Source organism: Jaculus jaculus, chromosome 14, assembly GCF_020740685.1.
Source record: "Jaculus jaculus isolate mJacJac1 chromosome 14, mJacJac1.mat.Y.cur, whole genome shotgun sequence".
Classification (NCBI taxonomy): Eukaryota; Metazoa; Chordata; class Mammalia; order Rodentia; family Dipodidae; genus Jaculus; species Jaculus jaculus.
The window spans coordinates 2,201,629-2,272,943 of NC_059115.1; the positions used below are offsets into that span (position 1 = coordinate 2,201,629).

At 46.5% G+C, this 71,315-nt stretch overlaps 1 protein-coding gene across 3 annotated transcripts; it reads left to right on the forward strand.

The window, feature by feature from the left end:
- Positions 1 to 6,474: 6,474 nt before the first annotated feature.
- Ceacam1 (CEA cell adhesion molecule 1) lies at positions 6,475 to 34,564 on the forward strand. 3 transcript variants are annotated; one of them, XM_004670324.2, is made up of 9 exons: positions 6,475 to 6,606; positions 7,648 to 8,007; positions 13,132 to 13,410; positions 14,125 to 14,379; positions 16,753 to 17,031; positions 29,169 to 29,292; positions 30,027 to 30,079; positions 30,657 to 30,688; positions 33,867 to 34,564. In XM_004670324.2, exons 1-9 carry the CDS (start codon positions 6,516 to 6,518, stop codon positions 33,984 to 33,986), a joined length of 1,593 nt encoding a protein of 530 aa, XP_004670381.2. In that variant the 5' UTR covers positions 6,475 to 6,515; the 3' UTR covers positions 33,987 to 34,564. The 3 variants fall into 3 exon arrangements, with proteins under 3 accessions (XP_004670381.2, XP_044989735.1, XP_044989736.1); XM_045133800.1 differs by lacking the exon at positions 30,027 to 30,079; XM_045133801.1 differs by lacking the exons at positions 13,132 to 13,410; positions 14,125 to 14,379.
- Positions 34,565 to 71,315: the final 36,751 nt, after the last annotated feature.

A 71,315-nucleotide genomic window follows, 5' to 3' on the forward strand; every position in this document is an offset into this window, starting at 1 on the left:
TGTAAATCAAGGAAATCATCCATTTCTTTCAGATTTTCATACTTAGTGGAGTATATGCTTTTATAGTATGTCCCTATGATTTTTTGAATTTCTCTGGTATCTGTTGTGATGTTGCCTTTTCCATCTCTAATTTTATTTATTTGTGTCTCTTCTCTCTTTCTTTTGGTCAGATTTGCTAAGGGTTTATCAATCTTGTTTATCCTTTCAAAGAACCAACTGTTTGTTTCATTGATTCTTTGGATTTTTTTTGTTTCTGTTTCATTAATTTCTGCCCTAATCTTTATTATTTCTTCCTATCTGCTGACTTTCAGTTTTCCTTGTTCTTCTTTTTCCAAGGCTTTAAGGTGAAGCATTAGGTCATTTACTTCAGACCTTTCTAATTTCTTAATATAGACACTTAAAGCTATAAATTTTCCTCTTAGGACTGCCTTCACTGTGTCCCAAAGATTTTGGTATGTTGTGTTCTCATTATCACTTGACTCTATGAATTTTTTATTTCCTTCTTGATTTCTTCATTGACCCATTCATCATTTAATATTGTATTGTTTAGTTTCCATGATTTTGTGTATGCCCTATAGCCTTTCTTGCTATTGATTTGTATTTTGATTCCATTGTGATCAGATAGAATGCAAGGAATTATTTCAATTTTCCTGAATTTGTTAAGATTTGCTTTGTGTCCTAATATATGGTCTATTTTAGAGAATGTTCCATGTGCTGCTGAATAAAATGTATATTCTGCAGCCTTTGGATGAAATGTCCTGTATATATCTGTTAGGTCCATTCCTTCTATGACCTCATTTAGTCCAGATGCCTCTCTGTTTATTTTTTCCTGGGATGACCTGTCAATTGATGAGAGAGGGGTGTTGAAGTCCCCCACTACCACTGTGTTTGGTGTTATCTGTGGCCTTAGTTCTTATAACGTTTGTTTGATGAAGTTGAGAGCCCCCATGTTAGGTGCATATATGTTTAGGATCATAATGTCCTGTTGGATTGTGCCTTTAACCAATATAAAGTTGCCTTCCTTACCTCACTTAGTATAGTCCTTTCCAGATCCATCCAGAGAGAGAGAGAGAGAAGGTGTGCACCAGGGTCTCCAGCCATTTCAAACTAATTCCAAACGCATGACCTCCCTTGTGTATCTGGCTTACGTGGGTCCTGGGGAATTGAACCAGGATTCTTTGGCTTTGCAGACAAATGTCTTTAACCACTAAGCCATCTTTCCAGCCCAAGAATACTTTTTTAACATGGTGTTGGCTATTGGTTTGTCATATGTAGGCTTTATTGAGCTGAGGTGTATGCCTTCCACCCCTGGCTTCTTTGGGAATTTATCACGAAGGGATGTTGGACTTTGTCAAAGGGCTTCTCTGCATCAACTGAGAACATCGTGTGGTTTCTGCCCTTGAGCCCACATATGTGATGCATTGCAGTTATTGATTTATGTATGTTGAGCCATCCCTGAACCTATAGGAAGAGGCACACTTGGTCCTGAAGGATGATCCTGCTCATATGTTCTTTTATTTTGAAATATTTTATTTATTTAATTTATTTATTTAAGAGAGATATATAGCAGAGAGAGGGAGAGAGAGAGAATGGGCACACCAGGGCCTCCAGCCACTGAAAACAAACTCCAGAGGCATGCACCCCCTTGTGCATCTGGCTTATGTGGGTCCTGGGAAATCGAACCTGGGTCTTTGGCTTTGCAGACAAGCACCTTAACTGGTAAGCCATCTTTCCAGCCCTGCTTATGTGATCTTGAATTCAGCCTACAAATTTTTTGAGATAAACCCAACAGGTTGGCCTTTTTTTAATTCGAGGGAGACACAGACAGAGACAGAGACAGAGACAGAGACAGAGAATAGGTGCACCAGAGCCTCCAGCCACTGTAATCGAACTCCAGATGCGTGCGCCCCCTGGTGTGCCTGTGAAGCCTTGCATGCTTGTGTCACCTTGAGCATCTGGCTCACTTGGGACCTGGAGAGTCAACCATGAGTCCTTAAGCTTCACAGGCAAGCTCCTTAACTGCTAAGCCATCTCTTCAGCCCAGCCTGCAAGAATTTTATTGAAAATTTTTGCATCTATGTTCGTCAGAGGGATTGATTTATGTTTCCTTTCTTTCTTTATATACATATATATGCGTATATATTTGTGTGTATTTATATACAATTATACGTGTGTCGGAGAGAAAGCACCAGCAGATGGCGCACTTCGCAAATAAATAAAAATATTTTTTTTTTAAAACTAATAAAAACCAGCAAAGAGACTTAGGCTGAATTAGGCCACAGACCCACCAGATTTAACCAGTGTCTACAGAGCATTCCATCAAAGAGATAGGAAATATATATTTTCCCCACAGCATATGGAAGCTTCTCTGAAACAGAAGGCCTAGGAAAATGCAAATGAGATCACTCCTGCGTTTTACCAATCCACAGTGGAATAAAACTAGAAGTACTGAAACTGAGGTAGAGGTCTCCTCCCTGTTGACTAGCTGCCAAGATGCTGGAAAGAGCTATATGCATCCTGCTGGAGGAGGAAAGTCATGAGTGGTCTTAAGCAACAGTGGACCCCACAGGTTTTATGGCTGGCTGGCCAGGCCAAATGTGCCAACCGGTACAATGGTGGCATGTCTATCTATGATGGGGGGGGATTCCAACTGTTCTCTGACTGAACCTGAGGCCCACTCCAAGAGAGGGAGTTTATTCCTGATTCTGAAAAGCTAGTCGAAAGCCTACGGCTGGGGAGGTCATAAGCCCCAGGAAGGAAACCACTGCTGCTGTTTGGCTAAATGATCTATTACGGCCATTTATGTTTCTGCCCATATAATTAATGCTACTCTCACTTTTGGTTAGAGAAGCTTCTCCCTTCACATGACATGGTGGCCACTGGGATGACTCGAAACTCACCGTAGTGCTGAGAAGAAGTGACTGTTCAGCACTGGCTCTCTCTATCACACCCTCCAAGGCTCGGGGATCATTGTGGAGTCGGTGACAGAAAGAACGTTAGAGCCAAAGGAAGGGGAGGAGAGCTTACAGCGCCATCTTCCAGCTGCAAAGTGGCCTTGACATGCATGACCCCACAGGGGCTGAAGCTGCCTATGGAAACCCTTCGTAACAGGAGGAAAAAAAAAACAAAACAAAACTGGTGACATCAAGATAGAAGAGAGATTCATTGGACAGGAGAAGGGATCCAATGGAGGGGGATTTGGGAAGATGGTAGGAGGGGATTATGACATGTCATATCGTTTACGTTTATGAAGGTTGTCAATAATAAGTTTTGAAAAAAAGAAAATATCAGGGTTGAAGAGATGGCTTAGTGGTTAAGGTGCTTGCCTATTAAAAAAAAAAAGAGAGAGAGAGAGGGCTGGAGAGATGGCTTAGCGGTTAAGCACTTGCCTGTGAAGCCTAAGGACCCTGGTTCCAGGCTCGGTTCCCCAGGTCCCACGTTAGCCAGATGCACAAGGGGGCGCACGCATCTGGAGTTCGTTTGCAGAGGCTGGAAGCCCTGGTGCGCCCATTCTCTTTCCCTCCCTCTATCTGTCTTTCTCTCTGTGTCTGTCACTCTCAAATAAATAAATAAATAAATAATTTTTAAAAAAAGACCCAGGTTTGATTTCCCGTAACCCACGAAAGCCATGTGCATAAAGTAGCACATGTGTCTGGAGTTTGTTTGCAGTGAGTGGCTAGAGACCCTGGTACACCCATTCTCTCTTAAAAAAAGAGAGAGAGAGAGAAAAAAATGTCATAATGAAATGCAATTATTTTAATGCTGGTAAAAAAGTGAAATAAATGGATATGATGTACCTGTCAATTTGGTTTCTAAACATGTGGGTTCGTGCCCACAGCCAGTCCCGAAGGAAAACAGAGAAGCAGACCCAATCAGATTCCTTCAACTCAGTGACTGTGGCCCAGCGCTTAGCCATCACTAAAGAAAAATAATCCAGCACCTAGACAATCCTCTGTAGTGGTCAGGAAGCACTGTTGAAAAGGAGCAAAAATACATGTGGGAGCCAGAGGAAGGGCTGAAGTGCTGTGTAGCTATTTCTTCCAAATTTAAATATTCTCTCAGGGGCTTGAGAGATGGTTCTGGGGTTAAAGGTATATGCTTGCAAAGCCTGATGGCCTGGGTTCAATTCCCCAGTGCCAACATAAAGCCAGATGCACATGCATCTGGAGTCCATTTGCAGTGGCGAGGGATGCTGGTGTACCCATTCTCTCTCTCTCTCTCCCTCCCTCCCTCCCTCTTTCCCTCTGTCTCTCTCTGTGTATGTGTGTGTCTCTTAAATAAATAAATAAAAATAGTTATGGGTTGGAGGGATGGCTTAGTGGTTAAGGCACTTGCCTGCAAAGCCAAGGGACCCAGGTTCGATTACCCAGGACCCACGTTAGCCAGGTGCACAAAGTGGCGCATGCATCTGGAGTTCATTTTCAGTGGCTGGAGGCCCTGGCATGCCCCCACCTTTCTTTCCCTCTCTCCCTCTCTCTCTCTCTCTCTCTCTCTCTCTCTCTCTCTCTCTCTCTCCTTGAAAATGAATTTTTAGGACCCGCAAAGCCAAAGGATCCCGGTTCAACTCTCCAAAAGCCATATGCCCTAAGGGGTATACAGGTGTCTGGAGTTCATTTGCAGTGGTTGGAGGCCCTGGTGTGCCCATTCTCTCTCTCTCTTTCTACCTCTTTCTCTCTCTCAAATAAATAAATAAAATACATATGTTTTTAAAAGAAAATGAATTTTTAATTTAAAGAAAGAAGAATAAAATAAATATCTAACACACGCTACAAGATGAATTAACCTGAAAATATTATTAAACATGAAACAAGATAGGATGTGTTGTAAACATTTTGATGAAGTGCTGAAAATAGGCAACTCCATAGAGAAAGGACATGAATTACAGGTTAGCAAGGATTGTGGGGGCCTTGAGGAGCCCCCGACCGATGAGCAGAGCTTTAGTTCGGACACAATTAGTGGAAGCGTTAGTGACAATTACACCCCAGGTTATAATTCTTGGCATTTATTTGTACCGTTAAACGGTTAAGACGGCACTTCAGTTATAAATCTTTTATAAGTTAAAAGTCTTTAGGGGGCTGGAGAGATGGCTTAGCAGTTAAGGAGTCTGCCTGCAAAGCCAAAGGATCCCGGTTCGATTCTCCTGGACCGATGTAAGTCAGCTGCACAAGGGGGGGCGGGGCGCATGCATCTGGAGTTCCTTTGCAGTGGCTTCAGGGCCTGGCGCACCCATTCCCCCTCCAGGCCCCCCATAAGTAAATAATAAATAAATAAAATAATTTTTTTAAGTCTTTAGGGAAAAGGTAATCTCTAGGGAAGATGTACAGATATGTGTATGTCTCTTCAGACCAGACAGTGTTGTCCACATGCACAGGCAAACCCATGGGGAGCTTTGGGGTAAAGAGACCCAGGGACTCAGAGACAAGAGACAGAGGCAGCCCCAACACACAGGTGCACCCCTCTCCTTTGATACTGGGGAGGCCTGGGGTTCCCCCCTGAGGCTTGCCCATCCTCTTGGGAACAACTCCCGAGCTCTCCCTACACTCACTCTCTAACCCCCCGGGAGCAGCAGTAAATGCCCCGCAGTCTCGGGGGTGGGGGGGCGCCCCCAGCTGGGTCTGGTCCTTGGGTCGCTGTAGTTCTCGTGGCGGTCGCCAGGGGGCGGCATGGAGACAGCGCTCGTCCCGCGGACGTGAACTTGATGGCTTCCCATCCGCGAGCCGAGCGCGCAGAGCCGGGGCTCCCCCGCCACGCTTGCTTTGCCTACCGGTCCCCGCCCGCGTCTCTTGGGGGGCCCAGCATGCTGTTCCACGGCTGCCTGCCTGTTCAAACCCCTTCCTCCTGCCATCCCCGTGGGGGTAGACAGACAGGGTGACCCAGAAAGGCCAGCGCCCAAGGGGGTGGGGGGAGGGGAGTAATGGGGAAGGGGTCCCCTGACCCAAGCTCCCCAGCATGATGGGTCCCCAAGGCCACCCAACTTCCCACTGACCAGAGTCCTCCTCCTCCTCCTCCTCCTTCCGGGACACACCCGGGACGCGGGGCAGCTGTCCCTGTATCAGAGGCCAGGTGGGTGAGACCCCAGTGAGAAGGTGGGCTCTCACCCATCACTCACCTGGGTCCCTTTCCACCCCCTCGCCCAGACATGTCTGTCACCGTCGTGCTGGGAGGCCACCTTCCCTGGGATCCAAAGGGAAATAAATACACCATTGGGGTTAGGGACTGCAAGGGCTCCCTCTTTGGTGGTGACAAGCACCCCCCCCCCCCACAATCAGAGCCCAGCAAAGGTTAGCCCTTAGGTGAGCTGTTCTCTCAAAGTGTGGTATGCAGAGAATTGAAACCTAAGAGAGAGAGAGAGAGAGAGAGAGGGGGGAAGGAGTCAACCTGGAGGAAAGGGAGGGGGGACAGGGAGTTGTCCTGGACGCAGACCCCGCCCCCCGGCCCACGTGATCCTGGGAGGTGTCCCAGGCCCCCGGGAGGAGGCTCAGCTCAAAGGGAGGGAGGACAGCCGAGCTGACCGGATGGTTCAGCTCTTCTCCACCAGGAGGACCGAGCAGGCGGCCGAGGCCATGGAGCCGTGCCCCGTCCCTCTGCAAGGACTTCTGCTCACAGGTGAGCCCCGCTTCCCCCGGGGGGGAGCGGGAGGCCCGAGGGGAGTCCAGAGGCGGAGGTCACCCCTGGGGAGGACAGGACCCTGGGAGAGGGACACGGAGACTTCTGCTCGCAGTCTGAGGGGAGAGGACGGAGGCCCAGCCACAGGAAGCTCTGGCAACTGGAATTGATAAGGGGGGGGGAAAAGAGAAGCTCAGTGGTTCCCAAACTACGTGCTCCCTGGCCACGCTATTCTGGTTGGGGTTTTGCAGCTGTGTCAGGGTGACTCTACAAATGCACATGTAAAATGAGGGCGTTGAGCATTGTCATGAGTCGCCAGCCAGAGAAACCCCCTGGACATGCAGGACCCTGGGAGGAGCTTTCATTCATCCTCAGGTTTACCTGATCCATGTTCCGGAACATAGGACTTCAAAAATAAAAATTAAAAAAAAAAAAAAAGATCAGTCTCGTCCCTGTCCTCACCATGCCTTAGTTCTAATGAACAGAGAAGACAGACCAGCAGGGATGCCTACAAGGTGAGGTCAGGACTTGACAGTAACCGTGGACTGAAGGGAACCCCAAACCCCTAAACACTGAGTGTAAGACCTGACAGGGGCTGGTGAGATGGCTTAGCGGTTAAGCACTTGCCTGTGAAGCCTAGGAACCCCGGTTCGAGGCTCGATTCCCCAGGACCCGCGTCAGCCAGATGCACAAGGGGGGAGGCGCACGCGTCTGGAGTTCGTTTGCAGTGGCTGGAGGCCCTGGCGCGCCCATTCTCTCTCTGCCTCTTTCTCTGTCACTCTCAAATAAATAAATAAAAATAAACAAAAAAAATTTTTTTTAAAAAAAGGAGGTCCACACAGAGGAAGTGACAAGTTCAGGGGGCACTGAGAAAATGGAGGTCATGATACAAGTACACCACACACACACACACACACACACACACACACACTATGCACACCAAGGCTAAAGGAAGAACACACTTGCTCAGGACCCAAGGCCACAAATTCCCATCAAAAGCCAAGCTCTCCATATTGATGGACCTCTCTCTCTCTCTCCTAGCCTCACTTCTAACCTTCTGGAATGTGGCGGCCACTGCCCAGCTCACTGTTGAAGCTGTACCGCCCAATGCGGTTGAGGGACAGGATGCTCTTCTACCTGCCCACAGCGAGGGACAGAAGTTTTATGGCTACATCTGGTACAAAGGGAGCCAGGTGCATGAAAGCCACCTGATTATACGGCATATAATATCCACGAACATAACAGTGACGGGCCCCGCATACACCGGGCGAGAGACCGTGTACCCCAATGGATCCCTGCTGCTGCAGAATCTCACCCTGAACGACTCGGGAGTCTACACCCTCCAAAAAGTGGATGAGGTGCTTCAAAGTCAGAACGTGGTTGTGAAACTCAGCGTATACCGTGAGTGATTCTCTGTGACTTCTGGGTGCAGGGTGGGGCTAATTTCACACACACACACACACACACACACACACACACACGACTATCATGCCTGGTCAGTGCCTGTCTCCCCTCTGCACTGTGGCCCTGATTGGGATCTGAGCACTTCCAGGACAAAGCAGTCGAAGACAGACTGTGACTGACCTGAATCCACCTGCAGGGGGAAGGACGGGTCCGGGGGTGTGGGGGGGGAATAACTGAGCCCCCCAGGCCCCGCCCCTTCCTCGTGAACCTGAGGAACCCCCTGAGGCTCAGACAGGGCCCCACCCAGGGGATCATGGGACGCTCACAGAGGAGCCATACACTTAGGAAACCGTGGTTTGCAGACCTCTGTCCCAGGCTCGTACTCCAGGTGGCTCTAGGGAGCTTGGAGCCAGCATTAGAATTTGACTTCCTCCTGGGGACTAATATATAGCAACGATTTTCGTACTATTTGACTCTCATAGCTCCTGGCACCAACCCCTAGTACAGAGCTCCTAGAGCTATACCTGGGCAAGGACATCGGGGCAACTCCTAACATACCTGGACAGGTGCCCGAGGCCATTCGTCAACTGCTATGATGATCTACTGATTTTTTTTTTTTTTTAAAATAGGGTTTCACTTTATCCCAGGCTGACCTAGAACTCACTCTATAACTGAGGCTGGGTTTGAGCTCGTGACAATCCTCCTACGTCAGCCTCATGAGTGGTGAGATGATAGGCGTATTGAACCACCACAGCCGGCTTTTGAGTGTGCACAGGAAGGGTAGCCTTTCCAAGGAGAGGAACTGAGGGGAGAGATACTACTCCTGTGAGTGAGCTGTGGGGTTCCAACCCCGGGAATTCTCTCTTGGAAACAAATGGTCACAGACAATATTAATTTGGGCAGTTCCTCTGTCCCAGTGTCTGGTCACTCTGGGTATTCTAAGGTGAATTTACAGGCAATATGGCAAGCCAGGTGTCATTTATCATTCGTCCTTATTAAAATAAACCCAAGGGCTAGAGAGATGGCTCAGCAGTTAAGACACGTGCCTGAAAAGCCTAAGGACCTAGGTTCAACTCCCCACGACCCACATAAACCAGATGCATGAGGTGGCACACGCATCTGGAGTTCATTTGCAGTGGCTAGAGGCCCTGGTGCACCCATTCTCTCTCTCTTTCTCTCCCTTGTTCTCTCAAATAAATAAATAAAATAAATTTTAAAAAAGGAAAAAGGAAACAGGCACAAGGGATTACAGTTGTGGAATCAGTCTCCCAGTCCATGTGTGGCAGAACAGAGACCTGAGATGTCTGTCTACAGCTATACCCTTGACCTGTCTCTGCCCTGGGGGTTTTGTTAGGTTTTCTGTGACCCAGAGGCAAGCTGTCGCTTCAAGGCAGCTGGGGTGGGTGGGAGAGACACTTGTGGACTGGAGAGCAGGACCAAATGGACAAGTCCTCAGCTCTTGCTTTGTGACTAAATGAACGGTGTCCACATGGCATCCGAGTCTCCAGGCTTAGATGGGGACCTACGCCCATCCTCACTGGACCTGTGCTCATGTGTTCCTGGTGAGCCAGGTGTTGCTCCCACTGGAGGATCAAGGACAGGATTGCTCTTCCTCCTTGCTAAGACCCTGCCGCCAGAACTGGGCCCACCGTGTGGCTAATCTTCCATAGATTTGTGATGGAGGGAAGGGACCAGTGGAGAATGAATGAATGACCAGATGAATGAATGGACAGACAGGTGGATGGATGGATGGATGGATGGATGGATGGATGAGAAAACTATATATAACCTCTTAAGAGAATGTAGGGGCTAGGGGGATGGTTCAGTGGTTAAAGACTTTTGCTTGCAAAGCCTGGGAGCCTGCGTTTGATTCCCCAGTGCCCGTGTAAAACACAAAGTGGTGCTTGTTTCTGGAGTCCGTTTGGATTGGCAGGAGGCTCTGTTGTGCCCATTCTCTCACTCCCTCCCTCTTTCTCTCTTGAGTAAATAATTTTAAAAGAGAGAAGGGGGCCTGGAGAGATTGCTTAGCAGTTAAGGCACTTGCCTGCAGAGCCTAAGGACCTGGGTTTGATGCCCCAGGACACCTATGTAAACCAGATGCACAAAGTGGCACAGGCATCTGGAAGTTGTTTGCAGTGGCTGGAGGCCCTGGCCCACCCATTCTCTCTCTATCTGCCTCTCTCTCTCACGCACACACAAATAAGTAAATAAAAATATTTTAAAGAGAGAGAGAGTGTGTAGATTGCAGCCAAAGTTCTAGAGGCTCTGGTCACTTCTATTCCCTGTCCCTCCTGGGGGCTGAGGTCGTTGTTCCTTCCCGCTGACCACCCGGTCCTAAGGTCATGCCTGTATCCGCACCACACGATGACCCTGGGCTTTCTGGACTAGGGGAGAGATTTTAGGGTTGCCCTGGTTGACTTCTGAGGAAATCACAAGAAGTTTGGTTCCTGGAGGGACTGTGGCATTCACACGAACACATGCGGGCGTCTCTCTCTAATGCTCTTCCTTTCTCTCTTCCCTCCTGCAAGGCACCCATGTGCCTGCCTGGCCTGGCTGGATTTCCCTTTACTTCTCTCACACTTGCAGCTATCTGTCCCGTTTCTTTCCTGGGGTGCAGGTAACCACCAAGCTCCCCCCCACACCTGCCATCAAGAGCCTCCACTATGCCCCGGTCTAGGGCTCTTTCCTCTGGTGACGTTGGCATGTGGGACAAGAAGCAAGCACAAGGCTTTCCCGACTCCCCGGGGATCCCCGACAGGAGGACAGGGCTGCCTGCCTCGGGCTCCTTCACAACTCCATCCTGGTCCCGGTGGGGGCACATGTTCCTCTGATCCCCGTGGGGGCAATGAAAAAGGGGGAGGCTGGCCGGCCCTGCCAGTGCCGTCTGATGGGCCCAGAGCCCAGTCCACAATGCACCTTGTGTCCTAATGTTGAGACATGGCCACCAGCAAGCCCTCTCTCTCTCTTCTCTCGGTGAGATGGGCGAGACGCTGCCATTACAGGTTAGACTCTGCCCTATTGGACAGAATGGAAAGGAAACTACAGTTGGGACCGCTGGGGTCAAAGGAAAGGGAGGAAGAGTGCCTCATTGTCTTGTGTTGCTGGATCGCTCCCAGCTTTGCCCGACTACACAGTGATTCTGACGTCACCTTCCTGGGAAGTGACTCAGGTGGTGCATCACACCTCTCAAGGTGTGGGGGATCATTCCTCCCTTGTGAAGTAGAATCAATCTTATTTTTGTTTTACCATTTCATTTATTATTTATTCATTAGACACAGAGAGAGGGAGAGAGAGAGAGAGACAGAGAGTGAGTGAGAATGGGCGCACCAGGGTCTCCAGCCACTGCAAATGAACTCCAGACGCGTGTGCCACCGTGTGTATCTGGCTAATGTGGGACCTGGAGAATCAAACCTGGGTCCTTGGGCTTTGCAGGCAAGCACCTTAACTGCTAAGCCAACTCTCCAGCCCTCAATTTTATTTTTTTTGTTTGTTTGTTTGTTTTGGTTTTATGATGTAGAGCTCCCTACAGCCCACTTGGTAGTTTTAGGGTGGCCTGGAACTCATGGTGACCCTCCTACCTCAGCCTCCCAAGTGCTGGGATTTGTGAGATAGAAACCCCTCCAGTTTCCTCAATTACTAGATAATCCAGGTGTGGTGGTGCGCGCCTTGAATCTCAGCACTTGCGAGGCAGAGGTAGGAGGATCGCTGTGAGTTTGAGGCCAGCCTGGGGTCACAGAGTGAGTTCTAGGTCAGCCTGGGCTAAAGTAAGACTACTTCCCCCCCCAAAAAAAAAGAACAATTATTGAAAGAAATTAGAAGAGCGTTTTCTTAGTATTGAAGAAATTTACCTTCTCAAATTTATTTTTTTTAAATATTTTTTGTTTATTTATTTATTTATTTATTTATTTGAGAGCAACAGACACAGAGAGAAAGACAGATAGAGGGAGAGAGAGAATGGACGCGCCAGGGCTTCCAGCCTCTGCAAACGAACTCCAGACGCGTGCGCCCCCTTGTGCATCTGGCTAACGTGGGACCTGGGGAACCGAGCCTCGAACCGGGGTCCTTAGGCTTCACAGGCGAGCGCTTAACCGCTAAGCCATCTCTCCAGCCCTTCAAATTTCTTTTATCTTTTAAGATACTTTTGTTTTTTAACTGATTTGAAGGAAGGCTGTATGTAATGTATGGGCCTCTTGCCACTGCAAATAAACTCTAGGTACATGGGTAACTTTTTGTACATCTGGCTTTACGTGGGTATTGGGGAATCGAACTTGGCCCAGCAAGCTTTGCAAGCGAGTGCTTTTGACTGCAGAGGCATTTCTCTGGTCCTCCTTCTCAGATTTCTGTCTCAATATGTCTAACACACACTGTGTCCTTTGTGCTCCACCAATTGGGACTGGATTTGAAAACGTCCACCTGCATGTTAGGAAAGACCCCGCCCTCTGTAGTGGGATTAAGAACATTGAAGCCCCAAGCCTGTCCATCCCCTCACTCTGCTAGATCACTTCTTGGATCACGCTCTGTCATCTAAGGGTCTCTGCTTCATGTCAGCCACCAAGCGCCTGAGCAGTACCATCCACCTTACAGCCCCAGCTGACCACTGGGCCAAGTACTGGGCATACTCCTGTGTGATTTCCGTCACACCTCTGGTCTTTAGGACAGTCTGTGGGTTGACACACAATGGGAAGTCCCATGGTGACCCATCTCTAGGACAGCCAAGAAAGCCTCAGAGGACGCACACCCCGGCTGAGCCGTGGAAGTCGGTGCGGCTGGAGGGACTCAGGACCTCAGGTCCCCAGGCCATGCAGGTGGCGGGACAGTGGGGACCAGGAGACCCATGGGGACTCTGAATCTGCATCCCAAGCCTGTCTACAACCTGACGCTGTGGCTCAGGCCGCCCTGGTGCACGTCCACCGCCCTCCCACATCAGCCCAGCTGGCCCCGCGGTTCCAGAAGGCGTGATCACATCCTCAGGCCTCTGCAAGGGATTTAACTTCCTGCCTGGTTGTTTAGGGACCTAGCAGATGGCTGGGAGGTGAGAGGGGCCAACTCTGATGGAAAAAAAGACCTCTGCAGGGATCACAGGTGCCACCCAGGGTCATCTTCTCTCTGTCGTCTATACAGCGCTGCTCCCCAAACCTTCCATCAGAAGCAATAACAGTGACCCTGTGGAGGGTGAGGATTCTGTAGCGTTAACGTGTGAACCTAAGAGTGAAGGAACAACTTACCATTGGAGGGTGAACGGTCAGAACCTTCCAGAGGATGCCAGACTGCAGCTGTCCACAGACAACACGACTCTCATTTTACTTAGCGTCACAAGGAATGACACAGGGCCTTATCAGTGTGAAACCTGGAACCCAGTGTCGGCCAACCGAAGTGACTCAGTCTCTCTCAATGTTCTCTGTGAGTAACTGGTTTTCCTCTATGGCCCCAAGTGTTTTTTGTTTTTTTGTTTTTTTAATACACAGGGTCCAGAGGCCAGGTCACTTAGTCCCTCTCAGGTCCATGATATGAATGAACCCTTCCCCAGCCCCCTGGACACCCTGACCAGCCATGACATCCTGTCCTGCCCCAGGCAGATCTAGCCAGGAGCCAAGGAAACGGGGGAGGGACAGTTAGTTCCCTTCTGAAGAGACTCAAGGTCACCCACCACCTGTGTTGTAGAGAAAGCGATGCCACAGGACATGGAAACGCAGAGGGGTATGGATGGGTAGGACTTTGTGTGTGTGTGCATGCACATGCGCATGTGGCCTCGTCCATGGAGACCGTGCTGGTGAAGTGTGCTATGACCGAGCTAACCACCAGCCCCGCCCGGTTGTGAGCCTTTTTAAAAGCAAGGTTGTGCCGGGCGTGGTGGCCCCACGCCTTTAATCCCAGCACTCGGGAAGCAGAGGTAGGAGGATCGCTGTGAGTTCGAGGCCACCCTGAGGCGACAGAGTGAATTCCAGGTCAGCCTGGGCTAGAGTGAGACCCTACCTTGGAAACCCCCACCCCCATAAAAAAGTAATAATAATAATCAACCAATAAATAAAAGCAACATGGTTCAGTCAGGACTTCTAAAACAGCTTCCTTCTCTATGTGATGACACCCTATGTGACTTTATTCTATTTGCTACAGATGGCCCGGACACCCCCACAATATCCCCCTCAGAATTCTATTTCCAAGCAGGGACTAACCTCAACCTCTCCTGCCAAGCGGCCTCTAACCCACCCTCCCAGTACTCCTGGTTTATCAATGGGATTCCACAGTCCTACTCATCAGAGCTCCTTATCCCCAACATCACTACAAATGATAGTGGAAGTTACTCTTGCTTCGTCAATAATTCTGTCACGGGCCTCAATAGGACCGCAGTCAAGAACATTACCATCCTTGGTAAGTGGATCTTTGGAACGTCGCCAATCAGTTCTGGGGTGCGCCCTGTTGATTTTAGAAATGATTGGGCAGTCAGGCGCGGTGGCGCACGCCTTTCATCCCAGCACTCAGGAGGCAGAGGTAGGAGGATCGCTGTGAGCGCGAGGCTAACCTGAGACTACCGAGTGAATTCCAGGTCAGCCTGGGCTACAGCGAGACCCCACCTAGAAGAAAAAAAAAAAAAAAAAGAGGGGGAGGAATGACCATGGAAGAAGTTCATTCCCAGTCCCTCCCAATCCCAATATTGTCTCCCTAGCCTCCAACTCACCCAGGTCTCGCTCTTGTACACCCCCTCCCCACTGAATCTTGGACTTAAAAAAAAATATTTTATTTATTTATTTGCTTTTGAAAGAGAGAGAGAAAGAGAATGGGTGCACCAGGGCCTGCAGTCCCTGCAAACGAACTCCAGACACATGTGCCCCCTTGTGCATTTGGCTTACGTGGGTCCTGGGGAATCGAACCTGGGTCCTTTGGCTTCGCAGGCAAATGCCTTAACCAGTAAGTCATCTCTCCAGCCCCGTAGCAGCTAATTCTCACTGCTGTAGCACTGCACAGCTTTTGCCGCTCGCTCGTGGAGGCGCACGCCTTTGATCCCAACACACAGGATGGCCGTGAGTTCAAGGCCACCCTGAGACTACATAGTGAATTCCAGGTCAGCCTGGGCTAGAGTTAGACTCTACCTTTAAAAAATAAAAAGCTTGTACTGCTTTTTTATTTATTTATTTTTTTCTCCAAATGAAAGGGGGACCTCCCCACTCTTCAGAACACAGATGGGGAAGGATAGCCCATGACTCAGCTCCTAACTCTTCAGCCAGTTGAGTGGCTGTCTGTGATCTGCCACCATCTGGAGTTGATTGGAGCGGGTGGAACAGGTAGCTTAAAGTCCTGTCCCGAGGCAGGCTGAATCACAAGGCCAATTGATGCCAGAGCTGCCTCTGGGGTCAGGTACAGGGGAATGAGGAAAATCAGCCTGGGGTGACCACCTCTGAGCTGCGTCTCAGCTCGCAAATCCCAGGTAAGTGAGGCTGTAAACTTCATCACATGGGAGAGGAGAAAGAGAGAGAGACAGAGAGAGACTCGTGAAGAAAACAGGGAACCTCACTCAGTAGTCTCTGTGTGGAAGCAAAGCAAATTGTATGCGCCAAAACAAATATTTGTAGGGAGAGTAAAGAGATGCCAGGCTTTTGTTAACAATGTGACCATTTGCCCCTGCAGACTTCTTTCAATGTGATATTTAGTCCATGGGACAGGAAATAAAATCCTCTTGAAACAAACAAACAAAAAATTCTTCAGTTTGGGACTTCTCCTGATACAAAACTCTATCATAAACTGGGTGTGGTGGCACACACCTTTAATCCCAGCACTCAGGAGGCAGAGGTAGGAGGACTGCCGTGAGTTTGAGGCCAGCCTGAGACTACATAGTGAACTCCAGGTCAGCCTGAGCTAGAGTGAGACCCTACCTCAAAAAAAAGAAGAAGAAGAAGAAAAGAAAGAGGAAGGAAAGAAAAGAAAGAGAGAAGGAAAGAAAGAAAGAAAGAAAGAAAGAAAGAAAGAAAGAAAGAAAGAAAGAAAGAAAGAAAGAAAGAAAGAGGGAGGGAGGGAGGGAGGGAGGGAGGGAGGGAGGGAGGGAGGGAGGGAGGGAGGGAGGGAGGGAGGGAGGGAGGGAGGGAGGAAGGAAGGAAGGAAGGAAGGAAGGAAGGAAGGAAGGAAGGAAGGAAGGAAGGAAGGAAGGAAGGACCTCTATCATGAGAACTGGCCAGACCATCTTCATTCCCTGGCAAAATATTCAATGAAAAGGAAACAGCTGCCCTGTAAACGTAAAGCTCTATTCTTGAGGCCCCTGGTCTTGTTTAGCCAAAGAAAGTACTAGCAAAAGGTTATACAAGTCGATGGGAAGTTGACACGTCTCCGTTCTCTGGGAGTTCAGGGGCAGAGTGAGTTCAAGGCCAGCGTGTACTACATAGAGAGTTCCAGACCAGTCTGAACAACATATTGAGACTTCCCTGACACGACCCACTGCCACCCCTCCCCAAAAGAAAGCACCCGTGGGGGGGGGAAAATTCCACCTGATAATGAAGTCGGTGGATACCTTGGCTGAGAAGAGGCTCCTGGCATGGTATGTACCAAGATGTAAAGTCCCGAGTTCTGCTCTGGAGGGGACGCCCTGAGTGACCTGGGCTCAGAGGGAGGTCCGGCGACGTCGTCACAATCAACATCTCGAACCAGAAATGGAGAGGGTCAGGGGCCAAGCTCTGAGCCACCACCTGGCCACACCTCACGCCATCGGCCTCAAGCGTTAGCCTCTCTCATTTGTCCTTCTTCTGTTGTCCACAGAGCCGGTGACGCAGCCCTCCATCCAGACCATCAACAGCACCGTCGCGGAAGATGACTCTGTCACCCTGACCTGCCTCTCAGAGGGTCACGCTGCAGTCTCCATCCGGTGGCTCTTCAATAACGAGGAGCTGCGGCTCACGGACAGGATGAAGCTGACCAGGAACAACAGCGTCCTCACCATTGACCCGGTCTGGAGGGCCGACGCCGGGCTCTATCAGTGTGAGGTGTCCAACCCTGTGAGCTCCAGAAAGAGTGGCCTCTTCCGGCTGGTTGTCCTCTGTGAGTGATCGATCTTTCCTCCCTCCTAGATCTTTAAGTTGTTGGTGGGGAGGGGACAATTTTTTTTCCAACCAATGACTCACAAAAATGGATAGAAGACACAGGGAAGGGCTGGAGAGATTGCTTAGTGGTTAAGGCTCTGGCCTGCGAAGCCTAAGGACCCATGTTCAACTCTCCAGGTCCCACGTAAGCCAGACGCACAAAGGGATGCAAGGTCACACAAGCGTCTGGAGTTCGACTGTAATGGTTGGAGGCCCTGGAGTGCCAATTCTCTCCCTCTCTCACTCTCTTTCTCTCTCTTTCTCTCTAATTAAAAAAAAAAAAGGCACAGAGAGGGCTGGAGAGATGGCTTAGCGGTTAAGGTGTTTGCCTGCAAAGCCAAAGGATCCCAGTTCTATTCCCCAGGACCCATGTGAGCCAGATGCACACGGGGGCACATGGAGTTGGTTTGCAGTGGCTGGAGGCCCTGGTGCACCCATTCTCTCTCTCTCTCAAATAAATAAATAAATATATTTTAAAAATGACTCAGTCCCTTCAAGAATGAGGACTTGAGTTCAAAAAAAAAAGATTCAGAGAAAAGAATATCAACTAAGACTCTGACACTTATGGCATGGTGACACCAGCCTGGAGCCCCAGCACTCAGGAAACTGAGGCAGCAGGATGGCCATGGCTCTGAGGACAGCCTGGAGCTACAGGCTTAGAGATCCTACCTCTACAAAGAAGAAATAAATAACCAGAAGAAAGAAAGAACGGGGTCAACACACACAGTACCTAGAGCGGCAGTGTGGCTCAGTGCTTAGGCTCCGCGTCAAATGTCAAATGGAGTCCACACTCAGTAACCATGGGAAGCTGGCTCCAAGAGCCACCTCAGATACCAAGTCAGTGGATGCTGTCACCGTTTATATATAAATATAAAATTAAAAAAAAAAAAACAGAGCCGAGAGTGGTGGTGCACGCCTTTAATCCCAGCACTCGGGAGGCAGAGGTAGGAGGATCACCGTGAGTTCGAGGCCACCCTGAGACTCCATAGTGAATTCCAGGTCAGCCTGGGCTAGAGTGAGAGCCTACCTCAAAAAAACAAACAAAACAAAAAAAAAACCTACAGTATTTGTATACAACTGCACACATCTTCCCATATTCTTTAACTCATCTTTACCATTATATCTGATATGTAATGCAAAGTAAATACTCTATAACTAGTTACTCTACGGTATTATTTAAGAAATATTGACAAGGGGAAGGTGTGCACATATTTTTTCGACCTAAGCAACTAAAATCCACAGATGCAGAAGGCCAACTCTTATTGAGCTTCTTTTTAAAAAATAATATTTATTTATTCATTTGAAAGAGACAGATATGGGCTGGGGGGGATGGCTTAGCAGTTAAGGTGTTTGCCTGTCAAGCCCAAGGACCCAGGTTCGATTCCTCAGGACCCATGTTAGCCAGGTGCACAAGGGGGCGCACACATCTGGAGTTCGTTTGCAGTGGCTGGAGGCCCTGGCGTGCCCATTCTTTCTCTCTCCCTCTTTCTCTGTCAAATAAATAAATAAAAACAAAATATTTTTTAAAAGAGAGAGAGAGAGGCAAACAGACAGAGTATGGGTGCACCAGGACATCCTGCCACTGCAAACAAACTCCAGACACAAAGGCCACTTTATGCATCGGGCTTTATGTGTGTACTTGGGAATCTAACCCTGGGCCATTAGGCTTTGCAAGCAAGAGCCTTTAACCACTGAGCTCTCCAGCCCTGTGCTGAGTTTTTTATTCTGAATCTGGCATTTACTATGTGGCCTTGGACGAGACTCTTTTTCCGTTAACATTCTTTTTGATGTGCAATTAAAAAAAAAAATATATATATATATATGTGATATATATAACATAATGTACACCATTGGAGGCATTTTGAGTTCATAGGCACCACATACAGTCATAATGTGGGGCAGCCATCTCCACCATCCAGAACTTTTTCATCTTACCACATAACCTTAATATATATATATATATATATATATATATATATATATATATATATATATATATATCACTGCTCTCTTTTCCCACCTCCATGTGCCTGACTAGAAGAACATCCTTCTTATGTCATTTCATGTCATGTCTTCAAGGGTCATCCATGTTGTACAGGATGTCAGTAGGTTACTGTTAATTGTTTTTCTTTATCCACGTGTATGTACACATGTATAAATAGGCATGATGTGTGGGCACCTGCAGGCACAGCTGACCTGGGGTGGTCAGAGGACCACCTCGGAGTGTGTTTCCTTTCCTTCCACCATCTTTGTCGGCTTTGTTTTTTTGAGGTAGGGTCTCACTCTGGCCCAGGCTGACCTGGAACTCACTCTGTAGACCCAGCATGGCCTCAAACTCACGGTGATTCTCCCACTTTTGCCTCCCAAGTGCTGGGATTAAAGGTGTTTGCCACCACTTCTGGCCTACCTTCTTTTATTTATTCGTTTATATATTCATTCACTTATTTATTTATTCATTCATTTATTTATTTATTTATTTACTTACTTACTTATTAGAGATAGAAAGAGAGAGAGAGAGAGAGAGAGAATGGGCACACCAGGGCTTCCAGCTGCTGCAAGCAAACTCCAGACGCATGCGCCCCCTTGTGCATCTGGCTTACGTGGGACCTGGAAAATCAAACGTGGGTACTTAGGCTTCGCAGGCAGGAGCCTTAAATGCCAAGCCATCTCTCCAGCCCCCGCCTTCTTTTGAGGCGGGGTCTTTCTAGGCGTTTTTGTAAGGGCTGCCTGCAAGCAAGCCTTCATATTCGCCTGCCTTCACTTCCCACGCTGAGGTCGGTGCACTGGGGTGACGGGTGTGCGTGTCCCCTGCCTCTGGCTTTGCCACGGGCTCCGAGGAGGAGGGAACTTGGGCCGGCAGGCTTTGCTAGCAAGTGCCTTTAGCCACTGAGTCATTGTCCTTCCGACAATAATAACCCACTGCATGAGCCAGGCGTGGTGGCGCACGCTTTTAATCCCAGCAGTTGGGAGGCAGAGGTAGGAGGATCGCTGTGAGTTCGAGCCCACCCTGAGACTACATAGTGAATTCCAGGTCAGCCTGGGCTAGGGAGACCCTACCTCGAGAAAAATAATAGTAATCCGCTGATGAATACCCCACAATGTGGTGCTTATTCACGCCCCCATGTGTGGGCTTTGGGGTTGTTCTTGTGTTTTGTGAGCACCATTGCCATGAAGACAGGTATGCAAATATTTGCCCGGATCCCTGCCTCCTTCTGGGTACAAAGCCATATGCAGAATTTTTAATTTTTCTTTTATTTTTATTTATTTCTTTGAGAGTTACAGTGTGGCAGACAGCCTCAGGTTCACTGGGATGAACTTCCAGACCAGGCACAGTTATGGAGGAAGGGATATTTATTGAAGCTTACAGATCCACGGGATGTCCCATAAAGGCAGAAGAAGCTGGCCTGCCTTCACAGGACCAGAGAGAAAGAAGCACAAGCCAAAAGTCAAAAGCCACACAGCACAGCACACTTCAGGAACTCTAGCTAGACACACTTTGCATATCTTTAGATTGAAATCTCAAACCCATCACCACACTTTAAGATCCACACAGTGAGACCTCTCCAGTCAGGTGGCTGCAGATGCAAATTACAAACTAATAAAACACTGAATATATTGGGGGCCATATATTCAAACTACCATAGACAGAGAGAGAGAGAGAATAGGCGCACCAGGGCCTCCAGCCACTGCAAACGAACTCCAGATGCACGCGCCACCTTGTGCATCTGGCTTATGTGGGACCTGGGGAATCAAGTCTCGAGCCAGGGTCCTTAGGCTTCACAGGCAAGCGCATAACTGCTAAGCCATCTCTCCAGCCCTGGAATAATTTTTAAAAGTAGTTTATTTGTTAATTCATTTGAGGGGGGGAAAGATAGAGAATGGGCACACCAGAGCCTCCAGACACTGCAAGCGAACTCCAGGCACATGAGGCACTTTGTGCATCGGGCTTTACATGGGTACCAGGGAACTGAATCTGGGTCTTTTAGGTTTGCGGGCAAGTGCCTCATTTGTTCGCTGAACCATCTTTCCAACCCTTGAATAATTTGTTGTGGAGCCATTGCGCCATATTTCACGGCAACTGCCCCATTTTACAGTCCCACCTAGCAGTGCACAAGAGGCCTGATTTCTCCATATCTGCAAAAATACTTGCTTTCTGGGTTTTATTTGGTTTTGATTTTATTTAACTAACTAACTAATTCGGTTGATTGATTGATTGATTGATTGATTGATTTGAGAGAGAGAGAGAATGGCTTCACCAAGGCTTCTTGCCACTGAAAGCAAACTCCAGAAGTTAATGTGAACTTTGGGCATCAGGCTCTACATGGATACTGAAGAATCAAATGCAGGCCGTCAGGGTTTGCAAGCCCTGGTTTTGATTTTAATTCTGGCTTCCTTCATGGATAAGGTGGTATCTTGCTGTGGTTTGGACTTGCATCATTTTCCTAACGTGTGGTTAGTGATTAGTTGAGCATATTGTCCATCTGTGTATCTTTTTGGAAAAAATATCTATTGTGTGTCCTTTTTAAAAAAAAATTTTTTTTTTTGAGGTAGGGTCTTGCTTTTGCCCAGGCTGACCTGGAATTCACTATGTAGACTCAGGGTGGCCTCGAACTCACATTGATCCTCCCACCTCTGCCTCCCGAGTGCTGGGATTAAAGGTGAGCGCAACATCAGGCTCATTATGTTTTAATTGGTTTGTTTGGGACTTTATGGCTGTTGTTGTTGAACTGTACTAGCTCTTTTAAAATTTTTTGTGTATCATTTTTATTTATTTGAGAGCAACAGACAGAGACATAAAGATGCAGAGAGAGAGAGAGAGAGAGAGAGAGAATGGGCGCACCAGGGCCTCCAGCCATTGCAAACATACTCCAGATGCGTGCGCCCCCTTGTGCATCTGGCTAACGTGGGTCCTGGGGAACAGAGCCTCGAACCGGGGTCCTTAGGCTTCACAGGCAAGCGCTTAACTGCTAAGCCATCTCTCCAGCCCTGTAGTAGCTCTTTTAAAACAAAATTACTTATTTGTTTATGAGAGAAGAGAGAATGGGCACACCAGGGCCTCTAGAACTCCAGACACATGGGACGCTCTGTGCACCTGGCTCTACATGTGGGCTGGGGAATCGAACCCAGATTGTGAGGCTTTGCCAGCAAGCGCCTTTAACCACTGAGCCGTCGCCCCAGCCCTGAGCTGTAACAGTTCTTTGCATCCTCTGGACATGAATCTCTTCTCAGATGTACGACTTGCAAACACTTTCTCCCGTTTGGGAGATGGTCTTCTCAGTTTCTCAACTGTATACTTTGCATATTGTTACTAGCAGTTTTTTAAAAAATATTTATTTATTTCAGAAAGAGAGAAAGTGGCAGGTAGAGAAAAAGAGACAAGAGAATGGGCATGCCGGGGCCTCTATAAGCCACTGCAGACAAACACCAGACTCACACACCACTTTGTTCATCTGGCTTTACACGGGTACTGGGGAATTGAACTCAGGTCCTCATGCTTTCGAGATAAGCACTTTACTGACTGAACTACTCTCCCGGCCCCCCGGTAATGTCCTTTGATGTACAGGGGTTTTCAGTTACAATCAAGTCCAACTCATGTTCGTTGTTATTGTTCCCAAGTGTTTGACATCAGAGCTGAGAAATAATTAATAATAATAATAGTAATCACCAAATCCATGCCTTTATCCTAGCCTATCCTCTTTTCTAAATTGTTCGTAGCTCTTAGCTGTTACCCTTCAGCCTTTGATCTATTTGGAGGTAACTTTTGTGATATTTTTTAAAATTTATTTTATTTATTTGAGAGACAAAGAGAGAGGGAGGGAGAGAGAGAGAATGGACGCACCAGGGCCTCCAGCCACTGCAAACAAACTCCAGACGCGTGTGCCACCGTGTGCATCTGGCTAACGTGGGTCCCGGGGAATCAAACTTGGGTCCTTTGGCTTTGCAGGCAAGCACCTTATCCACTAAGCCATCTCTCCCACCCATGGGGCTAACTTTTGTCTGTGATGTTAAGGAGGGCTCCACTTCATTCTTCTGCAGTTTTCTAAACATCCTCTCACCATGAACAAATCAGCACCTCCATCAATGTGATGTGGAGAATGGGGCGGAAGGCAGGCAAATAAAATAGCCAGCTTCTCTTTTTTTTTAATTTTTATTTATTTATTTGAGAGCGACAGACATAGAGAGAAAGACAGTTAGAGGGAGAGAGAGAGAGAATGGGCACGCCAGGGCTTCCAGCCACTGCAAACGAACTCCAGACGCATGCGCCCCCTTGTGCATCTGGTTAACGTGGGACCTGGGGAACCGAGCCTCAAACCGGGGTCCTTAGGCTTCACAGGCAAGTGCTTAACCACTAAGCCATCTCTCCAGCCCAGCCAGCTTCTTTTCTGCTGCTGTTGTCTTTCTCCTTCTTCCTTCCTTCCTTCCTTCCTTCCTTTCTTCCTTCCTTCCTTCCTTCCTTCCCTTCCTTCTTTCTTTCTTTGTGGTAGGGTCTCACTCTAGCCCAGGCTGACCTGGAATTCACTATATAGTCTCAGGGTGGCCTCGAACTCACAGTGATCCTCCTACCTTTGCCTCCAGGGTACTGGGATTAAAGGTGTGCGCTACCACGCCCAGCTCATTTTTCTGTCTCTATTTTTAAAAAAAAAGTCCCTGAGAGGCTGAAGAGATGGCTCAGCTGTTAAGGGCACTTGTATGCAAAGACCTGATGGGCCAGGTTTGATCGCCCAGTACCCATGTAAATGCCAGGTGTGAAGGTTAGCATACCTACAACCCCAGAGCTTGGAAGGCGGAGTCAGGGGAACCCCAGAGCTGGCTGGACTAGCCGCATTGGTGAGCTCTGGGTTCCTATGAGACCCTGACTCAGGAAATAAAGTGGAGAGCCCCAGAGGAAGATACTTGATGTCAACCTCTGCTCTCCACACGCACACACACACACACACACACACACACGTCGCTGGTGGGGAGGGGTGAGGGCTGGGGATATACCTCAGTCAGTATAGTGCTTGCTTTTACAAGTATGAGAACCCAAACTCAATCCTAGAACCCATAAAAAAAAAAAAAAAAGCTGATGTGATGCAATGTCTGGGCCAGGCAGTCTAGCATCATTGGCAAGTTCCAAGCAGTGAGAGACCCTTTCTCAAAGCAGATAGAAACACACCTGAGGTCGTCCTCTGGTCTCCGTACACACACGCGCACACACACGCACACACATGCACATCAAAATAATAATTAATAATAATAGGGCTGGAGAGATGGCTCAGCAGTTAAGCGCTTGCCTATGAAGCCTAAGGAACCCGGTTCGAGGCTCGATTCTCCAGGACCCATGTTAGTCAGATGCACAAGGGTGTGCCCATTCTCTCCCTCTCTCTCTCTCCCTCCCTCGCTCCCTCTCTTGTTCCCTCCCTCTTTCTCTTTTCTCTGTCTGTCGCTCTCAAATAAACAAATAAAAATGAACAAATTTTTTTTTAAATAATAATAATAGGACTGGAGAGATGGCTGAGCCATTAAGGAGCATGCCTGTGAAGCCTGAGGACCCAGGTTCTAGCCTCCAGATCCCACATTAGCCAGATACACATGGTGGCACATGTGTCTGGAGTTTGTTTGCAGTGGCTAGAGGCCCTGGCGTGCCCATTCTCTCTCTCTTTCTCTTTTTCTCTCTTTCTCTGTCTCTAATAAATAAATTAATATAAATAAATCTTGAAAAAAAAAAGAAGTGCAAACTCTTTTAAGAAAATAATAATAAGTCAGTGAGATTTTGATAGGTTTTGGGGTGAATCATTCAGTCACTTTGAGTAATCTTAAAAAGATGGTGGGTTCATGCCTTTAATCCCGGCTGAGGCAAGAGGATCACTGAGCTCAAGGCTAGCCTGGGACTCAGGCCCTATCTCAAAACAAAATGAAACAAAACATGGTCTTCTAGTCCGTGAACATGAGATGTCTTTTCATTTATTTCTGTCTCATTTAATTTTTTTTCTTTCAGCAATGCTCTGTAATTTTCAGGAACACATCTTATAACTCCTCAGTGGAGTTTATTTCTAAGTATTTTATTCTTCTTTTTTTGGTTTTTTGAGGTAGGATCTTACCATAGCCCAGGATGTAGTCCCAGGATGACCTCAAACCCACAGCAATCTTCCTACCTCTACCTCCCAAGCGCTGGGATTAAAGGCGTGTGCCACCACACCCAGCTTAGATGGTTTTTATAAGTGAAATTTTTTTCTTTCTGAACAATATTTTATTTATCCACTTATTTAATTATTTGCAGACAGATAGACAATGGGCCTGCCAGGGCCTCCTGCCACTGCAAACAAACTCTAGATACAGGCATCACTTTGTGCATCTGGCTTTACATGGGTACACTTGGGAATCCACCCCAGGCCATCAAGCCTTGCAAACAAGTGCCTTTAACCTCTGAGCCATCTCCCCAGTCCTTGAAATTTTTTTCTCTTAATTTCCTTTCAGCACGTTCAGTTTTTAGCACACAGAAACACAACTGACCTTTGCAAGTTGGTGCTGTTAGCCTGCAACCCTGTAACTGCTAGGCTTGCACATTAATTTGAACAGGTTTTTATTTTATGGAATCCTTAGGATTTTTTTTCTACACATAAGCTCATGCCATCTGTGAATAGATAACTTCCTTCTGTATAATTTATTTATTTGAGAGAGAGAGAGAGAAAGAAAGGAAAAGAGAGAAAGCGGGCACCAGGGCCTCCAGCCACTGCAAACGAACTTCAGATGCATGCGCCCCCTTGTGCATGTGGCTCTCGTGGGACCTGGGGAATCGAACTTGGGTGCTTAGTCTCCACAGTCAAGCGCCTTAACTGCTAAGCCATTCCCCCAGCCCTCCTTCTGTATGATTGAAATGCCTTTTATTTCTTTGTTTTACTTTTTGTTTGTTTGTTTGTTTTGGTTTTTCAAGGTAGCGTCTCACTCTAGCCCAGGCTGACCTGGAATTTACTCTGTAGTCTCAGGGTGGCCTTAAACTCACAGGGATCCTCCTGCCTCTGCCTCCCGAGTGCTGGGACTAAAGGCGTGTTTTATTTATCTGCTCTGTATAGGTCTTCTATTAGCATATTGATAGGAGGGGCCGCGGCAGGCTTCCTTAGACGGGTCTCCCATTCCCAAGCAAAGCTTGAGTCTTTCCCACTGAGTATGATGTCCCCAGCAAGCTTTCCCTGCCGGATCCTTCTCAGACTCAGGTGATTTCTTCTTGCTCTGTTTTGTGCGGTTCTGTTGTGAGTGGATGCTAAATTCTCCCCCAACATTTTTACCGATTCGATTTCCTGATCCATTACAGAGCTATTTGACTTCGTGTTTCTACATGATTCCGCCCTGGCAGGTCCTGAGTTTCTAAGAACGTGTCCATTTTATCCAGCTAGATCACGGCACTGAGAATTCTTGCCGCACCAAGAATAGATGGCAAGGCTCCCGTTTCATTTTTTAGTTTTAGAAATTTGAATCTTTTCTTTTTTAACTCAGTTAATCTAGGTAAAGGTCATTAGCATTGCTAAGCGAGTTTGAAGGAATGTTCATGAATGTTCTCTACTGTTTTTCTAGTCTCTGTTTTATTTATCTTCACTCTAATATTTTCTAATCTTTATTTCTCTCCTTGTAGCAGTTCTCTTCCTCTCTCTCTCTGTTATGGAATGATGGTTTGATTTTTGGAGACAAGGTCCCACTATGTGGCCCCAGCTGGCCTCAAACTGACAATCCCCCTGCCTCAGCTTCTCAAATGCTGTGATTAAAAGAATATCCAGGGGCTGGAGGGTTGGCTTAGCGGTTAAGGTGTTTGCCTGCAAAGCCAAAGGACCCAGGTTCGATTCCCCAGGACCCACGTTAGCCAGAGTGCACAAGGGGGCGCATACGTCTGGTGTTCTTTCCAGTGGCTAAAAGCCCTGGCGTGCCCATTCTCTACCCCCCAAATCTTACAAATAAATAAAAATAAAACATTAAAAGAATATCCAGGACTGGAGAGATTGCTCAGTGGTTAAGCACTTGCCGGCAAAGCCAAAGGACCCAGGTTCGATTCCCCAGGACCCACGTTAGCCAGACGCACATGGTAGCACCTGGGTCTGGAGTTTGTTTGCAATGGCTGGGGTTGCTGGCACACCCATTCTCTCTCTCTATGTGCCCCCTTGTCTCTCTCTCTTCAGTAAATAAATAAATAAAAATCTTTAAGAAATAAAAAAAAAATTTTTAAAGAATACCCAGAGGCTGGAGAGAGATTTAAAGCCGTTGCTTGCAAAGCCTGATGGCTCAGGTTTGATTCCCCAGTGCCCACGTAAAGCCAGATTCCCAAAGTGCTGGCTGTGTCTGGAGAGCGTTTGCAGAGGGGCAAGGCTCTGGTGTGAACACACTCCCTCTTCTCACTGTCTCTCGTCCTCCCTCCCTCCTTGCAAATAAATACATAAAACCAAATAGAAATCAAATAAAACCAAACATACCCCAGCCACACTCAGCTATCTTTACCTTCAGTCTGTTCCTTTTTATGTCCATAAGTTGTAAACTTAGATTATATATGTCAAGATCGTCCTTTTCAAATGCATCCTATAGTCATAAGACACTTGCAGAAGATCCTCCATCGTCTTTCTTTGAGTCTCGGGTTCCTCGGCTGAAAATCGCAATGAGAGGACCCGCTTCTTGGTCTTGTTTTAAGGGGCTGATTTCTTCCTCAATTAACCCTTCAGCGAAATGCCACACACACGCAGGAGAAATGTTGAAATGTCTCATCAGTGTTGGCTGCCTCTATCGCTGCTGTTCTCGTTTAGTCTTTGAGGTCAGGTAGCCAGACACAGCTCTTACTAGCCACTGTTGTTCAGCACTTCAAGCCTTAGCCTCTCGTCCATGATACTCAAGGCTGTGCGGGCTTGGAACATTCCAGCACTCCCGAAAGGGAGACTGGAGGATTAGCTTTGACTGCTTAGTGAGTTCAAGAGCAGCCTGGGCTCATGGGAAAATTAGGATTGGAGAAATGGCTCAGTGGTTAAAGTACTTGCTTGCAAAGTTTGGGTTGGATTTTCCCAGTGTCCACATAAAACCAGATGCACAAAGTGGCACAGGCAGCTGGAGTTTGTTTGCAGTGGCAGGCGGCCCTGGCGTGCCCATTCTCTCTCTCTCTCTCTCTCTCTTTTTCCATGCAAATAAATAAAAATATGTTGTAAAACTTAAATGACGATGGATATGCCATCTATCTGGTAAGGTTGTTGAGCAGGTTAGATGGGGAACGAGAGAGCATTTTAGCACAGAGCCCGACATATCTCAAGTGCTCCATAGCCCTGGCCAACCTTAGCATTACTGACCAGTCTTGGGGTGACTGGTAAGAGCTGAACGGTCACAACAGAAATAAAGAAGAGACAGTGCTGATGGTACTACACATAGCAACAAGGGGAAGAGAGGAGTCGTTACAAAACGAATGCTCACAATAAAGCTGCTGGTACAAGGTCAGTGAGTTCACATGGTGGCGGTGCAGATTCCACCAGTGGCAGGTTATTAGTTTTCATCCTTTAAAAAAAAGAAGTCATGAAGCCGGGCGTGGTGGCGCACGCCTTTAATCCCAGCACTCGGGAGGCAGAGGTAGGAGGATCGCCGTGAGTTCGAGGCCACCCTGAGACTACATAGTGAATTCCAGGTCAGCCTGTGCTTGAGTGAGACCCTACCTCAAAAAAAAAAAAAAAAAAAAAAAAAAGAAGGAAGAGGAGGAGAAGAAGAAGAAATCATGAGGTGCTGGAGACATGGCTCAGCAGTCAAAGGCACTTGCATGCAAAGTCTGATAGTGCAGGTTCGATTCCCCAGTACCCTTGTAAAGCCAGATGCACAAAGTGCTGCATGCATCTGAAGTTTGTTTGCAGTGGCGAGAGGCCCTGGTGTTCCCATTCTCTCTGCCCACTCTCTCCGCATCTCTCCTTCCAGATAGATAGGTAGGTAGGTAGGTAGGTAGATAGATAGATAGATAGATAGATAGATAGATAGATAGATGATAGATAGATAGATAATACCATGATGGGAATTATATCTTGTTGAGACTTTTTTTTGCAGGGGGGACAAGGCACCTCCTCTGGGAAATAATTTTACCTTCACTCCCTTTCTTTTCTGCCATGACAGTTGACCCAACAAGAAGCCCTGGCCTCTCTGGTGGGGCCATTGCCGGAATCGTGGTTGGATCTGTGGCCGGGGTGACTCTGGCAGCAGCCCTGGCATATTTCCTGTATTTCAGGAAGACCGGCGGGTATGACGATGCCCATCCCCTCCTCCTCTGCTCCAAGACGAACAGCTATGCTTGGGAGCTCGCGGGGGCACCTTGACCTCCACCTCTGGGCTGGATGGCTGCCGCCTCCTTTCTCTCTCCAGCCGCCTGCTTCTGGGCCCTGGTTCCTGTGGGTTCTCATTTTCCTGCTGTCTGTACCCCCACTGTACCTTATTGTCACCCACCTAGCATCTAGTTCAGAGCCACAAATCCAGTTAGGTTTCTAGGATCCCTGCCCGCCCCCCCAGCCCCCCTCCCCCGGGGAAACCAAGATCCAAGCAGGAGCTGGGGGGGGGGCGGGTGGACAGGACAGGGAGAGGGTGTCGATAAAAGAACAAAGAGGGGGGGCGATAAAAACAGAGTCTGTTTGTGGCAAACAAAATAGAAGTATTAAGCATAGACCTACTGGATTTGAGGGGGTGTAGCTCAGTGGCAGGGCGCTTGCCTGGGAATCACAGTCTCTAATACTCCGAGCAAAAAAAGAAAGAAAGAAAGAAAATAGACCAACCACGGTCATTCAGCAAACAGGGGAGGATCCAACACTGGGATCGTGGTTAGAGTGAGGAATGAGGAAACAGGAGGAAAGATGGCACGGGCCCTAGTGTGAAAGACCTTCCAGGAGCTCCCAGCAACTGCCTGCCAGGGTTTCCGATGCAGTCAGGAAGCAAAGGTCCTGTGTGTGGGAACAGCAGTGACGGTATCTGGTATTTATTTAGGGCAAGTGACGGGCATCACCTCACAGAGCACAAACTGTCAGCCTCCAACCACAGTAAGTAATGCTACCATTCACCCAGTGAGCGTCGGTAAGGTCCACCGCGGGCCCACAGACCACCCTCGTCTTTATTGTGCAGAGATCTTCACTTCCCAAGCCTAAGTTTCTGTGGGTGCTCGCATCCCTCCTAGGGGAGACAGACCCCTGAGTGTCAGCCTAGAGAGAGTTTCACTCTACCTGGGCCAGGCAGACCGGAGAGCACCCCGTTTCCAGCAGTTTTCTCATCCTCCCTCCTTCCCTGCTGCCTCTGTTATTGGCATGGGCACTCTCTCTTTGGGGAGACCTTCCTTGTCTTTTGGGTGCGCTGTGGGCGCTGTGGGCCTCAATATTCATCCTTGCCATTGGAGAAGCGCATGTAGACCAAAAAGAAAAAGAAAAAGCAAGGCTTGGTGAATTGGGAGGAATCTTCAGTGGTATGCTGAGGTTGTCTTTAACGGCTATATCCTGGCCCTTTGCTGACATAAATGCAATCGCAACCTCCTTCAGTTAGAAAGCACAAAGCTTTGCAGCCATGGGGCCCGGGGTCAGCCTTGCATCTCCACAGATGGATAACTCTCTCCTCTTGCTCCTCCAGGTCAGGGCCCCTTTGAGAACCATCTCAGCAAGGTAAGCATTGCACCTGTTTGCTCACAGAAATGGCTCTGGAGAGAATGGAATATTGGGGGGTGGAGAAGTTTTTTAGTTTTAGGGTTTGTTTTTTTTTTTTTTTGGTTTTCCGAGATAGGGTCTCGTTCTAGCCCAGGCTGACCTGGAACTCACTATGTAGTCTCAGGGTGGCCTCAAACTCACTGCGATCCTCCCTACCTCATCCTTCCGAGTACTGGGATTAAAGGCGTGCGCCACCACGCCCGGCTTCTAGGCTTCTAGTTTCTTTTACTTTTGAGCTAGGGTCTTGCTCTAGCCCAGGCTGACCTGGAATTCACTATGTAGTCTCAGGGTGGCCTCGAACCTACGGTGATCCTCCTGCCCCTGCCCTAGTGCTGGGATGAAAGGCCACCACACCCAGCTGTTGTTCTTGGTTAGTTGCCTGGTTTGGGTTCTTATTTATTTAGTTGCAAGAGAGAGAGAGAAAGAAAGAACACAGGCATGCCAGGGCCGTTAGCCACTGCAACCGAACTCCAAATGCATGCGCCACTTTGTGCATCTGGCTTTACGTGGATACTGGGGAATAGAACCTAGGCCATCAGGCTTTGCAAGCAAGCCCCTTTAACCACTGAGCCATCTCTCCAGCTCTCCTCCCCCCCTTTAAATATTTTATTTATGTACAAGCAGAGAGAGAGAGAATTTAGAGTATGTATGGGTGCACCAGGACCTCCAGCCACTGCGGACAAGCTCCAGATTCATGCGCTACTTTGTGCATCTGGCTTATGTGGGTCCTGGGGAATTGAATCTGGGTTGTTAGCTTTATAGACAAGCACTTTAACCACTGAGCCATCTCTCCAGCCCACCCCCGCCTTTTCTTTGAGACAAGGTCTCATCTTGTAGCCCAGGCTGGCCTTGAATTTGTGGCAATCCTTCTGCCTCTGCCTCAGTTGGGATTACAAGTATGTGCCACCATGCTGGGCTAAGAATGTGGTCTTCTTGAGAAGACCATCATAAGATAGATGCAAGGGCTGGAGAGATGGCTTAGCGGAAGCCTAGGGACCCTGGTTCAAGGCTCAAGTCCCCAGGACCCACGTAAGCCAGATGTACAAGGTGGCGCACGTGTCTGGAGTTTATTCGCAGTGGCATGCCTATTCTCTCTCTCTCTCTCTCTCTCTCTCTCTCTCTCTCTCTCTCTCCCTCCAACTTTCTCTCTGTGTCTGTTGCTCTCAAATAAGTAAATAAAAATAAACAAAAAGAATTATTTTTAAAAAAGATAGATGTAAAAAGTGGCCCCACGGGCTGGGAAGCTGGCTCAGAGGTTAAAGGCATTTGCTCACAATGCCTATCAGCTGGGGTTCATTTATCCAGCCACTCAAAGCCAGATGCTCAAAGTGGTGCATGTGTCTGGAGTTTGTTTGCATAGTCCCTGGTATGCTCAAAACCACCAGTAGGACTGGAGAGATGGGCCAGCAGTTAAGGTGCTTACCTGCAAAGTCTAAAGACTGGAGTTTGATTCCTCAGTACTCACCTAAAGCCAGATGCACAGTGGTACATTCATCTGGGTTCCTTTGCAGTGGCTGGAGGCCCTAGTGCGCTCATTCTCTCTCTCTCTGCCTGCAAAGAATGTAAATAAATATCTACATCTATATATAATATTTTATTTATTTGAGGGAGAGAGAGAAAAAAGAGTGTGGTCTTCTTGGAGACAACTTCGAGATAAAGTTTTGGTCCGAGTTTTTCAATGCTGCCACAAAGAAGGGTTGGTTAGTGACTCCCCCGAGTCTGCTCCGTTCAAGAATAAATGCTCTGGAATTATCCACATTTTTGTGTTTAAATCTGGGTTGTAACTCTTGGTAACTCTGTGGCTCTTGACAAGGAACCCAATATCTTTAAGCCTCAGTTTTATCACCTGTAAAATGGGTGTTCTGTCTACTTCAAAAGAAGTTAAAAGGATTAAATGAGAAATAGAGCATGGTGGTGCACACCTTTAATCCCAGCACTCAGGAGGAAGAGGTAGAGGATTGCCATGAGTTTGAGGCCACCTTGAGAGTGAATTCCAAGTCAGCCTGGGCCAGAGTGAGACCCTACCTCGAAAAACAAAACAAAACAAAACAAAAAGATTAAATTAGGACTGGAGAGATGGCTTAGCAGTTAACACACTTGCCTGCAAAGCCTAAGTACCCAGGTTCAATTCCCCAGTACCCACATAAAGACAGATGCACAAAATAGCACATGTGTCTAGAATTCATTTGCAGTGGCTAGAGGCCCTGGCATGCCCATTGTCTCACTCTCTCTATTTGCTTCTTTCCCTCCTTCCCTCTTTCTCCCCCCCACCCATAAATAAATAAATAGAAATTTTAAAGTAATTTTTAGAAAAAGATTAAATGAGTTAATCTATACCATGTCCTAGCAACAAAGGCAGTACATCACACACACACACCCCTTCGCCCTTGACTATCAAAAGATAATTCCCAGGGTTGGAGAGATGGCTTAGCTGTTAAGGCATTTGCCTGCAAAGCCAAAGGACCCAGGTTCAACTCCCCAGGACCCACGTAAGCCAGATGCACAAGGGGACTTAAGGCCCTGAGCACCCCTTCTCTATCTGCCTCTTTCTCTCTCCTTCTCTCTCTCTCTCATAATAAATATATAAATATATACATATATGTATATTTTTTTAAAATTTTCATTCGAATGGCTCTGAGCTCCTTTTTTTTTTTTTAAATAATTTTACAGCATTTTCCTCGTCCTTACTTTTCAGTAAAATACACACAACTACTGAAAAGTGCTTAGATGTTAAGGACGCTTGCTAGGTTTGAACACCCTTCACAAGCAGCACTCAGACCCTCCCTTGCCTCCGCACAACCCCCTTCCCGACACATCACATCCCTGCAAACGAGCTGCATAAGTCAGGATGCCATTAATCCATTTACACATCTGGTCTCTCTCTCTCTCTGTGTCTCTCCTCACCCATGGGACGCTCTCCCATAGTACTGTGCACATTTCTGGGTTGTTCGTTCTCATTGTCTTGCTATCCTCTTGCATGGTACCCATGCCATCCTCTTCCTCTTCTAATGAGATGTCAGCCAGCAGAGGGTGAGTATCCCGTGCCCCCTCAAAGTCACTGCTTCGAGGTGGGACCGCTCAGTGGGGCAGAACACAGGTGCTGATATGGACTCATGCGCCGGTTCCTACTTTTCAGGTGGATGAGATTGCTTATTCTGCCCTGAATTTCAATGCCCAGCAACCAAAATCTCCGGCACCAGCCTCCCCAACCCCAGCTGCATCGGAAACAATTTATTCGGAAGTGAAAAAGAAGTGATGTGTCCTGCCGATGTGTCCGCTCCCCCAGCCTCACTGGATGTCTTGGGGAGACCCCCCCCCCCGGCTCCCCATGATGCGTCTCCAGGCTCCAGCCCTTCCCTTCAGTGTCAATATAGGACATCCAATGTTCCCCTGGCATTGAACTTGGACTGCAGCCACTCTGAGACGGAGAAGTGACAGCATCCGCCACCTTTTATTGACAACCTCCATACATATAGACCACGTGCCATGATCATAATCCCCACCCACCGCCCTCGATTTTCCTCCCTCCCACGCCCTCCCTTCACTAAATCCCTTTAGACTTGATTTTTTTGTTTTTGTTTTTGTTTTTTTTTAGTTTTTCAAGGTAGGGTTTCATTCTAGTCCCGGCTGACCTGGAATTCACCATGTACTCTCAGGGTGACCTCGAACTCACGGTGATCCTCCTACCTCTGCCTCCCGAGGGCTGGGACTAAAGGCGTGCGCCACCACGGCCGTTGTACCATGTCAGAGCACACCCATTCCTTCCTCCTCCCCCATTCTACTCTGAGTCCAACTTGAATCCATCAGAGTTATGTTGTGTTTTGTTTTTTTCTTTTTTTTTTTGTTTTTTCGAGGTAGGGTCTCACTCTGGCTCAGGCTGACCTGGAATCCACTATGTAGTCTCAGGGTGGCCTCGCACTCACGGCGAGCCTCCCGAGGGCTGGGATTAAAGGTGTGCGCCACCACGCCCGGCTTGTATTTTGTTTTTTAAACTTAGGTGCATGTGTGAGGGAATGGGAGAGAGGGAAGAGGAAGGGGAGGGATCTTCCTTTTTATCTAAGTTACCATGGTCCCCACCCAGAGGACCACTAGAAACGTCTAAGAAAACTGTCCACCAACCTTCATTCATACTCAACTCCTAAAACAAAATGTGGAAGTGGAAATAAGGCTGGGCATTGATGGCACACACCGTTAGAGGCCAGCCAGACTACAGAGTGAATTCCATGTCAGCCTGGGCTAGAGTGAGGCCCTACCTCGAAACAAAAAACGAGGGAGAGGGAAGAAAATATCTTGACGACCTATGTGGGCTTCCTTCACAAAAGTGCCCAGAAAAGTCAAGATCACAGCTTCTAATCAACACCTTCATATATTAAATTATTGTTCTCATGAATTAAATTATTGTTTAATTGGGAGCATTGGGGTTCCACTTTATAAGACAGTTCGTTGTTTTAATGTCTGTTAAGTGCTCACTTGTGTGAAAGGGGGTTCGTTTTTCCTTTGCATAGCTGTGTGGGTCCCCTGGCTGAGTTACAGGAAAGTTTAAAAAAAAAAAAAAAAGCCTTTGGCCAGGAGTCTCTCAAACCCTTTTGGTCAAGAGCTCCAAATAATAATAATAATAATTTTTAAAAGAGGCTCTCCTCATTGGCACCAGAAATAGACCTAACTCCGTTCCAAAGTACCAAGGACCAGTCTCTCTCCAGTGACTCTCCTTTGCTTTTTTTTTCTTTTCTTTTCTTCTCTTTTCTTTTGAGACAGGGTTTCCATAAGTTGCCCACCCGCACAGGCCTCAAACTTGGCTACTTGTATATTTGCTACCTGTCTATCCTGGGTCCTCAAGCCAGCCTGATCGTCTGCTCACATGTGTGTGATCCTGGGGAAGTGAGGCTCCCTTCAAGGACGGCAGTCACTCAAGCCCAAGACATTGTTTAAGGCCTGGAGGGCTGCATGGAGCAGAGACCCCTTTGGGGAGTGAGGGCCAGGAGAGGGTGAGGAACTGACAGGGACCCTTGCCCTGCCTTGAACTTTATGAACAGCCTGAAAATTCCCTCTCCCATATGGGGAGGTGGGGGGGGGGGTCTATGAATCCCAGGGGACCTAATTATAAAAGGACAGAAGGATGGCAAGTGTGAGTCTTCCGCAGCCCTCTGAGACCCAGGTGTGACTTCTTTGGGGACGTAAACCAGGGGTTTATTGGTCCCATGCCCAGGCTTCCTCCAAGACAGCTGCTCGGGCTGTCTCCTCCTCAGGGACTCTTTCAAGGATTTTTGGCCCAAAATGCTGCCTAAGTGTTCTTTCCCTCCTCTGAGCTGTACTGGGTTATTTAATTTCACCTGACTGAATTATTTGTAAAAAAAATTTGTTCTGTGTTTATAAATTAAAAAACTATATTTCGTACACCATGAATGGTACTTAATGATTTTATTATTCCCTTCTTTGGCGCGTGGGACGCGTGCGTGGTGTATTGGGGGGGGCAGGGATGTAGAGGTGCGTGCGTGTGGGGTCCAGATGTCGCCCGCCGTGCCCCATCACGCCTTTCGCTCACATCCTAGACACAGAGGCCCCCACTGAGCCTGGAACTGCAGTTTTCAGACAGACTCTGGCTAACCAGTGAGCCCCAGCACCGCTCCTGTCTCTGCTCCCCGATAGTGCTGGCCTTACGGGCACGTGGGCGTGCGTGGCCGTGCAGAGCTCTTCACGTGAGCGCTGGGGAAAATCAAACTCAGGCTCTCAGGTTTGCAAGTGCTCCTACCCACTGAGCCATCTCCCAGCCCTACTTGACATTTTGGTTTGCTTATTGTTGATTTTCCTTCTTCTTTTTTGTTTTGTCTTTTAACATCCTTAAGCTCCAGCCCAGGGCCCTGTGCATGCGAGGCAAGCTCTCTCCCACTAAGATACAATCCCCGCCAGATACGGTTTAGACAGTTTCTTTTTCACGGGTAGAAGAAAACCAATGGCTGGATGGAGAGTCAGTGTGAGCCCATTTCTTTTATTATTATTATTATTATTACTTATTATTGGCAAACAGAGAGAGAGAGAGAGAATGATAGAGAGGGAATGGGTATGCCAGGGAACCTCTTGCTCCTACAAACTTGGCCTTACATGGGTACTGGGGAATCAAACCTGGGCTGTCTGGCTTGGTTAGCAAGTGCCTTTAACCACGAAGCCACCGCCTCCCTCGCCCCAGAGTGAACCTACTTCTAAGTCAAGAGATATCTTTTTTTGTTGTTGGTTTTTCTAGGTAGGGTCTCACTCTAGTCCAGGCTGACCTGGAATTCACTATGTCATCTCAGGGTGGCCTCGAACTCATGGCGATCCTCCTACCTCTGCCTCCTGAGTGCTGGGATTAAAGGCGTGCGCCACCACGCCCGGCTAAAATATTTCTATTTATTTATTCGTGGGAGAGAGCGTGTGTGTAGGTAGTACGGGCGCACAAGGGTCTCCTGCTTCTGCAAACGAACACCCAATGATGCGCCACTTTGTGCATCTGGCTTTACATGGGTACTGGGGTATTGAACTCCCAGACATCAGGTTTTGCAAGCAAGGGCCTTTAACCGCTAAGCCATCTCCTCAGTCCCTCCACGGGGTTTGGGTTTTGGTTTTTCAAGGTAGGGCCTCACACTAGCGCAGGTTTCCGCTGGGTTTTCATCCAGACCCAGATTCCCGTGGGTTGCTCTCTTCAGAGTCTGGGCTCACAGTCACAGGCAAGTGGCGAAGCTTTGGTGCCAGGGCTGCTGGCTGACTCAGAAGGGGCTTCCCACTAAATGGTGTTTCCCTAGGGATGAGTTTCCCTATCTTAGCTGACTGTGGCTCTGATTTCCTTTTTTCTTTATTTTTTCTTTTGAAGACTTGAAGTCCCTACCGATATCTTGGGGCTGTGATATCTACAGAGTCAGGCATGTGCTGGGTTGCTTCCCAGCCTAGAATTTTCCATTCTGGATGAAGGAGTCTAAATGGCAGATGTGCAGTGCCTCTGGGTTGTTAAACCTGTAAACTTGAGTCTTATGTGAGATTAGATAGATAGATATACAGGTAGATAGATGATTGATAGATAGATAGGTAGGTAATAGAGATAGATTATATTGAAAATAGACTCATATTTTAAAATTTTTTTTGTTTATGTTTATTTATTTATTTGAGAGTGACAAACAGACAAAGATGCAGAGAGAGACTGAGAGAATGGGCACACCAGGGCCTCCAGCCACTGCAAATGAACTCCAGAAGCGTGCACCCCCTTGTGCATCTGGCTTACATGGGTCCTGGGGAACCAAGCCTTAAACCAGAGTCCTTAGACTTCACAGGCAAGCACTTAACTGTTAAGCCATCTCTCTAGTACTCATATTATTTATTTCTTAATATATTTTTATTTTTATTTATTTATTTGACAAAGAAAGAGGGAGAGAAAGAGAGAGAATGGGTGTGCCAGGGCCTCCAACCACTGCAAAAGAACTCCATATGCGTGCGCCCCCTTGTGCCTCTGGCTAACGTGGGTCCCGGAGAATCAAGCCTCGAACCGGCGTCTTTAGGCTTCACAAACAAGCGCTTAACCGCCAAGCCATCTCTCCAGCCCTGACCTCAGTGATGTATCTGTCCAATTTTTATTTTTCTTGAGACAGGTTTAGGTGGACCTGGAGCTCACTCAGTCAACCACGCTAGCCTCGAACTCACAGCTGTCCTCCTATCTCTGCCTCCTAAGTGCTGGGACTAAAAGCCTGTGACATCACACACTTAACTGTCCAACTTTTTAAACCTACTGAGTTCTCAAAATTTCAGTGTTGGGGACTTGTGGGTAAGATGGCTGCATAGGAGTCACACCAATCCAGCCGAGGGAGGGATTTGAGCAATACCACAGCACAAGGCACTCTTCATCTGAAAAGTGAAGGTGTATAGGTTTGTGTCGGCCACAGAGGAAAAACAGGAGAGATTAAGATATATCAGAAAGGAGGAAATCGACCAGAATCCCACCCAGGAGCTTGCAGACCAAACAAGGGAATTTTCCCACCTCATCAGCCTCCTTGCAAAGTCAAGAGACCTGAAGGGGAGACGGCAGAGGAGCTGCGGAATGGAACACAGGCTGGACCAGCTGAGGAGCCCCAGTACAACTCCAGGCTTCCTGAGCTCTCCAACCCCCAACCAACAGCACTGTGACCCTCTGGAGAACGCATCCAGCTCCCTGAGGCAAGGCATCCAGCTCAGCTGATCAGAACACCAGATTCACAGCACAATACGGAGGGATACAGGTGGGCACTCAGTATTGGTGAGATTTGAAGCCACCCCAAAGAGAACAAGGCCAACTGACCAAGAAAAATAAATAAATAAATAAAAAGGTACATAGGCCTGCACTGGAAGAGCTAATCTCTCTTTCCATGTCAGGGAAGGCTATGGGTTACAAATTCTCGGTTGGCTTTACCATGCTCAATTAAGCTATTGCCTTTGATGCTTGCAGATTCATATGGCTTTTGTCTTTTTCTTCTGTCGTTATTGGGGGCAGGGTTTGATTCAGACCCAGGCTGACCTGGAAACCCATTTCAGGACAGAAATCTCAACCCCCCAACTGACAGGATTAAGGGTGTAGAGCAACACACACCCTCAGGGACTTCGGCTTTATGAGGTCATCTGTCTGTTTCAATCCCCACACTTGCATACTCTGCACTGGTTTTTATTGAATGCGTATATTGCTCAGTTGAATTTTAGAATTTGCCAGTAAATTGCTCCGCCCAGCCCACTAGAACACTTGACTAGGAAGCAAACTCAACACCTAGGATTACTTCTGCTGTTTTCTTGGCGTACAAGAGCTGCCCTTGGCGCCTTTAACTCCTGCTCTGAAGGTACATAAGGTTGGATTTCCAAATCTAAAATCATCGCAGGTTATTAGAAAACCCAAGCATCAAATCAACTCAGGATGCAAAAATTGCAACATTGCAGCCAGGCGTGGTGGCGCACGCCTTTAATCCCAGTACTCGGGAGGCAGAGGTAGGAGGATCACCATGAGTTCAAGGCCACCCTGAGACAACAGAGTTAATTCCAGGTCAGCCTGGGCCAGAGTGAGACCCTACCTCGAAAAAAAAAAAAAAAATTACAACATTATGATACAAGAAACACAAAGAATCAAGACAATAGAGTCCCACCAAAAATTATAAATCCATCAGAAATTGCCCCCAAAGAGACTGCTTTAGATAAAATGTCTGACAAAGATTAAAAAAAAAAAAAGGTTTTATCTATGCTCAAAGAAACCAAAGAAGAAAACTAACTCCTGAAGGAAATCCAAGAGAACAAAGGAAACCAGTTTAATGAAATAAGGAGGTCATTGAAAGACATAAGTAAGGAAACAGAAATACTGAAGAAAAACCAGGTAAAAATTCTAGTTCTGAAAAACACAGTTAGTTAAAAAAAAGAAAAGAAAGAAAGAAAAGAAGGCAGGTGTGGTGGCGCACGCCTTTAATCCCAACACTCGGGAGGCAGAGGTAGGAGGATCACCGTGAGTTCAAGGCCACCCTGAGACTCCATAGTGAATTCCAGGTCAGCCTGGGCTAGAGTGAGACCCTACCTCGAAAAACCAAAAAGAAAAAGAAAGAAAAAACACTGTGGAAAGTGTGTCTCACCAGTAGAATGGATGAAGGAGAGGACAAAATATCTAAACTAAAAGACCAGGTGGCAGATCTAATACAGTCCAACAAAGAGAAAGACAAACTAATAGAAAAGTATGAGTGGGAATTTCAAGATATTTGGGACACTATGAAAAGATCAAACATAAGAATTCAGGGTATAGTAGAAGGAGAAGAATTTCAATCCAGAGGCTTGGTAGGCATTGTCAACAAAATCAAAGAAGAAAAATTTCCCCAAGTTGGTAAAGAAATGCCAGTGCAGGTACAAGAAGCTTTTAGAACACCAAACAGATAAAACCTAGAAAGAACCTCTCCTTGCCATGTTATAATTAAACTACTAAACACACAAACCAAAGAAAATATATTGAAAAAGAGAGAAAAAGCAAATCACCTACAAAAGCAAGCCCTCAGAATAACTGCAGGTTTTTACTCAACACAAATTTTAAAAACCAGAAGGGCCTGGAATGTTGTATTCCAAGTTCTGAAAGATAACAACTGTCAACCAAACTTACTTTATCCTGTAAAGGTTTCTATCCAAACTGATGGAGAAATAAGGACATTCCACAACAAAAACAAGCTAAAGGAATCTATGACAACTAAGCCAACTCTATAGAAAATACTTGAAGGGATCCTTCATGCTAAAGAGAAAGCAAAGCACACACATGAGGAAACAGGAAAAAATAAATCATATTCAACAGTTAAAACAAGCAAGTAAAGGGGAATCAGGAAGTACTACAAAATGAAAAAAATAGAGAGAATAAAGACACACCTTTCAATAACAACTTAATATCAATGGCCTCAATGCCCCAACCAAAAGACACAGGCTTGCAGACTGAAATAAAGGGCAGGATCCTGCTGTTTGTTGCCTCCAGGAAACTCATCTCTCAATAAAAGATAGACACTGTCTTAGGGTGAAAGGATGGAAACAATATTTCAAGCAAATGGGCCGAGGAAACAAGCAGGGGTTGCTATCCTCATATCTGACAGGATAGATTTCAAACCAACATTAGTGAGAAAAGATAAAAAAAGGTTACTTTAGACTGATTTAAGGAACACTCCAACAGGAGGACATTACAATCCTAAATGTATATGCACCTAACATGGGGGCTCCCAATTTCATAAAACACTATTAGACTTAAGGTCATAGATAACACAAACACAATTGTAGTGGGTGACTTCAATACCCCATTCTCATCAATTGACAGGTCACCTGGGCAAAAAATAAACAGATATCTGGATTAAATGACGTCATGGAACAAATGGACTTAACAGATATCTACAGAACATTCCATTCAAACGCTATGGAATATATATTTTTCTCAGCAGCACATGGAACATTCTCCAAAATAGACCATATGTTAGGAAACAAAGCAAATCTTAACAAATAAAGGAAAATTGAAATAATCCTTTGTACTCTTATCTGACCACAATAGGATTAAACAACAAATCAGCAACAAGAAAAACTACAGAGCATGCAGAAATCCATGGAGACTAAACAGCACATTGCTGAATGATAAGTGGTTCATTGAAGAAATCAATAAATTCATAGAATCAAATGATGATGTGAATACAACATACCAAAACTTTTAGGACACAATAAATGCAGTTCTAAGAGGGAAATTTATATTTCTGAATGCCTATATTACGAAACTAGAAAGCCAGGAATGGTGGTGCATGCCTTTAATCCCAGCACTCGGGAGGCAAAGGTAGGAGGATCACCATAAATTTGAGGCCACCCTGAGACTACATAGTGAATTTCAGGTCAGCCTGAGCTAGAGCCAGACCCTAACTCAAAAAAACATAAAAGAAAGAAAGAAAGAAAGGAGGAAGGAAAGAAAGAAAGAAAGAAAGAAAGAAAGAAAGAAAGAAAGAAAGAAAGAAAGAAAGAAGGAAAGAAAGAAGGAAAGAAAGAAAGAGGGAGAGAAGGAAAGAAGGAAGAAAGGAAGGAAGGAAGGAAGGAAGGAAGGAGGGAGGGAGGGAGGGAGGGAGGGAGGGAGGGAGGGAGGGAGGGAGGGAGGGAGGGAGGGAAGGAAGGAAGGAAGGAAGGAAGGAAGGAAGGAAGGAAGGAAGGAAGGAAGGAAGGAAGGAAGGAATTAGAGCCAGGTGTGGTGGCACATGCCTTTAATCCCAGCACTCGGGAAGCGGAGGTAGAAGGATCACTGTGAGTTTGAGACCATGCTGAAAATGCAGAGTGAATTCTAGGTCAGCCTGTGCTAGAGTGAGACTCCACCTTGAAAAACAAAAAAAGGAATTAGAAAGTTCACAAGTAAACAATTTAATGCTACACCTGAAGACCTTGGAAAAAGAAGAACAAGGCAAACGAAAATTCAGTAGACAGGAAGAAATAATAAAGATGACAGCAGAAATTAATGAACTAGAAACCAAAAACAATCCAAAGAATCAATGAAACAAACAGCTGGTTCTTTGAAAAGATAAACAAGATTGATAAACCCTTAGCAAATCTGACCAGAAGGAAGAAAAAAGAGACAAAAATTAATAAAATTAGAGATGAAAAAGGCACCATTACAACAGCCACCAAAGAAATTCAGAAAATCATAAGGACATGCTTTAAGAATATATGTGCCTCTAAGTTTGAAAATTTGAAATAAATGGATGATTTCCTTGATTTATATGACCTACCAAAATTAAATCACGATGAGATAAACCATTTAAATAGACCTATAATAAGTATGGAGATTTAAAGCAGTTATAAAAAGTCTCCCAACTAAAAAATAGTCCAGGCCCAGATCCCAGACCTTCATGGAAGAACTAACATCATTGCTTCTCAAACTTTTCCATAAAACAGAAAAGGAAGAAATTCTACCAAACTCCTTCTATGAAGCCAGCATCACCCTGATACCCAAACCAGACAAAGACAGAACAAAAAAAGAAAATTATGGGGCTGGAGAGATGGCTTAGTGGTTAAGGTGCATGCCTGAAAAGCCTAAGTACCCAGGTTTGATTCTCCAGGTCCCACATAAGCCAGATGCACATAGTGGCACATGTGTCTGGAGTTCATTTGCAGTGGCTAGAGGCCCTGGTGCATTCATTCTCCCTCTATCTTTCTCTCTCCCTCTCTAAGTTACAGCCCAACCTCCCTCATGAACATAAATTCAGAAATTCTCAACAAAAATATTGGCAAACAGAATACACGTATATATCCAGCCATTATGGAAATCAGTGTGGAGGTTCTTTCGACAGCTAGAACTAGATTTACCATGTGATCCAGCTGTAGCACTCCTAGGCATATATCCTAATGACTCATCTCATTACCTCAAAGATACAACCATGTTTATTGCCGCTCTATTCACAATAGCTAGGAAATGGAACCAGCCTAGATGTCCCTCCACAGGTGAATGGATAATAAAGATATGGTACATTTACACAATGGAGTTCTATTCAGCAATAAAGAAAAGTGAAATTATGAAATTTGCAGGGAAATGGATGGATCTGGAAAGGATTATACTAAGTGAGGTAACCCAGGCCCAGAAAGCCAAACGTCGCATGTTCTCTCTCATATGTGGATCCTTGCTACAGATGCACAAGGTGGCACATGTATCTGGAGTTTGTATGCAATGACAAAAGACCCTAGTAAGCCCAGTCTCTCTCTCTCTCTGTTTGTGTGTGTGTGTGTGTGTGTGTGTCTGTCTGTCTGTCTGTCTGTCTGTCTGTCTGCCTTCTCCCTGTCTCTCTCTGCTTCCAAATAAATAAGTAAAATATTATTTTAAAAAGAAGTTTCAACAGGCATGGTGGTGCAAACCTTTAATCCCAGCACTCAGGAGGCAGAGGTAGGAGGATCATTGTGAGTTCGAGGCCACCCCGAGACTACATAGTGAATTCCAGGTCAGCCTGCACTAGAGTGAGACCCTACCTCAAAACAAAACAAACCAGGCGTGGTGGCGCACGCCTTTAATCCCAGAACTTGGGAGGCAGAGGTAGGAGGATTTGCCATGAGTTCGAGGCCACCCTGAGACTGCATAGTAAATTCCAGGTCAGCCTGAGCTGGAGTGAGACCCTACCTTGAAAAACCAAAAATAAAAAATAAAATTTAAAAAAAAAGTTACAAGGACACTTAACAGGAAGGGAATAAGTGACCCAGGCTGCAGGAGGGAATAGTCATGAGTCATGTGTTTGGCAACAGGAAGTCACCCGAGCCAGGTGTGAGGAATCACTCGGACCCTTGTACGTGCCCTGGGACAGTGTAAACTGACACAGTAACCAGGGGAAACAGCTTGATAGCTTCATATAAAATTAAGTAAGCACTTAGACAGCCCGGCGATCTCACTTCTGCATATTTACTGAACAAATATAAAAGCTATATATGCAGGCCAGGTGTGGTAGCGCACACCTTTAGTCCCAGCACTCGGAGGCTGAGGTAGGAGGGTTGCCGTCATCAGTTCAAGGCCAGCCTGGGCTACAGAGTGAGTTCCAGGTCAGCCTGGGCTAGCGTGAGACTCTGCCTCAAAAAAAAAAAAAAAAAAAAAAACAACGCCCTCTAATTGGACTGGAGGCCCGTTCCAGGGGAAGGAATATATCCCCGATACTGAAAACTTAAAACAGGGGTAGCCATAAGCCCTAGGGGTGTAACGTTTGCTGGTGTCTGGCTAAATGTATATACTATGCTCACCAAACTGCCCAGTAAGCACTTCTCTTAATGTTCATACCCTTATATTAATGCTACTCTCACTTTTGGTAGAGAACCTTCTCTTTTCAGATGGCAGTGACCTTGGGATGACTCAGAAGGCATCATGGTGCTGGAAAGAAGTGACAGAGGAGTGCTCAGCACTGCAATATCTCTATCACACCTTCCAAGGCTCAGGGTCTAATGTGGAAGAGGTGGCAGAAAGACTGTAAGAGCTAAAGGAAGGACTCCTTACAACGTGCTCCTCCAGACACAAAACGGCCTGGATGTCCATGACCTCACAGTGCCTGACACTACCTACACAAGACCATCATAAGAGGAGGAAAAGATGATGACATCAAAATAAAAGAGAGACTGATTGAGAGGGGGAGAAGAGATGGCTTAGAGGTTAAGGTGCTTGCCTGTGTAGCCTAAGGACCCAGCTTCAATCCCCCAGGACCCACATAAACCAGGTGCACAAGGGGGCGCATGTTCTGGAGTCCTTTTGCAGTGGCTAGAAGCCCTGGCGCACCCATTTTCTCTTTATCTGCCTCTTTCTCTCTCTCTCAAATAAATAATTTTAAAAGCTTTTTTTTTTTAAAGAAAGAAAGGGCTGGAGAGATGGCTTAGGGCTTACGGTGATTGCCTGCAAAGCCAAAGGACCCAGGTTCGACTGCCCAGGACCCACATAAGACAGATGCACAAGGGGGCGCACACATCTGGAGTTCGCTTGCAGTGGCTGGAGGCCCTGGCGCGCCCATTCTCTCTGTCTCCCTACCTGCCTGTTTCTGTATCTTTTTCCTCTCAAATAAATGAATAAAAATAAAAATATTTTTAAAAAATAAAAAACACAAGATGAAGGCTGGGGTGATGTCTCAGTGGTTAAAGGCACTTGTTTGCAAAGCCTAACATCTTGGGTTCAATGCCCCAGCACCCACGTAAAACCAAATGCAAAAATGGACACCGGTATCTGACATTCCTTTGCAAGCAGCAAGAGGCCCTGGTGAACCTACACACACACACACACACACACACACACACACACACACACGAAAACATATATTTTGTTACATTTTATCTATTCATTCACTTATTTATTTAAGACAGACATACAGAGAGAAATAGACAGAGTGAGCATGGGTGTGCCGGAGACTGGACCCGCTGACAGCCAGGAACCATGGCTCCCAGAGGACGTTCCCAGGTGTTGACCTGTAAAGTCTTTCCATTGTCTCAAAGGCGAGCTCCCCTCTCACACTCCTCATAGCTCTAAGGTTCCCAGCTGAGACCAGCTAGAGAACACACTTAAAACTAAAAATAGCTGGGCCTGGGGGCGCACACCTATAATCCCAGCACTCGGGAGGCAGAGGTAGGAGGATTGCCATGAGTTTGAGGCTACCCTGAGACTACATAGTGAATTCCAGGTCAGCCTGGGCTACAGCGAGATCCTACCTCAAAAAAACCTAAATATGTAAAAGTAAAAGAAAGAAAGAAAACACTCTGAGGCTGAAGAGAAGGCTCAGATGTTAAAAGTGCTTGCTTGCAAAGGCTGATGGTCCAGGCGTGATTCTCCAGGATCCATGTAAAACCAGATGCACGAAGTGGTACGTGCATCTGGAGTTCATTTACAGTGGCAAGAGGCCCCAGCATACCCATTCTCATCTCTCTCTCTCTCTCATCTCTCTCCCTGCAAATAAATAAATGAAGGGCTGGGGAGATAGCTCAATCAATAAGAAAGCTCTGTACTTCTAATAGGCTTATCTGCTAGTGTGGTGGCGCACGCCTTCCATCCCAGCACTCCAGAGCCAGAGGCAGGAGGACCGCTGTGAGTTCTAGGCCAGCCTGGGTCTACAGAGTGAGTTCCAGGTCAGCCTGGGCTAAAGTGAGACCCTACCTCAAAAAGATAAATAAACCAGGCATGGTAGTGCACGCCTTTAATCCCAACACTCAGGAGGCAGAGGCAGGAGGATCGTCACGAGTTCAAGGCCACCCTGAGACTCCATAGTGAATTCCAGGTCAGCCTGGGCTAGAGTGAGACCCTACCTCAAAAAACCAAAATAAATAAATACATAAGGTAGAGAGCGAACCAAGGAAGACTTCTGACTTCCATATGCACACACATATGTGCAAAGACAACAACCATGCACACCCACTTACACAAACGCACAAACACGCCACATACACACACATGCACGTACGCACAAAAGAAAACAAGGGCTCCCTTTTCTTCTCACCCTGCACAAATAGCTCAGTGACAAATGTCGCCCCCTCAACGCCCGCTTTAAGCACACTTGAAAGCTCTGCTCATATTTAAACCTCTAAAACCTTAAAGCCACCAGAGGTTGAAAGACATCCCAAGGCCTAGGGACCCAGCTCAGTGGCAGAGTGCTTGCCCAGCATGCCCAAGACCATGGATTTAATGGTCCAGTAACAGAAAGAGGGGCTGGAGAGATGGCTTAGTGGTTAAGGCACTTGCCTGCAAAGCCTAAGGTCCCAGGTTCAACTCCCCAGGACCCACATAAGCCAGATGCACAAGGTGGTGCACACATCTGGAGTTCAATTACAATAGCTGAAGGCCCTGGAGTGCCCATTCTCTCTCTCTCTCTCTCTCTCTCTCTCTCTCTCTCTCTCTCTCTCTCTCTCTCTCTCATCTATCTATTTACTTCTGTTTGCCTCTCTGTTTCTCTCAAATAAATAAATAAAAACACAATACACACATACACAAAAAAAGAAAAAAATCATGGAAGTTATTCCAAGAAACCAAACGAAAAGAAGCCATAGCCTTTTATAGGTTTCTGACCATTGAATCACTCAACAAACATTGTTCTTTCTTGTTGAGACAAGGACTCACACTGTAGCCCAAGCTGGCCTTGAATTCACAGCGGTCTATCCCGCTTCCGTCTCTTGAGGGCTGGAACTATAGGTGTGAACCACTACGCCCGGCTTTTTAGCAAACATTTACTAAGGACTTACTACATATCAAGCATTACACAAGTGTTGACCAGAAGATGAGGGAGATCTTGAGTCAAACAAGTCTATTACCTAAGAAAGAACAGGAAGGGGGAAGGGCAAGGGACTCAGAGAGTATTACAAGAGGGGAGGAAAGAAAGCAAGGCCGGCGCACGCCTCGAATCCCAGCGCTCGGGAGGCAGAGGTGGGAGGACCACCGTGAGTTCGAGGTCAGCCTGGGACTACAGAGCGAGTTCCAGGTCAGCCTGGGCTAGAGTGAGACCCTACCTCAAAAAAGAAAAAAAAAAAAAAAAAAGAGTGGTTAAGGCACTTGCCTGTGAAACCTAAGGACCCAGGTTTCATTTCCCAGTACCCAGGTAAACCAGATGCACAAGGTAGCGTATGCGCCTGGAGTTCATTACAGTGGCTACAAGCCTGGTGTGCCCATTCTCTGCCCTCTCTCTCTCTCTCTCTCTGCTTGCAAATAAATAAAAGACATTTTTTTTTTTAAAGAGGTACTTAAGAGACTGGAGAAATTGCTTAGTGGTTACAGCATCAGCCTGTGAACCCTAAGGACCTGGGTTTGAATCCCCAGGACCCACGTAAGCCGGATGCACAAGGGGAAACATGTGTCTGCAGTTCGTATGTAGTAGCTAGAGGCCATGGCATGCCCATGCTCTCTTTCTCTCTATTTGTCTCTTTCCCTCTTATAAATTAATTAATTAATTAATTAATTTTTTTTTTTTAAAGGAGGTATTTAAGAGCTGGGTGTAGTGGCATATGCTTTTAATCCCAGCACTGGGGAGGCAGAGGTAGGAGGATCACCGACAGTTCGAGGCCATCCTGAAACTACATAGTGAATTCCAGGTCAGCCTGGGCCAAAGTGAGACCCTTCCTCGAAAAACCAAAAGAAAAAAAAAAAAAGAGGTCCTTAAAATTTTTTCCAGTAAATGGATATACTATGCTTATCAAACTGCCCAGTAATCATTTCTCTTAATATTCATACCCTTATATTAACACTACTCTCACTTTGGGTAGAGAATCTTCTCTTTTCAGATGGCAGTGACCTTGGGATGACTCAGAAGGTATCATAGTGCTGGAAAGAAGTGACTGGAGTACTGAGTAATATCTCGTTCACACCTCCCAAGGCTCAGGGTCTAATGTGGAAGAGGTGGCGGAAAGAATGTAAGAGCCAAAGGAAGGGTAGGACTCCTTCCAACGTGCTCCCCCTAGGCACAAAATGGCCTGGATATCCATGACCTCACAGTGCCTGACACTACCTACACAAGACCATCATAAGAGGAGGAAAAGATGATGACAACAAAATAAAAGAGAGACTGATTGAGATGGGGAGGGGACATGATGGAGAATGGAATTTCAAAGGGGAAGGGGAGGGGAGGGAGGGTATTACCATGGGATATTTTTTATAATCATGGAAATTGTTAATAAAAATTGAGAAAAAAAAATTTCCAGTAAAGTATACATGGGTGAAGAGACGGCTTGGTGGCCTAAGTGGTTTAAGGCTCTTGCTTGCTGACAGCCCAAGTTTCATTCCCCTATGCCCACTGAGAGCCAGGTGCACAAAGTGGTGCGGGTGTCTAGACTTTGCAGCAGTGGAGACCCTGGCACTCCCATATGCCCTCCCCTCTCAAATAAATAGATGTTTTTGTTTGTTTTTATTTCTTTTAATTATATTTTATAAGAGAGAGAGAGTGTGTGTGTGAGAGAGATAGAAAGAAAACTGGCTTGCCAGGGCCTCCAGCCACAGCAATAGAACTCCAGACACATGCTCCATCTTGTGCGTATGTGCGAACTTCACCTCGTGCGTCTGGTTTACATGGGACCTGGAGAGTTGAACATGAGTCCTGAGGCTTGGCGGGCAAGTACCTAATTGCTAAGCCTTTTGTTTGTTTGTTTGTTTGTTTTGTTTTTTGAGTGTTTTGGGGCGTCACTGTAGCTCATGCGGACCTGTAATTCACTATGTAGTCTCAGGCTGCCCTCAAACTCATGGTGATCTTCCTACCTCTGCCTCCCAAGCGCTGGGATTCAAGGTATGCACCACCACACCCGGCTTGCTAAGCCATCTTTTAAAGGAAGAAAGAGAAAAATGTCCTTGCTCTCTCCCTTACAAAACAAGCAATCAGCCGGGGCGGGCGTGGTGGCGCGCACCTTGAATCCCAGCACCCAGGAGGCAGAGGTAGGAAGATCACCTTGGGTGTGAGGCCACCCTGAGACTACATAGCCAATTCCAGGTCAGCCTGGGCTGCAGTGAGACCCTACCTTGAAAAACCACAAAAAAATAAAATAAAATAAAATAAAATAAAATAAATCAAGCAATCAGACATTCCCAACAAACGGAAGTGCTATGGTAGGCAAGCTCCAAGAACAGAGAGTGCAAAGAGAGGCAGGAAAAGTAGAAGGTATTACTGAAGGACTTTTTTAAAATATACTTTTACCTATTTGTTTGCAAGCAGAGAGTATGTAAAAAAGAGAGAAGCCAGGTGTGGTGGCGCACGCCTCTAAACCCAACACTCGGGAGGCAGAGGTAGGAGGATCACTGTGAGTTTGAGGCCACGTTAAGATTACATAGTGGGGCTGAAGAGATGGCTTAGCAGTTAGGCGCTTGCCTGTGAAGCCTAAGGACCCCCGTTCAAGGCTTGATTCCCCAGGACCCACGTTAGCCAGATGCACAAGGGGGCGCACGCGTCTGGAGTTCGTTTGCAGTGGCTGGAGGCCCTGGCGCGCCCATTCTCTCTCTCTCTCTATCTGCCTCTTTCTCTCTCTGTCTGTTGCTCTCAAGTTAACAAATAAAACATTAAAAATATTTAAAAAAATTTTTTAAAAGATTACATAGTGAGTTGATATTGTATATATGAAAGTACAATGATTGGGATGGGGAGGTAATATGATGGAGAATGGAATTTCAAAGGGGAAAGTGTCAGGGGGGAGGGAGGGAATTACCATGGGATATTTTTTTTATAATCATGGAAAATGTTAAGAAAAATTTAAAAATTAAAAAAAAAAGGATTACATAGTGAATTCCAGGTCAGCTTGGGCTAGAGAGGCCCTACCTTGAAACATCAAAAAAGATAGAGATAAACTCCAGATGCATGCACTACGTTTTGCTCTTGGCTTTGGGTGGGTACTGTGGCTTTCCTAATATTTTATTTATGTATTTGCAAGCAGAGAGAATGGGTGCTCCAGTGCCTCCTGCTACTGCAAACAAATTCCACATGTATGTGCCACCTTGTGCATATAGCTTTACATGGGTACTGGGTAATCAAACCCAAGTCACTCATTAGGCTTTGTAGGCAAGCTCCTTAACTGCTGAACCGTCTCTCCAGCCTACATACTGGGCCTTGAACCACTGAGCCATCTTCCCAGCCCCCAACTAAAGAAGCTTTAACTTTTTATTTAAATTTATTTATTTGACAGACAAACAGAGGCAGATAGGAAGAGAAAGCGAATGGGCGCGCCAGGGCCTCCAGCCACTGCAAACAAACTCCAGACGCACGTGCCACCTTGTGCGTCTGGTTTTACATGGGTCCTGGGGAATCGAACCTGGGTCCTTTAGCTTTGAAGCAAGTGCCTTAACGGCTAAGCTACATTGCCAGCCCTAATGAGTCTTCAGGCAAGGGCATGCCAAAACAAAGGACAGGCAGGTAAGGTGGTGGCAGAGGCCGGCAGGGAGGTGACTTACCCGCGGCCAGGCTGTTTAGGTGCTCTCGGTCTCTCACAGAGACCGTGGGGCCCGTACTGCATCCCAGTTCCTTGCCCCAGCTGAGAGTCTCCAGGCAGGCCTTGTGCGGCGTCTCTGTGCCTTGGAGTCTTCATATAAAGCAGGGACCAAAACGATATGCACTGCAGAAGGCTGGTGTCATAAGTTAATCCCTGTGCAAACACACAGAAGGTAGAGGGTGAACGAGCAAAAGGCAAGCGTTGGCTATCAGCAGCTCAGCAAGAGCAGCGGCCCAGCCCGGGATACAGTAACGCATATTTTGAAAACCTCAGCTAATTTCTCTCTGTTGCATACCTTTTATTGACAACTTCCACACACACAGACCATGCACCACGATCGTCACCCCCTTCCATCACCCTCCCTTTTCCCCTACCAAGCCCCTCTGCTGAACTCCTTCTTCTTTCCAGCTAGTCTCTCTTCCAATTTGTTTCGTTGTGTTTGGTTTTGAGGTAGGGTCTCGCTCTAGAGCCCAGGCTGCCCTGGAACTCACTCTGTAGTCTCTAGCTGGCCTTGAACTCATAGCGATCCTCCTGCCTCTGCCTCCCCCCAGAGCGCTGGGATTCAAGGCGTGCGCTGCCATGCCTGGCCTTCCCTTTCCTCTATTTTGATACCATCATTTTGTTCCTCATATTTTCTTTTGATTATACTGAAAACCTGTAGAGACTATATCTGATTTATCTCTGTAGCCCCAGAACGTAGCCTAAGGCCCTGCCCATAGCAGTCCTTGATGGTAACTCCTTGTAGGAGAGGGGTCACTGACAGCCTTTCCAATGCCGCCTTTTTTGTTTGTTTGTTTCTTTCTTTCTTTTTCAAGGTAGGGTCTCATTCTAGCCCAGGCTGACCTGAATTCACTATGGAGTCTCAGGGTAGACTCGAACTCTCGGCGATCCTCCTACCTCTGCCTCCCGAGTGCTGGGATTAAAGGCGTGCGCCACCACGCCCGGCTACTTATTCCATTATTAATGAAAGTTGAAGGGAGCTTAGACTTCTAATTTTTTTATTTATATGAGAGAGAGAAAAAAACAGAGACAACGAGGCAGACAGAGAGAGTGGGCGTGCCAGAGCTTCCTGCCACTGCAAATGAGCCCCAGACACATGTGTCACTTTGTGCATCTGGCTTTACATGGGTCCTGGGGAATGGAACGCTGGCTGGTAGGCTTTGCAAGCAAGCGCCTTTAACCACTGAACCTTCCCTCCAGCCAGGGCGACTGGGTTTTTCAAGATCACTGGCCCATGCACAGGTGGGAGATGGAGAAACCTCTGAAAATGAAAGCAAAGCAAGGGTCTGGGTATTTAGTTTGGCATGACAGAGCACTTGCTTGTATGTGTGAGGTTCTGGGTTCAATCCCTAGTTGCAATTAAAAAAAAAATAAAGTATGACTGGAGAAATGACTCACCAATTAAGGCATTTGCCTGCAAAGCCAAAGGACACAGGTTCGATTCCCCAGGACCCATGTAAACCAGATGCACAAGGTGGTGCGTGCGTGCATCTGGAGGTCGTTGGCAGTGGCTGGAGGCCCTGGTGGACCCATTCTCTCTCTCTCTCTCTCCCCTTTCTCTCTCTCTGTCAAATAAATCATTTTTTTTTAAAGGTAGAGCTGGAGAGGTGGCTCAGAGGTTAAAGGCACTTGCTTACAAATGCCTGATGCACCAGGTTCAGTTCCCCAGTACCCACGTAGGGCCAGGTGCTCAAAATGATGCACGTTTCTGGAGTTCCTTTGCAGTGGTAGGAGGCCCTGACATGGTCACATTGACTTTCTATCTCCTCTTTCTCTCTGTCTCTCTCTTATAAACAAAGTCAGAAGAAAAAGAAATAAAAGTACTTTTAAGTGGGCTAGAGAGATGGCTCAGTGCTTGAGGTGCTTATCTACGAAGTCTAACAACCTGGGTTCGATTCCCCAGTACCCACAGAAGCATAGCATGTGCTTCTGGAGTTCCTTTGCAGTGGTTTAGAGGCCCCATTAAAGGTTTGATGCGTCTATCTTCTCCTCTCCTCTTCTCTCTTTCTTCTCTCCTCTCTGTCTCTGTGTACAAATAAATATTTTTTAAAAATTAAAAATTAAAGCTGGGCGTGGTGGCGCATGCCTTTAATCCCAGCACTAGGGAGGCAGAGGTAGGAGGATTGCCATGAGTTCGAGGCCGCCCTAAGACTCCATAGTGAATTCCAGGTCAGCCTGGGCTAGAGTGAGACCCTACCTCGAAAAAAAAAAAAAATTAAAAATCAAGCAAGGCATGATGGCACACACCTTTAAATCCAACCTCTTGGGAGGCAGAGGTAGGAGGATCACCATGAGTTCAAGGCCTCCCTGTGACGACAAGGTGAATTCCAGGTCAGCCTGGGCAAAAGTGAAACCCTACCTCAGAAAAAAACAAAAGCAGGGGCTGGAGAGATGGCTTAGTGGTTAAGGCATTTGCCTGCAAAGCCTAAGGACCTAGGTTCAATTCCCCAGTACCCACATATGCCAGATGTACAAGGCAGCACATATGTCTGGAGTTCGTTTGCAGTGGCTAGAGGCCCTGGCATGCCCATTTTTTTTTTTTTCTCTCTCTCTGTCTCTCTCTCTGTGCTTGGAAACAAATGAAAATATCAAAAAAGAGAGAGAGAAAGAAAAAACAAAAGCAATAAAAATTAAAAATAAAAAAGCAGTATTTTCGAAATGGCAAAATCAGTTAAAGCAGCTTTCAAATACATGTAAGCTGGGCTCTGGGGAAATGGTGTGAAGATGTTTGTACAATGCATTCGTACCTCGCTGTGGTATTCTGGGAGTTGAGAAATGGTTAGGGAGGTGAGAGTGTGTGAGGAACACAGGCCCAGTTTTCTGTGAGGTTCTGCTTTGTTTTGCTTTGCTTTGTAAGCTTTTAGCTAATTTTCTCCCCAGAGCAGACTGAGGGAAACAGAGAACATGGGCATCCAATGCTGGGAGCTGAAAGATTCCAAACCACAGGCCACCGAGGTCAGAGGCGGGGCCTTCTGTGTGGGCTAAGTGCCCTCTGCCCTGGGCTGTGACACTAGCTGGAGCTCACCCCAGCTCTCCCCAAGAGTGGGGATTTCTAGTAGATCATTGACAAGCTGCCCAGAAGGAAAGGAAAGGAAAACGGATAGCTGTGAAGAAATTAACCACCGCCCCCCCCCCACACACACACACCCTACCCAAGCTTACTTCTAAAAAGCTGATTTGAGACTACAACCTGAGCTGGGGTTTAAGTTCTTTATGATGAAAAAGGTGGGTGGTGGGGGGCAGGGAATCACAAAGCAGAAACTGGAGAGACCGAGTTAAAAGGGCAGCTTGGCCAGGCTTCGTTTAAAGGTCAAAGTCTCCCATGCCCGCCAGCCTTCCTCCACCGCCCGGGCTCTCTCTGTGGCCTGAGACTTGTCCCACATCTGGAGCCCAGCCAGAAACCAGAGCTTTCCAAACTCAGGCTGTAGCAAGAAAGAAAGGGGGAACTGAAACCAGGAAGGCTCATAAATACAGAATATTAGGCACCTAGAAATACAAAAGTGGGGCCGGCGAGACGGCTCAGCTGTTAACGGGCTCGCCTGCAAAGCCAAAGGACCTAGGTTCAATTCCCCAGGACCCACATAAGCCAGATGTACAGTGCACACACCTAAGTGTATATATGCCCACCAAACTGCCCAGTAAGCACTTCTCTTAACGTTCATACCCATATATTAATGCTACTCTCACTTTTGGTAGAGAATCTTCTCTTTTCAGATGGCAGTGACTTTGGGATGACTCAGAAGGTATCATGGTGCTGGGAAGAAGTGAGAGGAGTGCTTAGTACTGCAATATCTCTATCACACCTTCCAAGGCTCAGGGTCCATTGCGGAAGAGGTGGCGGAAAGAACATAAGAGCCGAAGGAAGGGTAGGACTCCTTACAACATGCTCCTCCAGACACAAAATGGCCTGGATATCCATGACCTCACAGTGCCTGACACTACCTACACAAGACATCAAAATAAAAGAGACAGATTGAGAGGGGGAGGGGATATGATGGAGAGTGGAGCTTCAAAGGGGAAAGTGGGGGAAGGGAGGGAATTACCATGGGTTATTGTCTACAATTATGGAAGCTGTCAATAAAAAAAATAATAATTAAATTTAAACATATACTGTCTAAGCTGGGTGTGGTGGTGCACACCTTTAATCCCAGCACTCGGGAGGCAGAGGTAGGAGGATTGCCATTGAGTTCAAGGCCAGCCTGAGACTACATAGTGAATCGCAGGTCAGCCTGGTCTAGAGCAAGACCCTATCTCAAAGAAAATAAAAAATACCGTATTCCAAACACATCGTGTCCTGGACATTCATGATCTCTCATGGCTGACGCTACCTACACAAGACCTCGCATAACAGGAGGAAAACATGATGACATCAAAATAGAGGAATGATTAGTTGGGAAGAGGGGATTTATTCAGTGGAGGGGGTATGGGGAAAAGGAAGGATGGTAGATGAGTGTGAACGTAGAATATTGTCTGTATGTATGGAAAATTTCAACAAAGGAAAAGAATTAAGTAAAAAGAGGAAGCTAGAGAGATGGTTTAATGCTTAAGGTGCTTGCCTGTGAAGCCTAAAGGACCCAGCTTAATTCCCCAGTACCCACGTAAACCAGATGTACAAGATGGTGCATGCGTCTGGAGTTCATTTGCAAAGGTTAGAGGCTCTGGTGTGCCCATCCTTTCTCTATCTGCCTCGTTCTCTTTCTCCCTCTCTCTCTCTCAAATAAATAAATAAATAAATAAATAAATAAATAAATAAATAAAAATATTTTTAAAAAGTGAAAAAGGTCTGGAAAGATGGATGAGCAGTTAAGATGCTTTCTCATAAAGCCTAACAACCGGAGTTCAGTTCTCCAGTGCCCACATAAAATCAAGATGTGGTTGGTATTGTATATATGTAAGTACAATGATTGAGATGGGGAGGGGATATGATGGAGAATGGAATTTCAAAGGGGAAAGTGTGGGTGGGGAGGGAGTGTATTACCATGGGATTTTTTTTATAATCATAGAAAATGTTAATAAAAATTTAAAAAAATAATAAAGCGAGATGTGGGGAGCTGGAGAGATGGCTTACCGGTTAAGGCATTTACCTGCAAAGCCAAAGGACCTCGGTTCAATTCCCCAGGACCCACGTAAGCCAGATGCACAAGGAGACACATGCGTCTGGAGTTTGTTTGCAGTGGTTGGAGGCCCTGGTGTGCCCATTCTCTCCCTCGCTCTCTCCCTCCCTCCCTCTCTCTCTCTCTCTCACATACTCTCTCTCTCTCTCTCTCTCTCTCTCTCTCTCTCTCTCTCTCAAATAAATATATAAATAAAGCAAGATGCACAAAGTGGCGTATGCCTGCATTGTTTGCTTGCAGCAGCAGGAGCCCAGGATATAGTGATTCAACTTTTCTTTTTTTTTTTAATTTTTATTTATTTATTTGAGAGCGACAGACACAGAGAGAAAGACAGATAGAGGGAGAGAGAGAGAATGGGCGCGCCAGGGCTTCCAGCCTCTGCAAACGAACTCCAGACGCGTGCGCCCCCTTGTGCATCTGGCTAACGTGGGACCTGGGGAACCGAGCCTCGAACCGGGGTCCTTAGGCTTCATAGGCAAGCGCTTAACCGCTAAGCCATCTCAACTTTTCTATTCTTAACCTCTATCTGCTTGCAAATAATAGATCAATAATATTTTTTTAATCAATAGACAAGTAAAACTAAAGTATTATGAAAATGTCACAAGGAAATCTGTCATTTTGCATGCTAATTTAAAAGAAAGCAAAAGGGAAACCTGCTACTTTGTACACAAAATAAAAAATAAAAAAATGGAGACGGGCATGGTGGCGCACGCCTTTAGTCCCAGCACTCGGGAGGCAGAGGTGGGTGGATCGCTGTGAGTTCGAGGCCAGCCTCAGACTACAGAGCTAATTCCAGGTCAGCCTGGACCAGAGTGAGACCCTACCTCGAAAAAGAATAAAAAAAGGAAAGAGATCATAGTGTGGAAACTAAAAGAAGCAGAGTTCAGAAAAGGGGGAAGTGCTGGGTGTGGATGTGCGCTGCAGCCCCTGTTCCCAGTGCTCTGGAGGTTCGCCCGGAGTTCACGGCCACCCTGGGCTTCAGGATGAGTTCCAGGTCGGCCTAGGCTCGAGGGAGACCCTACCACAAAAAAAAAAAAAACAGAAACGGGGAGAGCAGCAGTGGCCAACACTACCTGAACAAGACCTGCATTATAGGAGGGGAAAAAATGACGTCATCAAAATAGAAGAAAGGGGCTGGAGGGATGGCTTAGCAGTTAAGGCGTTTGCCTGCAAAGCCAAAGGACCCAGGTTCGATTCCCCAGGACCCACATTAGCCAGATGCGCAAGGGGGCGCATGCGTCTGGAGTTCGTTTGCAGTGGCTGGAGGCCCTGGCGCGCCCATTCTCTCGCTCTCTTTCTCTCTCTCTCTCCTTCTTTCTCTGTCAAATGAGTAAATAAATATAAATAAAAATATTTTTTAAAAAGCCAGGTGTGATGGCGCATGCCTTTAATCCCAGCACTCGAGAGATAGAGGTTGGAGGATCGCTGAGAGTTCGAGGCCACCCTGAGACAACATAGTGAACTCCAGGCCAGCCTGAGCTAGAGTGAGACTCTACCTCAAAAAAAAAAAAAAATTAAAAATTAAAAACAAAAAGAAGAAGAAGAAGAGACAAGTTGGAAAGAGGGAGGAGTTCAGTGGAGGGGGAATACGGGAAGGGGGAGAAGGAGAATTGTGGAAGAGGATTGTGATCATGGTAGCTAGATCTATACGTCCAGAAGCTGCCAATAAAAAATTTAATAATTAGGGCTGGAGAGATGGCTTAATGGCTAAGCGCTTGCCTGTGAAGCCTAAGGACCCTGGTTCAAGACTTGATTCCCCAGGACCCACGTTAGCCAGATGTACAAGGGGGTGCACATGTCTGGAGTTCATTTGCAGTGGCTGGAGGCCCTGGCGTGCCCATTCTGTCTCATTCTCTCCCTCCCGCCCCTCTCTTAAATAAACAAAACATTTTTTTGTTGTTGTTGCTGTTGTTGTTTTCGTTTTTTTCTTAATTTTTAAAAAATTTTTATTAGCATTTCTAAAAAATAAAATAAGAGGGTTGGAAAGATGGCTTAGCAGTTAAGCGCTCGCCTGTGAAGCCTAAGGACCCCAGTTCGAGGCTCAATTCCTCAGGACCCTCGTTAGCCAGATGCACAAGGGGGTGCACACATCTGGAGTTTGTTTGCAGTGGCTGGAGGCCCTGGCGCGCCCATTGTATCGGTCTCTTTCTCTCTGTTGCTCTCTAATAAATAAATAAATAAAATTTTAAAAACAAGCAAAAAAAAAAAAAAAAACACCCTCAAAATAAATAAATAAAATAGGAGGCCTGACGTGGTGGCACATGCCTTTAATCCCAGCACCCCAGAGGCAGAGGTAGGAGGATTGACTTGAGTTCAAGGCCACCCTGAGACTACATAGTGAATTCCAGGTCAGCCTGGGCTAGAGTGAAACTCTACCACAAAAAAACAAAAATAAAATAAAATAGGAGCAGGCACACATACATTCTTTTTATTATACGCATTACATTTCTTCTGAATACTTCCTTCCTTCCCACAGGAAATATGGAAAAAGAGGTTAAAATGAAATGCTACATCTGTGTCTCCACACGCCCCCCCCCCCCCACAGGCTTGTGGAATAGTGAGGAAGAGGAGGCAGAAAGGCTGTAAAAGCAGATGCCCGAGAGCTGTGGAGTGCTGATGTTCAGACGCGACAAGACCTTCCTGACCTCACAGCGACTGTCAGTGTCTGCATGACGTCACACCCATCAACATTCTGTCATATTTGGTAGAAGAGGGCAAAAGAAAAAGTTTAAGATATCAACATTGACATAAAGAGGGATTACTGTGAAAAGAAAGAGGGAAAAAAGAAACAAAGAAAGGAAACAGGAGGGGACTACATCAAAAATACGTGCTGTGATGGAGAATGGAGTTTCAAAGGGGAAAGTGGGGGGGAGGGTATTACTGTGGGATATTTTTTATAGTCATGGAAGTTGTTAATAAAAAAAAAATGGGGGAAGAAGAAAACAATTAATTAATTTAAAAAAATACATGCTACACATATATGAAACTTTTTGCTGGGCTAAGGAGATGGCTGGGTGGTTAAGGCACTTGCCTGCAGAATCTCACAACCCAGGTTCAATTCTCCAGGGCCTCCAGCCACCACAGACAAACTCCAGATGCATGTGCCACCTTGTACATCTGGCTTATGTTGATCCTGGGGAACTGAACCTGTGTCCTTAAGCTTCACAGGTAAATGCCTTAACCGCTAAGCCATCTCTCCAGCTCTTCAATCTTTTCTTTTTTTTTCCAATTTGTTTTTAGTTCTGGGTAGGGAAATTGTGGGGTTTTTCTTAACTAGGGGGTGTTGGGGGGGTCCATTTGACTGGTTGGGGTTTTTTTGTTTGTTTTTTGGGTTTTTGTTTGTTTGTTTGTTTGTTTGTTTTTTGAGGTAGGGTCTCACGCTAGCCTAGGCTGACCTAGAATTCACTATGTAGTCTCAGGGTGGCCCTTGAACTTAAGGCGATCCTCTTACCTCTACCTCCCTAGGGCTGGGTCTAAAGGTGTGCGCCACCATGCCCGGCTCTGGTTGGTTTGATGTTAAGGCTGTCGTTACTGTTATTTGTAATTTGGGGGAGGGTGCACTGCCATGGAGGTCTGAGGACTACCTGGGGATATCTGTCCTCTCCTTCCAGCTTTTTTTTTTAATAAACTTTTTTTTTTTTTTAATTTTAGGGAGAGCTACAGAGGAGAGAGGGGAAAGAGAAAGAGAGAGGAGAGAATTGGCGCGCCAGGGGCCTCAGCCACTGAAATCCAACTCTAGACTCTTGCTTCACTTAGTGGGTACATATGACCTTGCATTTGCCTCACCTTTGTGCGTCTGGCTTACATGGGATCTGGAGAGTCGAACATGGGTCCTTAGAATTTTTTTTGTTTTTTGAGGTAGGGTCTCACTCTAGCCCAGGCTGACCTGGAATTCACTCTGTAGTCTCAGGGTGACCTCAAACTCACAACGATCCTCCTACCTCTGCCTCCCAAGTGCTGGAATTAAAGGCGTGTGCCCCCACGCCCAGCTCTTTTATTCATTCTTTTTTTTTCTCAATTGTTAAAACATTTTCCATGATTATAAAAAATATCCCATGGTAATGCCCTTCCTCCCCCCTGCCCTTTTCCCCTCTGAAATTCCACTCTCCATCATGTCCCCTCCCCATCTCAATCAGTCTCTCTTTTATTTTGATGTCATGATCTTTTCCTCCTCTTATGATGGTCTTGTGTAGGTAGTGTCAGGTACTGTGAGGTCATGGATATCCAGGCCATTTTGTGTCTGGAGGAAGCACATTGTAAGGAGTCCTACCCTTCCTTTGGCTTTTACATTCTTTCCTCCACCTCTTCCACATTAGACCCTGAGCCTTGGAAGGTGTGATCAAGATGTTACTCAGTACTCCAGTCACTTCTTTCCAGCACTATGATGCCTTCTGAGTCATCCCAAGGTCACTGCCGACTGAAAAGAGAAGATTCTCTACGCAAAGTGAGATTAGCGTTAATATAAGGGTGTGAACATTAAGATAATTATTCATTCTTATTTGAACCAAAGTGTCTGTCTGGTCCCCTTTGCATGACAAGGCTTCCAGGCGCACATGGCCACACCCAAATGTATCCTCCTCAGGTGGTCTCCAGCCCCTCTGGCTTGGGCAGAAAGTGCATCTAACCCCTGGACTGTTGCGCCCCTCCCGCCAGCAGGAAGAACAACAACAACAGGATTCTTCTCAAGCACACTTTATTGGGAGCTCCAGACTGAAAGAGAGAAGGACCCTGACCCTACAGAGCCCCAAGCTTATATACTAGTGGTCAGATGATTGTGCAGTGTCGTCTGATTGGCTTAAGTCTCATCAGCTGACTATGCATCACCCAATCGGGATAGGTGAGCAGCCATGTTAGGATAACATCATGTGCTCATGCACAGACAATTAGGATACAAAAGCAGTAAACAAGCTGACACAGCAAAGCCTGATAAAGCCAGCATGGCTTCCCACACTGGACAATCTCTCTAACCCTCTCATGTTTTTGCCCCAGGCAAGGCCAACTCAGCTGATGGGAGCTTCAGGAGTCTCCCGACCCCTCTTCCATCAATGGGTAAGGTTGGGATTACACATGCAGACCCCACTTTTGCATCCAGCTTTATGCGGGTGCTGGAGGTAAGAACTCAAGTTGGCAGGCTTACAGAGCAGGAACCCTTAACCACTGAGCCATCTCCCCAGCCCTCAATAGGCATCATGTTTAAAGTAACCCAGGAAGGGCAGGTAAAAAAAATTTTCCCTACAGTCATGGTGGCACATACCTTTAATCCCAGCACTCTGGAGGCAGAGGCAGGAGGAAGGATCGCCATGAGTTCAAGGCCACCCAGAGAATCCATAGTGCATTCAAGGTCCGCCTGGGCTAGAGTGAAACCCTACTTCAAAAACAAGGTGGGGGGGGGGCTGGAGAGATGGGTTAGCGGTTAAGCACTTGCCTGTGAAGCCTAAGGACCCCGGTTCGAGGCTCGGTTCCCCAGGTCCCACGTTAGCCAGATGCACAAGGGGGCGCACGCGTCTGGAGTTCGTTTGCAGCGGCTGGAAGCCCTGGCGCGCCCATTCTCTCTCTCCCTCTATCTGTCTTTCTCTCTGTGTCTGTCGCTCTCAAATAAATAAATAAAAATTAAAAAAAAAAAAAAAGGTGGGGGGCTGGAGAGATGGCTTAGCAGTTAAGCACTTGCCTGTAAAGCCTAAAGACCCCCATTCCAGGTTTGATTCCCCAGTACCCATGTAAACCAGATGCACAAGGTGGCACATGCATCTGGAGTTTGTTTGTTGTAATGGCTGGAGGCTCTGGTGTGCCAATTCTCTCTCTCTCTCTCTCTCTCTCTCTGTCATCTGTCGCTCTCAAATAAATAAATAAGCAAAAAGAATTTTAAAAACTTTAAAAAAAGACAAGAAAAAAGAAAGATATTCTTTCCCTTAACCTGAATATATTTAAAATTCAGAACCTGAGTGTTATAATTAGGGTTATCCAGAAAGATAGGACCAGTTGTGTGGGGGGGGAGGGGTATGTGTAAAAGAATTTGTTATAAGGAATTAACTCACCTGATCATAGGGGCAGACAGGTTTTGATTATCTTCAGAGCAAATCAGCAAAAAAAAGGGGGGTGGTGGGAGAGGATTATGATCATGGCATATTGTCTATAAGTATGGAAGTTGTCAATTAAAAAAACTTTTAAGGCACTTGCCTGCAAAGCCTAAGGACCCATGTTTGATCTCTCTACAGATCCCACATGGGCTAGACACACAAGGTGGCAAATGTCTAGAGAGGCAGAGGTAGGAGGATCACTATGAATTCAAGTCCAGCCTGGGACTACAGAGTGAGTTCTAGCTCAGCCTGGGTTAGAGTGAGACTGTGCCTCAAAACAATGAAGAGGTTGCACTACCTGTTTTAACTGCATCTAAAAGACATAAAGAGGAACGAGAGACTAGTGTACAATGGAAGGTGTCAAAGGGGGGAAGCCAGAACTTCTTGTTAGAGAAACAGGTCTTTCTAAGAACGTGCTGTCTATGGCCAGAGCCTCGCTGAGAATGATTTTACTTAAATAGCTAAGTATTTCTGCAAAGTAACTTGCTTCCCCTTTCTGCCAACTTCTCCCATCTGGAGTTTTCTTCTGAGACCTTAGATATGCCTGGTTAGGCCGCTGTGTTAAGCTATGGATTGATTGATTGATTTTTAAGTATTTATTTATTTATATTTATTTGCAAGGAGGGAGCAAAAAGGGAGAGAGGGGACTCCTGTTGCTGCCCATGAACTAGATTTCCTTTGCAGTGGCAAGTCTCTGGTGTGCCTATTCTCTCTCTCCTTCTCACTCTCTCTCTCACCTTCACTCCTTCCCTCTCTCTCTCCCCTCACAACTTAAAATATTTTTAAATATCTGAAAAACAAACATAGTTCCTATCTTTATGTGACTCTCAGAGAAACACAGAATGTTAGAAATGCACTCATGAATTATTAATAAAAATAATAGTATCCTTACAACGTGCTCCCCCAGACACAAAATGGCCTGGATATCCATGACCTCACAGTGCCTGACACTACCTACATAAAACCATCATAATAGGAGGGAAAGATCATGACATCAAAATAAAAGAGAGACTAACTGAGAGGGGAAGGGGATATGATGGAGAGTGGAGTTTCAAAGGGGAAAGTGGGGGGAGGGAGGGCATTACCATGGGATTTTTTTTATAATCATGGAAGATATTAATAAAAATTTTTTGAAGAAAAAAAAATAATAGTAGTTGTGAGGCGTGGTGGCACATGCCTCTAATCCCAGCACTCAGGAGGCAGAGGTAGGAGGATTGTCGTAAGTTCAAGGCCACCCTGAGACTCCATAGTGAATTCCAGGTCAGCCTGGGCTAGAGTGAGACCCTACCTCAAAAAACCAAAATAAATAAGTAAATAAAATAATAATAATAATAATTGTGACTAAATTGTTACTTGTAAAACAAAACAGTTTCTTTTACACATATAGACAATATACCATGATCATAATCCCCTCTCACTACCCTTCCTTTTCCCCTTCCCAAATCCCCCCTCCATTGAATACCTTCTTTCCAACTAATTTCTCTACTATTTTGATGTCATCATTTTTTCCTCCTATTATGTAGATCTTGTGTAGGCAGCATTAGCCACTGGCATTTCTAAATCCCTTTGATAACAAGATCACAAAGCCAGGAAAGGGTACACTCTCTTGTTGCTGTTGTCCATCTGATGTTGGCCTGGAGGTAATGTCCACCCTCTTATGCTACCATATCCCCCTGTCATCATGAAGCTCCCCCTCAAGTCTACAAGCCAAAATAAAGCCTATTCTTTTCTCCACAAGCTGCTCTTGGTCAGGTGTTTTCTGTCAGCAATGCAAACCTAACTGCAATAGTACAATTGGTACCGAGAAGCGGGATCACTGATGCTAGGAACTTGACTGCGTGGCTTTTGGTCTTTTGGAACTGATTTGTGGGAGGAGTGCGGAAGAATTTGAAATCTTGGCCTAAGAGATGTCTTGCAGTGCTGTAAGTACAGATTGATGGAATGCAGTAAGAACTATGGACTATGAGGTTTGGCTTATGAAAATGAGGAAGAGCATTGCCTGGACTGGGCTAGAAGCAGTTCGTGTGAGATGCTGGCTGTTATGCCTGTGTCCTAAGAACTTGTACAGGGTTTTATTGCATAGAAATGGACTGGTATGATCAGAGGAATATGGCGCAGAAATAAAATGTTTTGGCTGAAACTTCTGCCTGTCAGCTGCAATTATTTGACAGATTACAACCTTTGAGATTGGGCCCACTGACCTGCAGTGGGACAAAAGAAAGAATGCAGATTCTTTGGAAGGAGTGTCCTGTTCTTCAAAGTCTGCTTTATTCCCCCACCCAGGTTAACAAATTGGCACCCTATCTGGTATTGTGGAGTATAAGAAATACAGGAAAGAGAAGGCCATTGAATTTGCGACATGGTTTAGTATTTTGGAAATGGCCATGGGCAGTATGAAGCAGACTTGCTGGATTACCTCAGTGGAGCCCAATGGAGCCATGAGGATGAACTGTGGGTTGCAGTTGGAGACCCAGTGGAGATGCCAGGACTATGGGATGGCTGCCAAGGAGAGAGTTTTTGGGGACTGTGAGTAACCTGGCTGGAGGGGCAGAATTGGAACTCCAGAGACTTGTTGCTGGTTAGAATTATCAGACTTGGAGACCTGTCACTAACTAGTGTTTTTCAACTTGGAGCTACAGAGTTTGATGTTTGCCCTGTTTAAATCTTGTATTGGTCGAATATTTCTTTGCAATGCCAATGCCATCTTGTGCAGTGTGAGTGTTTATTCTGTGCCATTATGGCATTTTTTTTGAGGGGGGGTTAGTATTATGACTCAGTTAAAAGACCTTGATCTGTGGGGATGTTTGAACATCACTGGGATTGATAAAAAAACTATGGGGACTTTTAAAGTTGGACTGAATGCACTGTACTTTATATCATGTGTGGTTATCCACTCATGGGGGTCAGGGGTGGAATGTGGTGTTTGATTCAGGTGTCCCCCATAAACTTAGGTGTTCACAAAGGTCTTATGAATGTAGCCACTCTGAGACAGAACAGGTGGCCATGTTCTATGACTCGGGAAAGATTGGACAAGAGAATTCTAATAACGGGCTAGGGAGATGGCTCAGCAGTGAAAGGTGTATACTAGAAAAGCCTGTTGGCCTGGGTTCAATTCCCCAGTACTCACATAAAGCCAGATGCACACAGTGCATCATAATGTCTGCAGTTTGTTTGCAGCGGCAAGGGGCCCTGAGACATCCATCCTCCCTCTCTCTCTCTCTCTTTCTCGTAAATAAATTAATTAAATATTTTTTTAAAAAATAAGATCTGTAGGGAATGGAGAGATGACTCAGCAGTTAAGGCACTTGCCTGCAAAGTCTAACAACCCAGGTTCCATTCCCCGGTTTCCGCATAAAGCCAAATTCACAAAGTAGTGCATGCATCTGGAGTTTGTTTGCAGCCCTGGAGTGCCCATTCTCTCTCTCTTTCTGTCTGTTCTCTTCTCTCTGTCTCTGCTTGCAAATAAATAAATATTTTTTTTTTAAAAAAAAAGACCTCTTGGGCTGGAGAGATTGTTCAGTGGTTAAAGGTATTTGTTTATAAAACTTGATAACCTGGGATCAACTTCCCAGTGATCCCAGCTGCACAGTCACAAAGTGGTGCCTGTGTCTGGATTTGTTTGGAATGGTATGCCCAGGCACATAATCCTCTCTCTCTCTCTCTAATAAATAAATATTACATTTTAAAAAAATAGCAGTTGAGCCGGGTGTGGTGGCACACATCTTTAATTCCAGTGCTCAGGAGACAGAGGTAGGAGGATTGCCGTGAGCTCAAGGCCACCCTGAGACTCCATAGTGAATTCCAGATTAGCTTGAGCTAGAGTGAGAACCTACCTCAGAAACCAAAAAAAAAAAAAAAAAAAAAAAAATTGCAGTGGCTGGAGGCCCTGGCATGCCCATTCTCTCTGTGTGTCTCTATCTACCTCTTTCTCTCTCAAATAAATAAACGAAAGAATAATTTTTTTTCAAAGACCTCTAAAATTTACCCTTAAAAACAATAAGTGTCCAGCCTAGTGGCACATGCCCTTAATCCCAGCACTTGGGAAGCTGAGGTAGAGGATCACTGTTAGTTCCAGGTCAGCCTGAGACTACATAGTGAATTCCAGGTTAACCTGGGCTACAGAAAGACCCTACCTCAAAAAAATAAAACCAGGCTTGGTATGGTGACACATGCCTTTAATCCCAGCATTTAGGTGACAGAGGTAGGAGGATCACCATGAGTTCGAGCCCACCCTGAGACTACATAGTGAATTCCAGGTCAGCCTGGGCTAGAGTGAGACCCTACCTCGAAAAAGTAAAAATAATAAAACACAAATCAAATGTGGAGGCACGCACCTTTAATCCCAGCACTCGGGAGGCAGAGGTAAGAGGACTGCCGTGAATTCGAGGACACCCTGAGACTACATAGTGATACCCAGGTCAGCCTGGGCTAGAGCAAGACCCTACCTCAAAAAGCCAAAAAATGATACAATAATAATAATAATAAAGTAAAATTAAAATAATAAAAACATAAGGCTGGGATTTAAGTGGTTAAAGGCATTTACTTGCAAAGCCTGCAGACCTGAGTTTAATTTTTCAGTACCTGGGGACCCAGGCTCGATTCCCCAGTATCCATGGAAAGCGGCATATGCATATGAAATTTATTTGCAGTGGCAGAAGGCCCAGACACAGCCATTCTCATATTCTCTCTCTCTCTCTCTCTCTCTTCTTGCAAACCCTAACTTGAAAAAAACAAAAAGAAGGGTGGGGGGCTGGAGAAACATCCTAGCGGTTAAGGTGCTTGCCTTAGAAGCCTATGGACCCAAGTTTAACTCCCCCAACACCCACATAAGCCAGATTCACACTGGTAGCGCATCTGTCTGGAGATCATTTGTAGCGATGAATCCAATACTCATTTTCTCTATCTTTCTGTCACCCTTGAAACAACCTCTGGTGTGAACAGACCTGAGGGAAGCCATCTTAGGCCACACAGCCATCTTGACATTCTCTGGGAGCCAGAAAAGATTAAAGATTAACACAGTAACCTGAGGGCATGAGTCCAGTACAGACATCAGATATTTGTCCTGCCCTGAGGTCAAGGTGGCCTGGTACTCCAGCTAGCTTCTTCTGGTGTTTGGTCTTGCCCAAGTTTTGCTTTTGTAAAAAGATAATTGAGGTGGGGGAATGACTGAAGAATAAGGGGTAATCATTGTAAAGGAATATGGGTTTTGTTTTGTTTTGTTTTGTTTTGAGGTAGGGTCTCATTCTAGCCCAGGCCGACCTGGAGTTCACTATGGAGTCTCAGGGCGGCCTCGAACTCACGGCGATCCTCCTACCTCTGCCTCCCCGAGTGCTGGGATTAAAGGCGTGTGCCACCACGCCCGGCTTGGAATGTGGGTTTTGCCTTTGAAAGCTCGCTGTTAAAGTGGAATGGGGCTGCTCTCTTCCTTGCTGTGAGGGGACAGACGACAGCCAGCTTTAACAGACTCATTCCACATTCAGACCCCTTCAAAACAGTCTATGTTCATCCTGTTGCCCCAGTACAGATCAGCTAGCCCAATCTCAAAGGTGGTAATCTCTAATATAATTACAGCTGAACAGGCAGACGTTTCGGCCCAAAGATTTCATTTCTGTGCCATATCCCTCTGCTCACACCAGTCCATTTCTACTCAGTGCCATCCTGCACAACTTCCCAGGGCACGGGCATCACAGCAAGTAAGGCGTGAAGTGGCACATGTGTCCGGGGTCCATTTGCGGTGCAGGAGACCATGGTGCACCTATTCTCTCTCTCTCTCTCTCTCTGTCTCTTTCTTTCTGTTTCTTTCTATCAAATAAGTAAATAAACAAATAAATAAATAACACACGGAATTTCTTGCAAAAAGTTTTCAAAATGGGCCTATTGGTACATGTCTTTAATCCCAGCACTCAGGAGGCAGAGGTAAGAGGGTCACCATGAGTTCGAGGCCAGCCTGAGACTACATAGTGCATTCCAGGTCAGCCTAGGCTAGAGTGAGACCCTACCTCAAAAAACAACAGCAACAACAACAAAGTGGTCACAGCCATCAACACCTAGCTTCTAGCCTTTCTACCCCAAGACATCTTGCCAGCCTAGGTGAGGAGGACAAATCCCCTTTACTTAGCATCGCCAGTGACTCATTTTTCCAACAAACACTAACAAGCTTGAGAAGACAAGGAAAATTTTTCCAGAAGACAGAAATTTTCCGACCGGCAGTAAGCAAAGGCTTTACAAGGACTCCACGTGGATACCTCGTGCCTAGGGTTGAACTTTCCCCGGGGCCTGATCCAATACCTCAGGCCCCCAAGTAACTTTTTTATTCCAGCTTCCTAGACCCCCAGGCAGTGTGGGGCTGAGGAGTGAACCCAGGGCCTTAGGAAACAGCCCCAGCCCCGACTCCAGCGGTCCTGCTCACTGGGGGAGGAAAGCCCTTCTCTTTCTGTCCGGTGGGTCTCTCCTCCTTCATTCTGAACTGAGAATATCCTGCATCCATCCCACCTAGTAATTAGTTTCATTTTAAGAAGCTAGAATTTCTCTTGCTCGGTCAGGGGTTGAGGGTGAGATTCTCTGGACTCCACTTCCCTCCCTCCACCTCTGGCTGTAGATTAGACACCTGCCACCACACATGACTGTTGTTTATTTTATTTTATTTTTTTGTTGTTTTTTTTTCTAAACATGTCTTCCGGGGATACAAACTCAGGTACTCACAATTAATTGTACAGCAAGTATTTTCTCCACTGAGCCATCTCCCTGGCCTCTTACCAATCCATCACGGATGTTAACAAAATGCAAGCATTACCCAGGACAACTTTTCTTTCTTTCTTTTGTTGTTGTTTTTTTGTTTTGTTTTGTTTTTCAAGGCAGGGTCTCACTCTAGCCCAGGCTGACCTGGCATTCACTATGGAGTCTCAGGATGGCCTCGAACTCACGGCGATCCTCCTACCTCTGCCTCCCAAGTGCTGGGATTAAAGGTGTGTGCCACCACGCCCAGTTTTTCAGTTTTTTAAGGTAGGGTCTCACTTTAGCCGGGGCTGACCTGAAATTCACTATGTAGTCTCAGCCGGGACAACTTTTCTAATCAGCTAGTCCCCACTGGGGAGAAGGTGGGATAGAGGAAGACTGTGACATCATTCGTTTAGCCGCGTGACCAGGATGTTCTTAGGTCGGTAAAAAGCAAATATTAAAGCACTTTTTTATTGTTGTTTTTGAGGTAGGGTCTCACTCTAGCCCCAGGCTGACCCGGAACTCACTGCAGTTCCAGGCTGGCTTTGAACCCACAGTGCTCCTTCTACCTCTGCTTCCCAAACGCTGGCATTAAGGGCATGTGCCACCACGCCCAGCAAGACATGGACCCTAGACCAGGCATGGGGGGGGGGGGGACACTGTCCGATTCGTGCGTTTGTGCGGGCGCAGCAGGTGAGAGAGAGCAAGCGTGGCCGTGCTGGACTGGACCTTGCTGACATTTTTTTTTCCCCCTGGGACAGTGGTATGCCTTCAGAGGTCCTGTCTAGCCTCAGGTAAAGAAGCTTCAGGGCGCAGTTGGTATGGTACTCACCTCGGCGTGATCTCCAGATGTACAAAATCTGCCCCACGGGGTGAAAGGGCTGAGGCAGGCGTGCCTGGGGGGTTTATGGTTGAGTAAGTCACATCCAAACTGCACAGGAGACTATGCCTGTGACTGTGGAAACAGTGTTGAAGGACTTTGAATGAGGCCTGGGGAGATGGCTCGGTGGACAAAGGACTTGCCATGCAAGCTTGAGGACCTGAGTTCAAATCCCCGGAAGCCACATCAAGCTAGACCCTGGAGCACAAGCATCTGTTATCCCAGCACACTTACAGCGAGAAGGGAGGCAGAGGCAGGAGAATCTTCTGGAAGCTCATGAACAAACCAGCTAACCCGGTGAGCTTGGCAATAAACAATGAGGGGCTCTGTCACAAACAAAGTAAGTGTGGACGGACACCCTTGGTGGGTTCTCTGACTTGCACGCATGAACCATAGCATGCCTGTGTCCACATACACATGAACACATCAAAAAAAAAAAATTGCCAGGCGTGGTGGCGCATGCCTTTAATCCCAGCACTCGGGAGGCAGAGGTAGGAGGATCGTGGTGAGTTCGAGGCCACCCTGAGACTCCATAGTGAATTCCAGGTCAGCCTGGGCTAGAGTGAGACCCTAACTTGAAAATCAACAACAACAAAAAAAAAAAGTAAGAGCTGGAGGAAGGGGTGGGATATGTGGTGGCTTGATTCAGGTGTCCCCCATAAACTTAGGTGTGAATTAATGCCTCCTGGAGGGAGTGTATTGTTGGGGGCAGGCTTATGGGTGTTTTAACCAGTTTCCCCATGCCAGTGTATGGCATACTCTCCTGTTGCTGTTGTCCGCATTTTGTGGGCCATGGGGGTGATGTCCACCCTCGGCTCATGTCATCGTGGAGCTTCCCCTTGAGCCTGTAAGCCAAAATAATCTTCTTCTTCTTTTTTTTTTTTTTTTTT

Coding starts and splice junctions, on each gene's coding strand:
- Ceacam1 (XM_004670324.2), top strand. CDS start 6,516: ATGGTTCAGCTCTTCTCCACCAGGAGGACCGAGCAGGCGGCCGAGGCC. Junction 6,607..7,647: donor GCAAGGACTTCTGCTCACAG/GTGAGCCCCGCT, acceptor TCTCTCTCCTAG/CCTCACTTCTAACCTTCTGG. Junction 30,080..30,656: donor ACTGTCAGCCTCCAACCACA/GTAAGTAATGCT, acceptor TTGCTCCTCCAG/GTCAGGGCCCCTTTGAGAAC.